General features: G+C 45.7%; 3 protein-coding genes and 1 pseudogene across 3 annotated transcripts; 3 read left to right on the top strand and 1 right to left on the bottom strand.

The window, feature by feature from the left end:
• The first annotated feature begins 677 nt into the window (after window positions 1–677).
• On the top strand, window positions 678–24,479 carry Alg8 (ALG8 alpha-1,3-glucosyltransferase). The gene is made up of 13 exons (XM_028877444.2): window positions 678–792; window positions 3,792–3,870; window positions 8,791–8,984; window positions 10,364–10,473; window positions 10,777–10,844; window positions 14,390–14,516; window positions 14,786–14,889; window positions 15,626–15,746; window positions 17,683–17,822; window positions 19,547–19,686; window positions 21,776–21,873; window positions 22,254–22,326; window positions 23,839–24,479. Exons 1-13 carry the CDS (start codon window positions 698–700, stop codon window positions 24,068–24,070), a joined length of 1,581 nt encoding a protein of 526 aa, XP_028733277.1. The 5' UTR covers window positions 678–697; the 3' UTR covers window positions 24,071–24,479.
• Window positions 24,480–29,552: 5,073 nt separating this feature from the next.
• Window positions 29,553–30,551, top strand: LOC114698639 (annotated as a pseudogene).
• Window positions 30,552–36,655: 6,104 nt separating this feature from the next.
• Window positions 36,656–40,451, top strand: Ndufc2 (NADH:ubiquinone oxidoreductase subunit C2). The gene is made up of 3 exons (XM_028877445.2): window positions 36,656–37,013; window positions 39,425–39,568; window positions 40,282–40,451. Exons 1-3 carry the CDS (start codon window positions 36,845–36,847, stop codon window positions 40,329–40,331), a joined length of 363 nt encoding a protein of 120 aa, XP_028733278.1. The 5' UTR covers window positions 36,656–36,844; the 3' UTR covers window positions 40,332–40,451.
• A 4,408-nt stretch (window positions 40,452–44,859) lies between these two features.
• LOC114698669 (thyroid hormone responsive) lies at window positions 44,860–50,757 on the bottom strand. The gene is made up of 2 exons (XM_028877446.2): window positions 50,061–50,757; window positions 44,860–45,473 (listed from the first exon to the last, which is right to left on the bottom strand). Exon 1 carries the CDS (start codon window positions 50,530–50,532, stop codon window positions 50,080–50,082), a length of 453 nt encoding a protein of 150 aa, XP_028733279.1. The 5' UTR covers window positions 50,533–50,757; the 3' UTR covers window positions 44,860–45,473; window positions 50,061–50,079.
• Window positions 50,758–57,350: the final 6,593 nt, after the last annotated feature.

Genomic DNA, 57,350 nt, shown 5'->3' with positions numbered 1-57,350 from the left:
ACAAGCTACCCAGATTATTTGCAATTAAATGTGAGAAGTAACCAGGCATGGTCATGAATGCCTTTAGTCTTTACTCCCAGAGGCAGAGGCACAAAGATTACTGTGAGTCCCAGGCCAGAGCTACATTGTGAATGAACTAACCACCACACAAAAACGTGGTAAGTGCTAGACTTTGGCCTCTTCTGCTTGGGGCAGGTGCTGCATGGAGAGCCTAGGTCAGCGCTGCTAGAATCAGAATGGTCTTCAGCTCTGTACCTCTCTCTGCTCAGACCATTCTGACTTAACTTCCGGTTCCGAAAGGCCTTTGGTATTCTTACTCTCAACAACTTTCATCCATGTAGTAATGGATAACAACTGTCCCCACGACCACTTTGAACATCTCTGGGGGGTTCTCATGTAGGTATCCCAAAGTAACCAAAAATCAAGACCCAAAGCAGACAGTCAGGCACTATTTGAGTGGAAGCACGTTCTAACAACAACCAAAATAAATGAATGAATAAATGGCTACACAAAGGTCCGCGCGGGCGCAGCTGAGTCCTCCCTGCAGAAGACCACGCACACTGAGCGAGAGGTTCAAATGCTGGCGCGCTCTCTGGCGAGCGCCCTGAGCAGTCAGCACATGCGCAGAGCTCGCAGGCGCCGCCTCTAAAGGCCTTCCCCGCATGCGCAGCGTCCCGGAAGTGACGGGACCACAGGAATGGCGGCGCTCGCTCCTGCAGCCGGTAGTGGTCACTGGTTTTCGGCTTTGGCTCTCGGAGTGACCCTCCTCAAATGCCTTCTCATCCCCACCTAGTAAGGACCTGCAGAGCCAGGGGCTGGGCGGCAGGGTGGGCGAGACTTGTATGGATGTTCTGGGTATGAGGAAGAAAGAAAGGCCATGTGTTCTCTCCGCCTTTTGCCACACGGGTTGATGCTTAACATGGGAGCTAGAGTATAGCCATGTCTGGCCAGGATGAGTCCTTACGCTGTCTGATTTAGGGCAAGTCGCTTTCAAGTTTATGAGCTTCAGGGCCCTCACCCTTCAAATGCAAATTAATGACACCACCTCCACCAGTCTGCTGCTTAAAAGACTGGGCGCCGGTCTGAATCTTCAAGAGGGGAGTGGTCAACGAAGCGGTTTCAGGTCCTCGCCGTGGACTGGGGAGCGGCAAACATCAGACTCTTAAAAGATTTACAAAGGAGACAGCTGACAGCAGGGCTTTTGCTCTTCTTGTAGGAGATGGTGTTTGAGTTCATATCTCAGTATGAAAAAGAGTAACCAATGGGAAAAATGGTTCCGACGTAGGAAAGAGTGCAAAAGCCCTGTAGTAGGAAAGAACTCGGGATTCTAAGTGCAGAAAGTTGTCATTGTAGTTAAGAGCTGGAAAAGAAGAAAAGTGGCACGGGATGACATACGCAGTGATCAGATCACACAGGGCTGTGGAAAACTTGTAGATCTGTGTGAAAATGAGTGTACAGTCAAAACTAAAAGCATGGAACCACCATTTCGTTGTGTGTATGCAAACACATTGCATCCCAAGTACAGTCATGTATCACTTGATGACAATGCTTTTTGTCTCTGATAGACTACATATACAGTGATAGTCTTGTAAGAGTATATGTTCTCCTTTTTTAAAAAAAAAAGATTTATTTGTGTGTGTGTGTGTGCCCGCGCACTCCCTTGGAGGACAGAAGGTGATGGATCTCTTTGAGCTGCAATTATAGGACGTTGGGGGTGCTAGGAACTGAACTTGTGCCCTGTGTAAGAGCAGCAAGTCCTCTTAGCTTCTGAGCCATCTCTCCAGCTCAAACGAACGAGTTTGTTCTCCAGTAATGCCATAACTTTATTAGTTCCTGTAACTGTGCTCTATAGTGTGTGCACAAGGACAGATTGCTAAGGTCGCATCTTTGGGAGAGTGCCCTGACTTTGAGCCGTGTACCGCTGAACTTGACTGCTATTCGATGTCACGTTCCTCGCCTTGGTTTTGCTTTTTTCCCCAAGCGCAACAAGTTGTCATTGCTTTCATTCTTCATATTCATTAATTAGAAAAATGAACTGTTGATACTGCAAAACTAACTTTCTCTCCCTTTGGTTTAAATTTAATAACACAACTCCAAATATTTATAGCCAGTCGTTTGTATATTATCATCAAATGAGGAAGAAATACTTACACCTATATAAAAAAAATTTTTTTTTTGACACAAGGTTTCACACTGTAGCCTAGGCTGGCCTCAAACTGGAGATCATTCTGCCTCAGCCACCACATAGGTGCTGGGTATGAACCCCAGGTCCTCTGGCAGAGCATCAGTGCACTACCTCTCCAGCTCCCCTACTTTATTTCTAAACCCTATACTAAATCCGAGCACCAAGGAGAAAAAGGTTTTCTGATTGCTCACAATAGAGATGGGGAAACTCACAACTTGGTTAAAAGTTTTGGTTACCAAAGCTAATCTCATCTCCAAATCTGACCAAAATGATGTCAAAATAGTATAAATTAAATCCAGGCATGACAGTCAATGTCATAATTCCAGTACTCAGGAGGCTGCGGTAGGAGCATCATGAATTGGAGGCCAGCCTGGACTACATAGCAAACCCCTTTCCCAAAAATGATAACATAAATTACAAGTATGGTAAGTAGTGTTGTTTGTTATATGAGTGACATTCCACAGTCTTTGACAGCAGGTGGTAGAATGATAATTTAGCAGGCAGAGGAGCCTTTAAGCTGGGTGCATGTGTAATAATTCCAGCACTTGGGATATGGAGGCTGGAAAATCAAGAACTCAAGGCCAGGGTAAGGCACTTGCAGACAAGCCTGACAGCCTGAGCTGATTCCCAGAAACTACGTTGTGAGAGGAGAGAACAAACTCTCTCAAGCTGTCCCCTTGATCTGCACACACACTTGAGCACAAACACACAAACTCATGTGCACACTTATGCGGCAGCTTGCTCTTCCCCTGTGCATAAATAAATGTAAAAAATAAAAAAGAGTATAAAGCCAGCCTGGATTGCATGTCCAGACTTTGTCTCTAATGGGGCTGGTTCGGGGGTAGATACACAAAACCGCTTGATGTTAATTCAGGAGAGTTTCCAAGGCAGGGAGTGTAGCCCATGTTAGAGCATGGTCTCAATGGAACAAGAGTTAGATATGGTGGTTCATATCTATAATCTCAGCACTCTGAAAGCAGAGGCAAGACAGTTGATGCCAATTCAAGGCCTGGTTTATGAAGCAAGTTTAAGACCAGCCAGGGCTATATAACGACAACCTGTCTGAAAACAACAAAATCCTTGGGCTCATGAGCTGCTCAGTGGGTAAAGGGCCCCTGGTGGCAAGTTTAACAATCTAAGTTCCATCCCTGAGACATACGTAGTAGAAGGAGAGAACCACCTGCCTTACATTGTCCTCTGACTTGCACACATATACCTACACAGAAAGTAATATAAATGTAATTTTGAATATTTGAAGCTCCTCCTTTGTAGGAGTATGGGTTTTGTTAGAGTTATTTGTGAGAAAGAGAAAGTCACTTTTGTGCAGTGGTCTGAGAACCTGTTTTAAGCTTTTTGTCAGCCCTTGGATATCTCTGAGACCCCTTCACAAACTCCTAGATCCTCCAACAACTTAGAGGGAGGCCTGACCTTCTGACTTCTTAATAAGTGAGATGTTTTAGGACTTTGTGTGTGTGTGTGTGTGTGTGTGTGTGTGTGTGCGCGTGCGTGCGCGCGCGCCGCCTGTGCACGCCGTGTCATTTTATAGGCTGTAATGAGATGCAGCTGTTTCAGAATCTCATTCTGTTCCTGTAATTGCCTTGTATAGCCGTTCCACGGACTTTGAAGTACACCGAAACTGGCTTGCTATTACTCACAGTTTGCCAATATCTCAGTGGTATTATGAGGTAAGTTTCATTTTCACCTTTTATATTATATGTAAACTTGGCAGTGGTAGTGCATGCCTTTAACCCCAGCACTCAGGAGGTAGAGGCAGACAGATGTCTGTGAGTTCGAGGCCAGCCTGGTCTACAGAGTGAGTTCTAGGACAGCCAGAGTTACACAGAGAAACCCTGTCTTGAAAAAAAAAAAATAATCACAAAAAGATTATATGTAAGCCAGCATGGCAAAAAGATCAAGATTCAAGGCCAGCCTGGACTATGTAGCCAGACACTGTCTCAAAATGAAATACCACCACCACCAACAACAACAAAAAGGCTGTGTGGAAGCACCTATTGTTAAAGCAGATTTCCAGGACTGGGAATGTCTTGAGCACTTGCCTGTTGTGCATGAAGCCCTGGAGTAGATCTCCAGCACTGTGCAAAGAGAAAGACCTGTGAACTGACACAAGTGGGCCACTCTAGGCCAGGGAGACGGCTCTGTAGCCAAGTCTGACAACCGTGGAAGGAGAGAGCCACTCGGGGTTGGCCTCCACATGCATGACGCGGTGTGGACACACACTACCGATTTTTTTAAAAATAGAAAGCTATTCTCGCCCTCACTTGTGCACTGTGACATATATACACACATGCGTACACACAGTAAAAGAAAAATTGTAAAGGTTTATTTTTTAACTGTGTGCATATACATGGAGAGGTGTGTGTACACATGAGTGCAGGTGCCTGCAGAGGCCTGATGTTTCGGATCCTCCCTGGAGCTGGATTTACAAACAGTTGTGAGCCACCTGATGTGGTGCTGAGAACTGAGCTCGGGTCCTCTAGTAGAGTAACAAGAGCTCTTAAGAGCTCTCTCCCTCTAGCCCCAATAAAAGGAATCTGTTTTAAAGATTATTTTATGTGTATGAGCGGTTTGCTTGTATGTGTGTGCACCATGTGGATGCCTGGTGCCTGCAGTGGCCAGAGGAGGGCAATGTATCTCCTGGAAGGAGGTACAGAGGCTTGGGAACCGCCATGTGGGTACTGGGAACTGAACCCAGGTCCTTTGCAAGAGTAGTAGCAAGTGTTCTTACCTGCTGGACCTTCTGTTCCACCCCAAAGAAATTTTTGTAGTGATATTCTGATTTCAGGAAGATCTTTTTCCAAGGCTGAGGAGATGGTTCAGCTGTTAAAGTACTTATTACATAATCATGAGGACCTGTGTTTAGGTGGCCTGGGTGTATTGGCATGCGTCTGTAATTCCAGCCTGGGGAGGCAGAGGCAGGCAAATCTATAAAGTTCACTAGCTAGTGAGTCTAGTCTAACCAAACTGGTGAACCCCCGTTTAGTGAAGGATCCTGTCTCAAAAACTAAAGTGGAGAGGGCCAAGGAAGACACCTGAAGTCAGTGTCTGGCCTCCACATGCATTGCGTAGATAGGCATGCCTGCAAGCACACAACTAAAACAGCATGATACTCTCCTGGATTTGGAGGGTGGTTTCTAAGATTTTTTTTTTTTTTTTTCGGTTTTTCGAGACAGGGTTTCTCTGTAGCTTTGCGCCTTTCCTGAAACTCACTTGGTAGCCCAGGCTGGCCTCGAACTCACAGAGATCCACCTACCTCTGCCTCCCGAGTGCTGGGATTAAAGGCGTGCGCCACCACCGCCCGGCTCTTATTTTTATTTATTTATTTATTTTTGGTTTTTCGAGGCAGGGTTTCTCTGTGTAGCTTTGCACCTTTCCTGGATCTCGCTCTGTAGACCAGGCTGGCCTCGAACTCACAAAGATCCGCCTGCCTCTCCCTCCCGAGTGCTGGGATTAAAGGCATGAGCCACCACCGGCCTGGCAAGATTTTTATTTTTAATCATGCATGTACATGGGTTTGTGCATTTAAGTAGGTACCTATAGAGACCAGAAGAGGGCGTCAGATCTTCAGAAGCCGAAGTTATGGGCAATTGTGAGCCTCTTGACTTAGGTATTGGGAACTGAAGTCAGGTCCTCTGCAAGAACAATATGTGTTCTTAACCACTGAGCCATCTCTCTCTAGCCTCTTTTTGTTTCTTTAAGATGGTTTCATGTAGCCCAGGCTGGCCTTGAATTCATTAGCTGAGGATGAGCCCATATATGCAGTACTGGGGATCCCAATATTTTATGCATGCAGACAAGCACTCTATTAACTGAGCTACATCCTCATCTGTTTTATTTTCCCAAGTCTGTGTAGTCCTTTGTACTTAAAAAGCCTAAAAAAACAGTTGTCCCCAGGGAGTGAATTTATTTTTACATATAATATAAATATTTCATGGAAGTGCTGGGGAGCTTTAACTGGTTGTTTTTGCTTGAGGTATCATAGTTTGCACGTGTGGACACCAACTAGGAAAAGTACTATGTAGCCTAGTAGCCTAGAGCTTGGGCTGTGGTTTCAGATTGTGCAGGTTTGATAGGTCTCCTACTTAATGACCATGCTGAGTGATATGTGTCTCCAATTATGAAATGATGCTAATTAAGATGAAACAAATGGGAAGCACTTAGTGCAATCTGAGTACTCAGAACGCATTAATTATTAGCTTATGTATGAAAAGGCAGTCCTCTGCTTTACCGGTTCCTCCTTTCTCTCTGACTGGTCCTTCTTAGTCTCCTTTGCTGACTTTATTTTTACATCCTTAAGAAGCTGAGTTTTGTTTGTGGTCCCTTCCCTTTAAGTCGCTTGTTCTCTCCAGGTGTTTTCACTTCCTCCTAACACCACTACCATTGCCCTAGGGCCACTCTCCCTGCCAGGGCGACTCCTGTGTCTGCGTACTTTACACAGAAGAGGGTCATATAAAGGATGCTGCTGCTTTCTTGTTCTTTCTACCAACAAGAAGGAAAACTAACATGCCAGAGTGCAGTGGCGTGGCAAGGAGGCTCAGCAGGAGATAAGCCTGCACCGGGTGGAGTTGGCCAGGGAGCATCTTTATGCCATCCCAGGAGGGTAGACAGGTGAAAAGTGGATTGTCTATAGAGTCCTCCTTAGTTGTGATTTCACCTTTCTTCACTGACCTCCAATTGGCCAGCTAGTTGGGAAGGACACCAAAGAGACTGTTAATATCTGTTGAGTTAAAAATAGATAGAGAGAGAGAGAGAGAGAGGAGGGAGGAGGGAGGAGAGAGAGAGAGAGAGAAAGAAGAGAAGAGAGAGAGAGAAGAGAGAGAGAGAGAAAGAGAGAGAGAGAAAATTGTAGCCGGGCGGTGGTGATGCATGCCTTTAATCCCAATGGCCCCAGATAGAAACCCTTGGTCTCCAGAGGCCCTCTGTGCCCAGTTTGGAGTTGGTGCAGAATAGGGATGGTGTACAGAGAGACTCTGAGTAGTGTACAGTGGGGTTGACAAAAAACTCAAGGACACTTTGTTCTGGAAAGATGGCCATTTCTTAGCAGCAGCCCATTTCTTTGTTTCCTACTCACCATTTTTAAAGTGTATAAATGTGTCGGTAAAATAAAGTCGAAAGTCTTTACTCCCAATAAAAATATAAGCAGCTCTTTTGGGGGAGATTGAGCCCTGACATTTTTAATTATTGCTAGAACTTATAGATGGGAATGAAGTCTAAATCGACAGTAGAGTTTTTAAAATTACATGGACTTTCCTAAACTTTTTTATTGTCCCTATCCTAGCAAGAAATCATCTCTGAGTATGTTCTGTTGAACTTGTCTATGGAAGTTACAAAGCCTCTACTCTGGTATATACTGTTAAACAGTCATTTTAAAGAAAGAGATTGAAAACAGAACTTGTAGTTTTCTTTCCTCAGGTCAGTGAGTCATTTTGCTTCCATCCTCCATGAGAGGAACTACATGGTAAGTGTAGAAGTTAGTGTTTGGGTTCCTTAGAGACTGAGAGCCTCTGGGTTTACCTGGGATCATCTAAAGATCTGTGTTTTATACCTGCAGGGGGAGGTGAACAGATCATGACTTCTCCAGACTAGCAGTTAACTGTCATTCATAAGCAGAGGGCTAGCCTGGGAATGTGGCTGAGTGTGATAATGTTTGCCTAAATCCAGCCCCTAGGACTTCAAAAAAGAACTTAAAAATAGAAATGAGCAGAGAGCGAGCAAGCATTTTGTCTTGAGTCTTACTTTGGTTTTATTTACCTTTTAATCACAGAGAGACCTTGAACCACAGTCCCCATGATGAACCAGTTAGTATCCAGTGAGCCTGTACTGGACTTGTAGAGAAAGAAGTTTTCAGTGAAAAGAATAACAAGGAGCTGGAGAATTGGCTCTGGTTAAGAGCACTTGTTCTTACAGAGAAACAGGGTTCGATTCCCAGGTCCTACATGGTGACTTACAACTGTCTGTCATTCCATTCCCAGGGGAATCTGACACCCTCTTCAGACCTGCACGGATACCAGGCACACCCCTGATGCACCTACATTCATGCAGGAAAAAGACTCATATACACTTTTAAAATTAAAAAATATATATCTCGCCGGGCAGTGGTGGTGCACGCCTTTATCAGCACTCGGAGCAGAGCAGCGGATCTCTGTGAGTTCGAGGCAGCCTGGCTACAAGTGAGCTCAGAAAGGCACAAAGCTACGCAGAGAAACCTGTCTCGAAAAAAAAAAAAAATAAATATAAATATAATATAATATATATAATATAATATAAATATATATATAAGTGCAAGTACAGAGAAGGAAGATTATGGTTAGAATCTAGCCCTCGATACATGGCCAAGGAATCTCAGGCCTGAAACTCAGAATTCTCCTGCCTCAGTCTTCTCAATGCTAGGATTGTAGGTGTGCATCATGTTCATCATCTTCTAATTCTCCTTACATACAAATAGCTCTGTATAGTTAGGGTATTTTAAGTGCAACTTTATTTCATTATGCTTTTTTAAAGATCAGAGAGTGAACAATTTTAAGTATTTATACCTTGTTACTTAGGGTATCTTTTAATTTTGATTTTTTTTTTTTTTTAAATCACAGGCAACTTCAGAGTGGACCTTGGATTACCCCCCTTTTTTCGCATGGTTTGAGTACGCCCTGTCACATGTTGCCAAGTACTTTGATCAAGAGATGCTTACTATCCATAACCTGAACTATTGCAGCTCAAGAACATTGCTTTTCCAGAGGTTTTCTGTCATCGTGACAGATGCACTCTTCATTTATGCTGTTCACGAGTAAGTGGCAAATGTGTGCTGTGTGGACTTGGTTTGTGTGGAAGGTACTGAGAAATTATAGTATTCCTGCTGATTTGCAGGAAACACAACCCTATTCATAGAATAGCAAGTCCTGAAACAGCAGAAACCCAAGTGGAGCCTTAAAATGCCTGAGAGTAATTACAGGGAGCAGACTTGAGAGGTTTTGTGAAGGAATGGGGATAGTTAGGGTTTGGGGTGACGGTATGAGAAGGTGTTGAAAGAACTAATCCACGTAGAATTCCAGGGCCAATTCTCTCACAGTAGTAACTCCACATGCCTTCCTTTCCTTGGCCACTTGCAGAGGCTTTTGTGACCTGCCCTGTTTTGTGGACACGCCCCCACACGGAGTGCACATACATTATGTACACATACCGGTTGTGCTTCACCAGTCTTAGGCAGTTTCCCTTCAGTAAACTCAGAGTATCTTACGGTTGGCCAGAGAGACGGCTCAGTGGTTTAAAGCGTTTGCCGTTCTTGCAGAGGACACAGGTTTAGTGCTCGTGGCAGCTCACAATTGTCTATAACTTCAGATCCAAGGGACCCAGTGCCCTCTTCTGACCTGCAGGAATCAGGCATGCACATTCTACACAGACATACAAACAAGCAAAGTACCTTGTGAGAAGGGCTGGCGTGGTAGCGTACATTTGTGCTCCCATCCCTGTGACGGTGGATACAAGTAGATCCTTGGCACTTGTGACCAGCCTGCTTGGCAAGTTCCAGGCCAGGGAGAGGCTGGTTCTAGGGACTGAACTCAGGTCCTCAAGCTTGCACAGCACGTACTTTTCTGACAAGCCATCCCCCAGCCACTTCCATAAAGGTTTATTGTCATCATCGTCATAGTCTGGGTAGTGAGCAACTATAACTTTGCAGCTCTATTTATTTTTGAGATAGGATCTCACAGTGTAGCCCAAGATTGGTCTAAATGTTTACTCTGTGTGAATATATATATATATATATGTCATGCATGCACATTGGGGGTTGAACCCAGCCAGAGTCTTGCTCTCATTCTTAGCATGTAGCATTTACCATTCTGCTCCTGAGTTACACCTTGCATTTTTCACTCCTTCCCTTCTTTCCTTCCTTCTTCCCCCCCACCCCAACCCCCCTGAAGGTCTTAATGTTGCTCAGGTTGGCCTGAAACTTGCCATGTTGTTGATAATGTCTATTTGTTGGCTTTAGTTTTGTCAAATGAACACTTGTATCTGACCAGCATAACCAAGGAAAAGATGTGGATCCCTGAGGTCAACCATGGATGACATGGACAGTTTGTCAGAAATGGATGGCTGAGAGTAGAAGTATTGTGATGTTGTGATGAAGCTTCAAGTTACTTCTGTTTCTTTCCCGATGTGTTCATGTAGGTGCTGTAAATGCATTGATGGGAAAAAAACAAGCAAAGAACTTACAGAGAAGCCGAAGTTTGTTCTGTCTGTGCTGCTGTTGTGGAACTTCGGGCTGTTGATTGTCGACCGTATCCTTGGTGTACTCTGTGGTGTAACTAATAGGTTGTTCTTTGTATAGTGATGATTATTAAATGTGAACTGCTTTTGAATCGGGGCTTGGTCTGGGTTACTCAACTCCCCAAACTGTGCTCTCTCCAAGTTTACTGGATTCTAGTTATTAAAATACTTTGTGCCTGAGTAGTTAATTTTGAGAACCAATTAAACTATTACTTTTAATTTACTCATTAAGAAAGCATCCACGAATTCTATACTTATTCATAGCACAGTTGATTATGAATCTAGAGTCCTCATCTTCCTTGACGTCCATCCAGATATTCATTTCCAGTACAATGGCTTTTTATCTGGATTAATGCTGCTCTCCATTGCACGGTTATTTCAGGTAAACACAGAAGAACCTCATCAGATTTCCCCTTTTAGTTTTTAGCTTATAAAGATAATGTTGTAGTAGGTGATAGATTTTATTTGATGCACTGTTCAGAATTTCACCATATAGATACTTTTATTGGTACTTCCATAAAGTCTACCTGCTCTTAGGATGATAATTTTCTTTATTTTACAGATGGGAAAATGATATCCTAAAAACTCATTACAGTGTGGCAGGTGTGGATTAGCTCTGTGTTTGGCTGGACTGTTTCTGTCTGGTGGAATCTCCAGAAGAATTTGCTATTTAAATGACTGGTGTTTTTCCATGAGAAGCTTGTAGGTTAGTTAGAATAGTGTGATGGAAATGTGGAATTCGAAATCAAATGACTGATGTTTCTATCTTAGTGCTAATAAAGTATATGGCTCAGATGGGGCTTACCATTGCCATATTTCATTCTTCTCCAATTTCTATGAGGCAGGTAGAATTCAGACTTCTTTTGTGAGAATTGGCTTGGGCTTGTCTGAAGTTTTGTTATCTTAACCAGGATACCTTTACTTCTGTGGATGAAGTACCATATTTATTCCCCTTAGCCTAGCATGGGTAGTGTGCTCTACAGTCTAAGCTGCTTGGAAAACTGAGGTAGGAGGATCCTTTGGACATCGGAACTGAGGGTCAGTCTGGGTGGTGACATAGCAACACCACACTGGAGATAGAACTCAGGGTCTCACACACATTGGCAAGTGCTCTAACCATTGGAGTTTTTCGTTCTTCTTGTTGTTACTGTTTTTGTTTGTTTGATTTTTTTTGTTTGTTTGTATGTTTAGGGTAAGGATGTAGCTTAGTAGTAGAATACTTGCCTAGGATACGCTAGGCCCTGTATTCAATCTCCAGCACAACCCATACACACAAAACAGTTGTTTCTCTCACAACATTATAGATTATATTTATTCATCCTCTGATCCTAGCTCTTCTTTGGCCAGGTTAACTATGTTGCCTCTGGCTTCTTAGAATATAATTTGTTGTTACTGATGACATACCCCATATCTTTTTTCTTTATTTGTTTGTTTTGAGACAGGGTTTCTCTATGACTGCAATGGCTGTCCTGGAACTCACTCTGTAGACCAGGCTGGCTTTGACCTTACTGAGATTCGCCTGCCTCTGCCTCTCAAGTGCTGGGATTAAAGGTGTGCTCCACCTCTGCCCGGTATGACATACCTTGTGTCTTAGTATCAGGCTTGATGCTTACTATGTACCTGATGAAGTAATGATTTCTTTATTACTCTGTCAGTATGTGTATTGTTGTGCCTGTGTGAGTTTATGTGCACCAGGTGTGTACAGGTGCCCACAGATGTCAGAGGGCATCATGCCACTAGAACTAGAGCTACAGGCAGTGGTAAACCATTGTGTCGGTGCTGAGAACAGAAGCCTGGTCCTCTCCAAGGACAGGAAATACTCTTCGCTGCTGATTTATCCCTCCAGCTCCTACTTTGAATTTTTCAAATGTTATTGTAGAAAATTTAAATCTCAGAAATAGAGAAAACATAGTGTAGCATTACATACACATGATCCTTTTTAAATAGAATGATTTGGACAGAACCCTGTCTGTTGTTGGTGTGGTACCCAGCCTTTTCACTTAATGAATCTGAAAGGACTAGCCCTATCAGGAAGTGGAAAACCCTGCCCATGTTGTGTTCATAGTTTGGTTTCATCCCTTACTCATCAATCCAGCATCAATGTAATTGCTTGGTGTCCAGCCCTGTACTTCAGCTCAGATGAGCAGAGCAGCAGTTCCTGCTGAATCTCTCCTGTCAATGGACTGCATTCCTTATAGGAGTTCTATTGGAGAAATTATTTTGGCCACTCCACGTAGTTAAAAGGATATTTATTTAATGACGTAACTCACAAATTAAGTGAAAGGTAGGTCGCAGGGTCTGGGAAAGGTGTATCGCAGTCCAGCGGTGTTCTCTGGAGCTCTGCTCAGTTCACCTCCAATGTTCAGCGTCCCGGCACAGAGAGAGCGCACAAAGAGAGCACTGGCCCATCCAGCTCTCGGGTCTCCAGGCACCTCCCTTGGCCCCGCCTTGTAGGCGTGACAGTTGCCAGAGTCTCAATGGGGGTTGGAACTTCCAGATCCAAGCTGGAATGGCTACCCACTACAGAGTTCCCTGTGGCAGTGAGGTGGATCCCAGGTGCCACATTTCATTGTATTTTTACTGTATATCCATTAAGAAATAGTTCATGGCTGGGCATGGTGGTGTACACCTTTAATCTCAGCAGGAGGCAGATGTAGCTAGAGTTTTCCTGCCTGGCCCATGGTCAGGACAAATCTCTCTCACCTGCCAGTCCCACAGATGCTCAGACCAAGTAAACACACAGAGACTTATATTACTTATAAACTGTGTGGCCATGGCAGGCTTCTAGCTAGCTGTTCTTATATCTTAAATTAACCCATTTCTATTAATCTATGTGCCACGTGGCTCATGACTTACTGGTATCTTAACATCTTCTCATGCTGGCGACTGGCAGTGTCTCTCTGCCTCAGCCTTCCACTTCCCAGCATTTTCCTCTCTCCTTGTCCCACCTATACTTCCTGCCTGGCTACTGGCCAATCAGTGTTTTATTTATTAACCAATCAGAGCAACATATTTAACATACAGAACCTCCTACAGCACTTCCCCTTTTCTTTTTTTCAAAAAGGAAGGTTTAACTTTCACATAGTAAAATTACAGATAACAAAATAATTATCAAGCAAGAATTATAATTAATCACATTTCAGTACAAATAAAATATCACCACAGGTGGAGGCAGGCGGATCTCTGAGTTCAAGGCCAGCCTGGTCTACAGAGTGAGTTTCATGACAGACAGAGAAACCCTGTCTCAGGGGGAAAAAAAAAGAGAAAAATAGTTATTGGGCTGGAGAGATGATTCAACAGTTAAGAGCACTGGCTGCCCCTCCAGAGGATCTGTCTTCAGTTCCCATCACCACATGGCAATTCACAACCATCTGTAATTCCAGTACCAGGGGATCCAGTGCCCTCCTCTGGCTTCTGCAGGCACTGCACACATGTGCACAAACATGCAAGTAAAACACTAATAACAGAGAAATGCTTAAACATTTTAATAGTTATTATTTTGCTGGGTGTGGTAGAACATAACATGGTAGTCCTAGTACTTAGGAGGCCCTGTGGATGGAGGATTGTTTGAACTCAAGAGTTTGAGACCAACCTGAACAACATAGCAAGACTCCAATTTTTTGTTTGTTTGTTTTTTTAAAGGTTTCTACTTTAAAAATAGGTGGGCTTTGTCTTTTTTCTTTTTGAGAATAATTTTAGCTGCACAGAAAAGTTAGACGAATAGTTTTAAGTCCTCACTCGTTTCCCTCAGTGCTACCTTCTTAAACAACTGTTCTCCAAGGCTAAGAAAGCAGCATTGGTTAATTTGATTTTCATCAGCTTTTCTGTTAATGTTTCCTTCTGTTCTAGGATCCACTGCAGGATACTACCTACTGCATTCCGTCCACCTGGAATTTGAAGTGACACATTCCCCTTTCTGTCTCCTAGAAAAGGCATATGGAAGGGGCGTTTCTCTTTGCCGTTCTCCTACATTTCAAGCACATCTACCTCTATGTCGCCCCAGCCTATGGTATCTATCTACTGCGATCTTACTGTTTCACTGCAAGCAAAGCAGGCAAGTCTTAGCAGTGGTAGCAAAAGCCTTCTTGTCTTCCTTGCAGCTTACACTGTTACTACGGAGCACAGCAGGTGTCTCCTGGGTCCTGACCTGTAAACCCTTCACTATCCACAAAGAGAACAGTGTGTGCCCAGGCATGATGGCACACACCTGATCCCAGTACGAGGGAGGCTGAAGCGGGAGGACATTTGGGCTGTGTGTTGAATCCCCACGGATTGTTGAATCCCCGTAAATGCTCCTGGTAATATGGCTTTCCTCTTCCGTAGATGGCACTGTCCGATGGGGCAGCTTCAGCTTTGTCCGTGTTATTTCCCTGGGACTGATTGTTTTCCTGGTTTCTGCTCTTTCCTTGGGCCCTTTCATAGCCTTGGTAAGACATTTTATTTGATTTTTGATTTTTGCTTTTTGAATAGTAATGTAAGTCATTGTTTTGTTGTTTAGAAAGAACAATAGAGTAGGGAGTGTGTGAAGCAGCTGTAAAAGCTCCTTCCTTACTTTCCTGCCAAAGGTAAGGTAGGTGTTCTTTGCACATTTCTGTGCAAGTTCAAGTAGCATGAAACTGTGGTTACACTAGAGAATTAGTTCTCATTGTGGATTCTACTTAAATGCACCGACTTATTAACATTGCTAGCCTCTCAGAACAGTCCTTTGGCAGTCCTTTGTACACAGTAAATGCTGTAAAGTGCCTGGGACAGATGTCCAAATATTTTTTCTCTCTTGCTCCACACCCCGAAATCAGTTTTTTACTCCCTGTTAAGATGGAGGAACACCACATCTAATATGGTGTTCCCTACTCCCCAGCACTTCAGCAGGCTTAGATGGACCACATCCTGTGCTCTCCCTGCCCCTTGTACATTTTGTTGTACTTCCTAGTAGAATGGATGGGTATTCACTGATTTCTATGTGTTTTCTCACTGGCCGGTTGAAAAGGTCAGGCAAAGAAAGGTCTGTGACCTGATTGGGATCATCCACTTGTAGAGACAAAGACTGGAGCCCAGACTGCTGACCTTTCTGTGCACCGTGCCACAGGCAGATTTCCCGGTCTGTTTCAGAATTTGGAAAAAGTTGATGGCTGTTTAATTGGTTTCATTTCTCCTTTTCAACAGAACCAGCTGCCACAAGTCTTTTCCCGACTCTTTCCTTTCAAGAGGGGCCTTTGCCATGCCTACTGGGCTCCCAACTTCTGGGCTTTGTACAATGCTTTGGACAAAGCACTGGCTGTCATTGGTATGATACCCCGCTCCTTCACTTAGACTATGAGTACTGAAAGTACTAGTCCTATCAGGAGGGGAAACACCTGCCCGTGTTTTGTATTTGGATGTGTGTTCTGGACTACTTGATCTCCAGCCCTGCACTTCAGCTCAAGATGAGCAGAGCTGAATTGCTTGAGACCAAGTCTTTTGTGCAGTAAGCAGACTGCATTACTTACAGACATTCCTTATAGCAGTGTGGCTGTAGATGTTTTCCTTGGGTAAATAGATAAAATATTTAGATGCTTTTTAAGGATTATCTTTAGTTTTTTGGGTTTTTTTTGTTTTGTTTTGTTTTGTTTTTTTTTGTGTGTGTGTGTGTGTGTGTGTGTGTGTGTGTGTGTGTGTGTGTGTGTGTAGAGGGTGTACACTTAAGTGCTGGTACCACAGAAGCTAGAGGCTTGGATCCCCCTGGACCTGGAGTTATGTTCTTATAGGAAATTGATATTTTGTTTACTTATTTATTTTTAGAAGTCATAATTTGGTTTCATCCCTTACTCATCAATCCAGCATCAATGTAACTGTCATCTTACAAAGTAACTTCAAACATTTGTATTTTGAAAAGCTGTTGTCCATTTAGCTTAGTGTGCAGTACAAGGCCTAATTACCCTGCCTGAGTCAGGAAGCTGCTGTACCTTACCTTGGGTACCTGCTCCCCGAAGATGCTTACACGGAAAGTTAGTGTCAGATTCAGAAACTCAGGGAGTAGCCGTGAATTTCGAGGTAAAATCGGGAGCTGGGGACGAATTCAGCTAGTAGAGTGCAAACCCTAGTTCTGCCTCCTGCGTGGTGGGCACACGCCGGTGTGGTGGGCACACCTGCAGTCCTGCTCCTGTGTGGTGTGCACAAGCCGGTGTGGTGGGCACACCTGCAGTCCGCATTCAGAAGGTGGAGGTAGGAGGATCAGAAGTTCAATCATTTCTCATTGGGTTGACTACATGAGATCTTGTCTCAAAAAAGAGGAGAGGTGGCTGGGTATGAGGATATATACCTGTAATTCCAACACTTGGGGTGCAGAGGCAAGAGTCAGGAGTTCAAAACTAGCCTGAGCTACATGAGACTGGTTCTCAAAACAAAACAACAAAAAAGGAAAAACAGAACCAGAAACTGAAGGGGAAAGGAGTAAATAGAAAGTACACTTAGTAGGCTACGTCCTTCCCACATCACTGCCTTTCGGTGGCAATAGAAAGGGCTGTGTAGGTGCGCAGGCTGTCTGGACTGCATGGGTTTACACTGGAGTTCTTTTGGGGTGGGGCTTGCATCGATGTTCTAGGCTCGGTGCATCTGACAAGTAATTACTGAGTTTCTGTGTTTGGGCATAGCAAGAACTCGGAGTCCCTTCTGTGTCTTCGGGACATAGTAAGGTAGAGAAGGTAAGCACACACACAGCCCTCAAGAACCCGAAGCAGCTTTGCCTCTTGACTGAGGAACCCTCTTAGTCGGCAGATGGTGAGTCAGTCAGAGGGAGTTGTCTGAGCAGAGGTATGCTGAGCACTCACACTTGGTCTGTTGTGACTAAGCCACATTCGGGCACAGGAGACTGGAGGGCTAGAAAGGGGACAGACACTGAAGGCTGCTGTATGCAGGAATGTGAACTTAATACCACAGGAAATGAAAGGCTCCAAGTTTGCATCATTTCAGCGGTGGAGAGGATTGCTGCTCAAATGCTGCCTGCCCACAAGGTTCCTGTAGGCTGCACAAATAGCTTGTTCCAATTTTAGTCTGTAGCTATAGATTATCTTCTGAAACCAGAAAGAAGCATGTACCGGAGACAGCACAGCACAGACTTAAACCATGAAATCCAGCTGTGAACAGCCATAGTAAGATTTAGTAGCCTTTTAAAACTGTTACTCAAAGTTGACTCCTAAGATAGGGAATCCTGTTGATTAAAGTAAAATGTCTGCTTATTCTAGGTTTGGAATTGAAACTTCTTGATCCCAACCAGATCCCCAGGGCCTCGATGACAAGCGGTTTGGTTCAGCAGTTCCAGCACACAGTTCTTCCCTCAGTTTCCCCGCTGGCAACCCTCATCTGTACACTGATAGCCATACTGGTAAGAATTGGCAGGTGGTACCCACTTATGGATTCTTCCTCTTCCTATCACAGTCCTGACTGAATTTTGGCTTTGAAGCTTTTCCAACTGCAGGATAAATTCCATGGCTGAATTCCTGCAGACTGGAGTATTGCCTAGCAATTCTCAGGAACTTTGAACATAGTGAGGGAAGATTACCAGAAAAGCCTCGGGGAGAGTCTTGCCAGTGGCTGTTTAAGCCATCTGTCCATCCTGGCAGGAGGAAAAAGAAAAGCCCAAGTAGGAGGCATGGAGCATGCTGTGGAGAAAGAGGAAATCTCTGTGGCAGAACATCCAAGCTTTGTTTTGTTTTTCTCATCCTTGGCTAAGTGATCAAATGTGTCTGGAGAGCAGGATATTTTGTGTTGATGGTGGTAATGAATTGAGAGGAAGAGCGGTTCTCACACATCTGATGAGAGTCTGCTGCTGTGAAGCCAGGCATGGTGGCACAAGGCTGTGATCCCAGCTCTGGGGAGGTGGAGGCAGGAAGATTGCTCCTTGGGGACCAATCTGAGCTACATAGCAAGACTTTGTCTTAAAAACAAAAAACAAAAACAAACCAGAAGCAGCAGCAGCTGGTGTGGGTCAGCTGTTGTCAGAGCCTCCCTCACACCCGTCAGTGCTTGGTGACCAGCTTTGGGATAGTTTTGGTAGGATAATTACACATTAGCTTTAATTTTGGTTTCTAGATGATCGAAATCTCTTGGCAAGACACCTGACCCATTTAATTGTGTGGCAGTACTAGTATGCAGGTTTCTAAGTTCTGCTGATCTACTTATTCAAAGATTTTAGCTGATGTTTAAAAAATTCTAGCACCTCAGCCTTGGGGCTAGGGCAGTGGTTCAGTGAGTGAGAACGTGATGTGCAAACACGAGGATCTCAGATCCTCAGCCCCAGTGATAAAAACTGCCAGGCATGGCTGCACACATATGCGTGTGTTTAACCCAGCAGTGTGGAGAACAGAGACAAGAACGTGGCTGGCGTTTGCTGACAACCAGCCTAGCTCTAGGTTCATGAGAGACTCTGTGTCAAAGGAATAACGCAGTGATAGAATGCACGGTACCCAACATCCTCCTCTGACTGCCTTGTGTGCATATGTCCTTACCCCACACAAGTGTGAATAACACAGTGATAGAATGCACGGTACCCAACATCCTCCTCTGACTACTTGTGTGCATATATATACCCTAGCCGTACACAAGTGTACACACATGCATAATGCAAGAAAGAGAAAGAGAAATAAGTAAAATATAAACAAACAAACATAAAATCTCAGCTTTGTAAGCTGTGTATATAGAGGGCAGTGGCTTTATTATTGTAAATTTCACTGCAGCTCACAAAACTGGTAAAATCTAATGCACTAGCCCCAAGATAGCTATGAATTTTTAGTTTGACCTAGTAAGTTCAATGAATATTACCTAATTATACAGATAGTAAGTTGTTAAATTTTACATCCCAGAACTTATCATTTATTAATTTGGATAGGGTTCATTTTGATGAAGTAAATAACACACTCCTATGGTCTTGTATTTTCTTTTGTAAAGCTAGCTTTGGGGGACTGCACAGAGTGCTGGGTTATGCTGTGAAGTGGAGAAGCCCCTAGTTGTGCTGTATTCAGACATGACACAGACTGTTTACCTGTGCCTTGCTTCTGCAAAGCTGACTTTAAATGACACTGAAACTCTGTCTTTGCCTGTTGTTTCTAGCCCTCTATTTTCTGTCTTTGGTTTAAACCCCAAGGGCCCAGAGGCTTTGTCCGATGCCTGGTTCTTTGTGCCTTGAGTTCCTTCATGTTTGGCTGGCATGTCCATGAAAAAGCCATACTCCTTGCGATTCTCCCAATGAGGTAAGCAGATAGCTCAGCGAGTCGCCATGTTTCACAGTGTCTTATTTTGTGCTGTTCTGGTCCTGTCTAGTGGGGTGGGATAGGCGAGGGCTAAAGAATGAGGATGATGGGTTGATTGGCTTGGATCTGCAGACCTGTGAGGGGTCTGAGATGTGCAAAAATCCATACATTGTTTCTATATATTTGGTGAGTAAATACCATAATAGGTCTGGGTATTGGATGGGAGCGTGGCTTGGGAAAGGCTGGCACCCTTGGCATCATTAGATCAGTAAAAATAAAGCCCTGGGATTCCCTGTTCCGTGTTGTTAGTCAAGTAAGGACCGAGCATTACAAAAATGTCTCCACGTGTGTCTACATTAGACTCTCCAGAGCTGTTTGTTTCTTTCTTATTGGTTTACATGCTTTATTTTGAACTGCTCAGCAACCTTTAGGGTGATTAGAATGAATTAATGTAATCCATCTTAGAATCTGCAGAAATCAGGGATCTGAGAGCTTATGACTTACCAAGTTACATAGCTAAGCCTACTTTGGTGGCACATGCCTGTATTCTCCAGTACTGAGGAGGCTGAGACACGAGGATCATGAGTTCAAGGCCATTCTGGCCTATCTACCAAGATGCTGTCTTAAAAACTAAGTCACAAAGCTGGCAAGGCACAGTCAGGACTTCAGCCTGGCACGTGTGACACATGCTGCTGAGGTCTGTGATCCTCTCACTTGTCTCACTTCTTTTTTTTTTTTTAGATTTATTTATTTATTATGTATACAGTGTTCTGTCTGCATGTATCCCTGCAGGCTAGAAGAGGGCACCAGATCTCATTACAGATGTTTGTGAGCCACCATGTGGTTGCTGGGAATTGAACTCAGGACCTCTGAGAGAGCAGTCAGTGCTCTTAACCGCTGAGCCATCTCTCCAGCTCCATCTCACTTTTTTTAGTGTTTGTTTTTTTTTGGTTTTGTTGCTATTGTTGTTTGAGACAGGGTTTCTCTGTGTGGCCCTGGCTGTCCTGGAACTCACTCTGTAGACTGGCCTCAAACTCAGAAATTCCCTTGCTTCTGCCTTCCGAGTGCTGGGATTAAAGGTGTGTGCCATGCTCAGTGCTTTTTGTAAAAGTACTGTAAATGGAACAGTGTCTACTTGACACCTCGTTAAAATCCAGTACATAGATAAGAATGGAATCTGCCTCTTTCTATTTTTGACGGTTTTCTCAAAGTAAGAGAAATCATTTAAACTATGATCAGTGTCATATCTTTGGAACCACAGACCTTCCAGTATAGCAGACTCTAGTCTGAACTCACACTGCAGGTCCAGGGATTATCCAAAAGATTAACTGTAGGTTTGGAAGTGAAATTCTTGAGCACAATTTCTTTGACTCTCCCCTAAGCAACTCCCAATCCTACATTCGCTTCTTTGAGGAAGGCAACTCAACAAAGCAAGCTCTCTTTCTCTCTCTCTCTCTCTCTCTCTCTCTCTCTCTCTCTCTCTCTCTCTCTCTCTCTCTCTCCCCCCTCCTCCCCCCCCCTCCCTCCTCCTCCTCTCTCTCTCTCTCTCTCTCTCTCTCTCTGTGTGTGTGGGGGGGTGTCTTACTCCCCTATTCTCTTTGGAACATTTTGCAAGCAATATTAATTGCTTTAAAAACAACACCCAGGGGCTGGAGAGATGGCTCCGCCTTCTGGAAGACCCAGCTCAGTTCCCAGCACCCACTTGACATTATAACTCTGCTTCCAGGGGATCTGTGCCCTCTGACTTCCATGGAACCAGGCATGCATGCACACAGTCACAGACATGCGTGTGTGCACACAAACATACTGTGGGTATGCAGAAAGCACACACATGCAGTAAACAAAGCTTTGGAAAAACTTTTTAAAACAAACACAGCCGGTTCTCATTTGAGTTGGACTTGTAACCGAATGAGTGTTTATTTTATAGGAGATTATCAGTGTTCATTTATAAAGGGATTGTCGGGGTTTATAAAGGGATTATCGGTGTTTATTGTCGCCAGTCCTAAAAATAATAATAGACTTTTTATTTAAACTGTGCAATCACATTTCAGTTGTGTTAAGGAATCATTGTAAGACTTTTTACTTTTAGCCTTTTGTCTGTGGAAAAAGCAGGAGATGCAACAATTTTTCTGATTCTGGCCACAACAGGACATTACTCCCTCTTCCCTCTGCTCTTCACTGCCCCAGGTAAGCAGCTTCCTACTAGGAAGATGTGTTGGTCACCAGGCCCTTTCCATCCAGGTCTAAAAGCCAGTGCGCTCTAACTTAAATATCCGGGAAGTCTTCTGGAAGAAGAGACTTTTGTTCTTTCTCATAAATAAAACTTGTAGTTTGCCCCTAGTTTTAAGTATATTTAGTTGTCTCAGAAATGGTTAGCTAGGTGTGATGGCACTTAGGAGTTAGAGGGAAATGGATCTCTGGGAGTTCAAAGCCAGCCTGGTCTACATAGAGAGTTCTGGGCCAGCTAGGTTATGTAGAGAGACCCTGTCTTAAAGGAAAAGAAAGAAAAGAATATTAGCAATGTCCATGTGCTATTTTGTCATCTGTGTTTTTTTGTCTTTTAACAGAACTTCCCATTAAAATCTTACTCATGTTACTATTCACCATTTATAGTATCTCATCTCTGAAGACACTCTTCAGGTAATGTTAAAAGCACATTTAAGGTTCTATTCCCTTTTGTGAGATATTTGCTCTTAAATGGTCAAAGAGGATTTAAATATATTTTCAAGTTGGGACTGGGGTGATGGTTCACATGGTAAGCTTTCTGTGTAAGCAGGAGGGCTGGAGTTCAGATCCCCAGCACCCATAGAAAACAGGCACCATGTGCACCTGTAATCAGTGCCAGCACTGGGTAGGCGGAGACGGCATTTCAGTCTTGCTGGCCAGTCAGTATAGCCAATCCATGATGCCCAGGTTCAGCAAAACACTGATTCATTCTCTCTGTCTCTCTGTCTGTCTCTCTGTCTTTCTCTCTCTGTGTGTGTGTGTGTGTGTGTGTGTGTGTGTGTGTGTGTTCGTTCCAGTCTCAAGAGCGCTGGCTGCTCTTCTAAAGAACCCATGTTTGATTCCCAACATCCACGTGGTGACTCAAAACTCTGTGTAACTCCATCCCAGGGATGCAACCCTTTTTTCTGGCCTCCACTGGCACCAGGAATACACATAGCGAGTGCACAGACATACATGAAGGCAAAACAGTCAAACACATAGAATGAATAATTTTAAAAATAAGAGAAGCAGTTATGAAGACACCTTACTTCTACCTGTGGCCTCCACGTGTGTATATTCAGCGTATGCACAGAAGTGCACACAAATAATCATTACTCATTTATTCCTGCACACCAGAAGAGTGTGCCATATCTCATTACAGATGGTTGTGAGCCACCATGTGGTTGCTGGGAATTGAACTCTGGACCTCTGGAAGAACAGCCAGTGGTCTTAACCTCTGAGCCATCTGTCCAGTCCCACTAATTTATAACAATAATGTAACTTATAATACTTGATAAGTAGAGGGAGAAATTCCCCCAACCCTTTCCTTCTGACATGACAGCATACATTGTATCCTTAGTATGGGAGGTTATGTGAAGAAGACTACCTAGCTTAAAACCTTACTTGAAAACCAAAGAACAGAATATGAGATAATTTGTTATGGATAAGGTTATATAGCTACAGATACAAATGGAAAAAACTAAAATATACTTACACTGTGTAAAAAGTTATTAGAAAATTGTGGTCAGAATTTTTTTACCTTCTAAACTGTGTACTATGATTCCTATAATTTTTTGGACTGGAGAGATGGCTCAGCAGTTAAAAGCTAGGCTCACAACCAAAACTCTAAGTTACTTACATTGACCAGAATGAAGCGTGTTTTTAGAATCCCTGTTTCCGTGTATGTTTTCACTCTACCGTCACAATGCCCAGACCCTGTCTGCCCTCTCAATACAGATCTAATTTGTCTGAGCAGCATGGGTAATGTAGCGATTAAACTGTTGAGGTCGTGGAGTGAGTGCCATGGCATACTGTGTTTTCTACATGGGAAACGCCAGTGCAGTCTGACTTCAGTGCTGGCTGGAGGAGTGTGGGTGGGATGAGACATCAGCTGGCAATGTTTGCTGACTAGATTGGCTCATCTAAAATCAGACTTCTCTCCTTCAGAAAAGAAAAGCCTCTTTTGAATTGGATGGAGACTGCCTACCTCCTCGGCCTGGGGCCTCTGGAAGTCTGCTGTGAAGTCATATTCCCTCTCACCCCTTGGGAGCGGAAGTACCCCTTCGTCCCGCTGTTGCTGACCTCAGTGTACTGTGCAGTGGGCGTCACGTACGCCTGGACCAGGCTCTATGTTTCAGTGCTGACTGGCTGTCTTGTCGGCAAGACAAAGAAGCAGTGACTACAGAAGTGTGGGTGGAAGCCAACAATTACGTCATGGGATAGTAATCAGCACTTGAAGGAAGTTGCCAGAAGCAGGATCTATTTATTCAGTAGATCTGTTTAAGGACCATTCTGCCACACTTGGCCTTGCCCTGCCTAGCAACCCGATTGTTTCCATGGTGAGAAGCCACTTGCCCTTTCTAAGCAGCAAAACACATTTGAGAAAGCTCTCACTTTCCTTTGTTAAAATAGTCTACTGTGCCCACTGAAGGTGAACCAGGAGGTGATTAACAGCTTAATTTTCTGTAGCCGGTACTGACCTGTGTTAGGAAATAATGCATAATTAGATTCTATACCTAAGGAAAAATAAATAAATAAAGTGCCATTTTATATTTATGCATAAAATATCAAAATGTTTTGGGTCATTACCGAGTCTTACATTTCTTTTCCTGTTGTCGTGCACACGGGCAGGTGGTGTATTGTCTCTGTTCTGTACACCTTGTTCCAGGAGCGTTGTTCGCATTGAAATGATACCGCGATGACACTCGGCAAGCCGGGAGATGCTTGATGCGCGGCTTCGGCAAAGCCACAGACGCCAGCCCACAGTAAGAGCCTCTCGTCATTTCTCTCACGCCCTGCAGCTCGGATAAGGATGCCGTCTAACCCTTCCTCTTGGGACCACACTGGAGTGCCTTCAGTTCTTCTCCCTTTATTTAGTGTTTTTTTTTAAGACTTGTTTATTTTTATTTCATATGTGCCTATACCTGTGTGTGTATATGTATACCACATGTGCGTTTGGTGTCTAAACCAGAAGAGGATGTTGAATCCCCTGGAACTGGAGTTGCAGGTGGTGTGAGCCACATGGTCTGGAAGCTGAAAACCAAACTTTGGTCCTCTGCAAGAGCAGCCATTGTTCCCAACCAATGAACCATCTCTCCAGCCCCCTTTTCTCCCTTTTTTTGAGGCTACTACATATACACGCCATCTAGGTCCTTAGTTTTCCTACCGTGTGCTACACACTCAAATTCAGCCAACACTAGCTGACACAGGAACTTTTAAACGTTGTATTTATCCATTCTCCACTACAGAACCAAGAAAGTCCAAAGTCAGTGTCGTCTTGGCGTGCTGATCCAGTCCTGTGCATTGTCTGTTGTTTCAGCGGTAAAGATGGCGATTGTGCCAAAGGGGAAGGAAGGCATGCCTCTAGCTTCCCCATCCCCTCCGCACCGTGTGCTCAGTCCCAGCATCACACACAAAAATAATAACCTGTTTTGTTTGCATATATTTATATATGTGTATGTAAATAGTAAACCTAGTACAGCGTAGTGATTTTGTGGGTACTGTGGTTGAACTCCAATTACTTAGTAGCAAGCACCTTAACTCACTGAGCCATCTCGAAAATTATTTAACCATTCTTTACCATGGTGTCTTTATCTCTAAAATGATTGTATAAAAGAAGACTTGAAACTTTGGTGGGGGGTGAGGGGTATGGTTAAGACAGTCTCTTTGTGTAGCCCTGGCTGGCCTGGAACTTAATATGTAGACCAGGCTAGCCTTGAATTCACAGAGCTCTGCCTGCCTCAGCTTCCTGAGCGATGATATTATAGCCATTTGCCACTGTGCCTGGCCCAGCCTGAAATGTGTTTTAAATGTTCGGTGTTTATCAGTTGCTGTTTATCTGAGTCCTCTATTCTCCTCTTCCTTTCCATCTCCCACATATGCTCCCGCTGTCTCGGGTCTGCTACCATGAATAGCTGTAATACTTTTACCTGTTTTCCTCAGCTCACACAAGAGAGTCTAGACTTTCGGCACAGGTCCCAACATTTAGGTAGAGGCCAGAGGATCAGAAGTTAAAGGGCATCCATGGCTACATAGTGAGGTTGAGGCCAGCCTGAGCTACATGAAAATCCTGACTCAAATAAAACAGCAAAATAGGGCTATCAAGTTGATGGTAAAGGTGTCTGCCACAGACCCCGCCACCTAAGTTCTGTCGATCCCCAGAAGTCATGGACGGCAAGAGTGACTCCTGAAAGTTTCCCTCTGACCTCTGTATGTGCCATGTGAAACACACAAACAAATATAATTTAAAAACAAAACAGTCAGGCATGGTGGCTCACACCTTTAATCCCAACACCGGAAGGCAGAAGCAGGAGGATCTCTTGAGTTCAGGCCAGCCAAAGCTACGTAGGAAGCCCTTGTTCGTCTCAACAACAACAACAAAAACACTACTATAAGCTAACACAAGAAACCAAGTGTACCACCACCATTAAAAAAACCTAAAACTGCAAGTTTTTTTTATTCGTTTGTTTTTGAGGCAAGGTCTGTCCCTGGCTGTTGTGGGTTCCCTATGTAGACCAAGCTGTCTTTGAACTCACAAAGCTCCTCTTGTCTCTGCCTTCCAGTGCTGGGATTAAAGGCGTGTGCCACCATGTCTGACTTGTGTTTTCTGTGTGTGCATGCATATGTGTGTGTGTGTGTGCAAGAGAGTGGGTGCGTGCACGCACGCACACACCTGGCATGATCAACTTGGATTCCATGCCAGTGCAAATTAAATTACGGTTTGTAGACTTGCTCTGAAGGTGCAGAGAGAGAGGCCCGCCTGCTGTGGGGATTTCCTGAGCTTGCAGAACAGTACAAGCTTCTCCCCACTCCCACCAAAGCAAGTGCGCTTTGGTCTATTTTTTTTTTTTTTTTTTTTTTTTTAATTTTCTTGAAATTAAAATACATTGTTTCCCTCTTTTTTTCTTCCCTCCCTCCAGCCCCTCCCACATACCCCCACAATCAAATTATGACCTCTGGCCTCAATTTTTTTTGCTTTGTTTTTGTTGTTTTTATTTACTTGTGTGTGATTATTTTGTCTGCATGCATGTCTGTGCACATCTGTGTACCACTGCATGCTGGTCTCTGTCAGTTGTCACACACACACTCCTAAATGTGTAAATATATGTGTGTCTGCCCATGTAATGTTACTTGTGTGGCTGTTTTCAGGGATTGACCATTTGGTATTGGATAACCCACTGGTGCGCTCTTCCTTGAGGAAAACTGTCCTCTCCACTCTCAGAGTTCGTTAGCAGTCTGCAGTTCTTGGTCTGGGCTTGGGGACTGTGAGATTTACTCTTTCCGTGTTAACATGTCTGTGGGTGTCCCCTGGTTCAGGGCTCATTTAGGTGGCCATGTTGATGAGACATCATGGGTGTAGCTTCCCTGACGTTTCTAGAAGACATCTCCCAGCAGGCCCCTGTTCCTCTGGCTCTCACAATCTGCCCCCTCCTCCTCCAAGTTCCCTGAGCCTCAGGTGTAGGGGTTGCGCTGGCGATGCTTCGGTTGGTGCTGGGCTCCACACAATGATCTGTTGTCAGTATTTAACTCAAAAAAAAAAACAAAACCAGGAATACACCTTTGCCACCAACACAGACCAGTCCCTAGACTCTCGTACCCGGAATATTCTTTTCCGGGCACTGTACCCCGCTAGCATTCGTACTTTTAAACTTGGCAGAGAGTGGGTGCTCACCCTCTTGTTTGTGTTCTGGAATATTTGTCTAGGCAAAGATGTGTTGCATTTGCGTTAATTTAATAAAGTTAACCTGGGCTCAGAGAGACGGGGTCAGCAACCAGTTGACAGGGGCAGCAGGGAGGAGCCTGGCGTGGTTTTCAGTCGGGGCAGCGTGGAAGGAGAGTGACTTCCGGTCGCCGCTCAGAGGGAAGGTCAGCCAGCTGCTACTCTAACTGTCTGAGCTCGCAGGGTTTCGCCCTAGCCTTTGAATCTTGAGTTTTATTAGCTAGAGATTTAGTTAAAGCTACTTTTGGAGGCAGCAACAAGACCATGGGGGTGGGGAGGATTTCCCCCAGGCTGTGGCCTTAGTAGCAAGCTGCTCGTGGTTTAAAGCACACCCACCATGAGGAAGGTAAAGCAGCAGTTTCGTTTTCTTTTGAGACACGGTCTCACTATGTAGCCCTGGCTGTCCTGGGATTCTCTGTGTAACCAGGCTGGCCTCGAACTCACAGAGATCCACCTTCTGACATCCACCCCCACACATATACACAAAAATAAAATGTAACTTTAAAAAAATTAGGGCTGGAGAGATGGCTCAGAGGTTAAGAGCACCGACTGCTCCTCCAGAGGTCCTGAGTTCAAGTCCCAGCACCCACATGGTGGCTCACAACCATCTGTAATGAGATCTGGCGCCCTCTTATGTATACATAATAAATAAATAAATCTTTAAAAAAAAAATTAAAGCTGGGCATGGTGGCAGAGACAAGACCTCAGGAAAAAAAATGTTAGGAGTGTGGGGGGCGGTCAGTAAAATGATGGGCTCAGCAGTTAAGAGTGTATACTGCTCTTCCAGAGGACCTGAGTTCAGTCCCCAGCACCCGCAGTGGGTGGCTCACAACCACATATAATCCCAGCTCCAGAGAATCTGATGCTGTCTTCTGGCCTCAGTATATGCGCTCACATGCACATACTTTCCCCACCACCTACACACACACACACACACACAATTTAAAAATAAAATAGTTTATACTTGGGCATTGTGGCACATGACTGTAATCTCAACACTTGAGAGTTAGAGTTGGGAAGATCCAGAATTCAAAGTCAGCCTCAACTACATAGCAAGTTTGAGGCCATCTTGGGGAAATATGAGAACCTGTCTTAAAACACAACAATAAAAATGACACACAAAGAAAAGGCAGAGTTTGTCCAGGTTTCACACCCAGTTTATGTGGTGCTCAGGGTTGAACCCAGGGCCTTGTGCTCCATCTCCAGCATCACTGGTATATTTGCTTATCCAAAGAACTCTGTTGTAGCAAGTCTTTCTCTGTACTGCCAGCTCCCAACTAACAACATGGAGACTTATTAATTATGAAAGCTTGGCCTTAGCTTGTCCCACTAGCTCTTATAACTTAAGTTCACCCATTTATTTTAATCTACCATTTGTCACGTGCCTCCTTACCTTAGGTCTCTACGGCTCGTGCCGCTTTCTCCGAGTCTGGCTGGTGACCACCTTTCTTCTTCCCCAAGTCTTCTCTGTCCCCGGAAGTCCCACCTAACCCCTTCCTGCCTAGCAGCTGACCATTCAGTGCTTTATTAAACCGATCACAGTGACACATCTTCACACAGTGTAAAGGAATATTCTGCAATACTCTGTCCCTGAACAGATTACCAGGTACACTGTGTAGCTCACAGATGGAAAAGGGGGGGGTGGTGGCTGGGAGATGTACTGATACAGGACCTTTGTTTGTACATGCAAGGAGTTTGGACTTCAGGCCTGGTTCATTAAGCATTTTAACAGTATTGTTTGTGAGCCTGGAGAGATGACTTGGTGGTTGAGAGTCCATATTATTTTTGCAGAAGATCCTAGTTCAGTTCCCCAGCTGATAAACTGCTTGTGAGTATTCCAGTTCCAGGAATCCAGTGCCCTCTTCTGGCCTCCATGGGCACTTACACACACACACACACACACACACACACACACACACACACACACACAATTAAAAATAAAATAAAATCCAGTCTTCCTAAGAGTGCGCAGTAGGGTTGGTCGGTGGGTTGGCCAGCCTGTTGGCTGTGAATTGCCAGACTAGGCCCGAGACTGGAAGTGACATGGAGGTGGGGACGGCAGCCGCGGGCCGACTGCACTCTGTTCATGGGCAACCCGAAGACCAGGGTGACAGAGGAGCTCCTCTTCGAGCTGTTCCACCAGGCTGGGCGAGTCATAAAGGTGAAAATCCCAAAAGATAAAGATGGCAAACTGAAACAGTTTGCATTTGTGAATTTCAAACACGAAGTGTCTGTTCCTTACACCATGGATCTTCTCAATGGAATCAAACTTTTCGGGAGGCCTATCAAAATTCAGTTTAGATCAGGAGGTAGTCACGCCTCTCCGGATGCCACTGTGTCATATCCCAGCATCATGTAGGAAATTAAAGCCCCACCTCCACATCTCCTAACAGCTATGAAAGGACGGTGGGTAACATAACTCCAGCAGCACAGATGGTCCAGAGGTCCTTCTCTTCTCCAGAAGAGTATCAGCAGCAAGCAGTGGTGAACAATGTTTTCAGACAGATGTCATGTGTTGGGAAACTTGGTTCTGCACATGCAGATCAGTCGGGAACTTCGCCATCAGGTGAATCACACACTCACAGCTTTAACCAGTCTTCCAGCTTCCAGTGGCACCAAGATGCACTGTCATTACAGCGTAAAAAGACGGAATTCTCACCCCTAACCAGGAGATGGACACTATAGACGTGAGCAGCGCTCCTCTGACCATGGGTCTGACTGTCTTTACAGAGGAGGCCGGGAGGATTTCTACTCTGACGACAGGGATCATAATGGCTGGAGCCGTGTCTGTGATAACATAGGGACAGTAGTAGAGGTGGGAAATGGCCCTCATCTCAAGGACTTGGCTTACAGGGCCATTTTAGGCCCTTCTAATTAAGTTGTTCTGGAAGTACTTCTAAAAACTGTACAGAGTAGCCCCACAATTTTCCACCTGTCTTTGGGGGAAAAAAAAAATTTAAGCCAGCACAGTTTCATAGAGAACTGGGAACTGTGGCTCCACATTTGTTACTTCAATTACCTTCCCTCAGCCGGGCAGCCGGAGGTGGCACACACCCTTAATTCCAGCACTCGGGAGGCAGAGCCAGGCGATCTCTGTGAGTTCGAGGCCAGCCTCGTCTGCAGAGTGAGTTCCAGGAAAGGCACCAAAACTACACCCTGTCTTGGAAAAAAAAAAAAAAAATTACCTTCCCTCAGGGTTTCAGAAGAGAAGGATTTTACACAAGAGAATGGGCCGCCATTCCAGTCATTTCAGCCTAGGAAAGATGAATTGTATAGATTGGTTTATTATAAAGCAAATGTTTTAATTATCTCACCCTTTTGTGTTGCAAGAAATTTCTTGGTAATGAAATCTTTTTGGTGTATATAATAGAAACATCCAAGTTGGTAGTCTGAAATGACTATCTGCATTTTATTAATAAATGAGAAAATAGGACTTCTCAGTAATCCATTTTATTAACAGTTTATTTAAAACAGTTTATTGGTTTTGCTTGGGGATAAATCATATTTTCTAACTCAGAATTTAAGTACAAATTCTGTGGTATGTTCTTGAATTTTATCACAATTGAACATACATTATAAATCTATACTAGTTCATTCTAAGAACTTTAAAATTCTTTCATCAAATTGTATTTGATGTATGACTAGTCACTCAGGAGGTTAAATATGTACATGTATATTTTTACATGAAAAGACAGTGTTGATGAAAATTCTTTTTAGAGTAACAATGATGTTAATACACAGAGAAAATGGCAAAATGTTTGATGGCAAGGATTATAATTTTGAAATTTTGTTTATCAAAACTTCCTTGTTTCAAGATTCTGTTGCTTGTTTGCTGCAAATTAAGAATTTATTCTGTGAAAAATATTTATACCAGAGCATTTATACTATGTTCCTTTTTAATATAGTAAATACATAAAAAGAAAAAATAAATAAAATCCTTTTTAAAATCTTATTTATAAAAAAGATGTATGTATTTTTTTTTTCAGGTAGACTGGTCAGTTATGTTAAATTCCTCAGTGTCAGCCAAGAGACAACCAGAACCCTGAGAGAAAGGCCCTTTTCTTCCTCCTTTTCCTCATCTCTAACTAGCTTTCCTTGCTAGGATGAGGCCTCCATCCTCAGCACTCAGTTGTTTATGTGCTGACACAAGATCTCCCTGTGTTGGTCAGGCTGGCCTCTTCTTGTTACTGTTTCTAAGGAGAGATCTTGTGTTGCCCAGGCTGACCCTGAACTCACTATGTAGCCGAGAATGCTTTTGAACTCTGAATCATCCTGCTTCCACTTCTCAAGTGCTGAGACTACAAATATGTATTACTATGTAAATTTCTTCTCAATTTTTTACTTTAAAAAAAATCGGAGCTGGACAGTTGTCTTAGTTTGGGTTTTTATTGCTGTGAAAAGACACCGTGACCATGGCAACTCTTACAAAGGAAACATTTAGTTGTGGTGGCTCGCGTACAGTTCAGAGGTTCAGCCCATCATTATGGGGAACATGGGCAGCATGCAGGCAGACATGGTACTGGAGCCGAGAGTCCCACATCTTCATAGGCAGGCAACGGGAAGTCAGCTGTCACACTGAGTGAAACTTGAGACCTCAGAGCCCACCTTCACACTTCCTCCAACAAGACTACACTTCTTAACAGTGCCGCTCCTTTGGGGGGCCATTTTCTTTCAAACCACCACAAGAATGGTGATGAATTTAGTCCCAACACTCAGGAGGCAGAGGCAGGTGGATCTCTGAGTTCAAGTCCAGCCTGGTCTACATAGTGAGTTCCAGGACAGCCAGGGCTACATAGAGAAACCCTGTCTTGGAAAAAATAAATAAATCAGGCAGGTGAGATGGTCCAGTGTGTAAAGGCACACGTCACTAAGCTTGACAACCTTCACTTGGTCCCCAGAACCCACAGGGGATCAAAGGAGAGAACGAACTCCCAAAAGTTGTCATATGTCCACCACATATGTCCATGGCACATGTGCACATGCACAAACACATACTAGATACGTGTCAAAAAAATTAAGTCTGAGATTGAGGCCCAGAGGATTGTGGGAGTGGTGTGCTGGGGATGGGTGGGTGAACCGCCAGTTACAGAGCCCCTTACACCCAAGTGAGAAGCTGACCCTTAGTGTGTTCAAGAATATGTGTGATAGTGTAAGTGTGTGTTTGTTTAGTAGTTTAATTATTTGGAATTCTTTCTGGAGAATATTTTTGGTGGTTTTCATTCTCTTGGTGTAATTTAAAAATAAACACTGTGGCAAAAAGCAAAGCAAAACAACAATAAGAAGTCGCTCTGCAAACCGGGTGTGCTGATACACACCTCCAATCCCAGTTTGTGGGAGGCAGAGGCAGGAGGTCAGGAGTGCAAAGCCAGTCTCAGTTACATAGTGTGTTTGAGGCCAGCTTGGGCTTTATTTTTATTATGTATCTGTGTAGAAGTAACCGTATTATCAAATAAGAAACACAGAGCCAATGCAAAGATAAAAGCCCAAGAGGTCAGAGCTAAGAGCCTTACCCTTCCTCTTTCAGCGATCCTCTTCAGCCAAGAGAGACCTACTTCCTGTGTGTTTGTCTTTATATAGACTTTCTGTTCTGCCTTCTCATTGGTTGTAAACCCAACCACATGACCGCCTCATCACTGCCTGTCTGTACAGACCTCCAGGTCTTCTATGGTTGGTATTGTGATTAAAAGCGTGTGTCTCCAATGCTAGCTGTATCCTTGACCACACAGAGATCTACCTAGCTCTGCCAACCAAGTGCTGGGATTAAAGGCATGCACCACCAACACCCAGCTCCGCTATGGCTTACTATTAGCTCTGACCCCCAGGCAACTTTATTTATTAACATACAAATAAAATCACATTTCAGTACAAATAAAATATCACCATATGTATCTATGTGCATGTCTGTGTGTATATGGCCCAGAGGTTGCAGGAAGGCCTATGATTTTCTGGAGCTGGAGTTACAAGCACTTATAAGTCAACAATGTGGGTGCTGGTCCTCTGGAAGATCAGAAAGCACTCTTAACCACTGAAGCATCTCTCCCGCACTCAAGACCCTATCTCTAAAAAAATGCAGAAACGATTTTTCGTGTTAATAGTTTTTGTTCTGCCTGTGTTTGTGAACTGAGGGTGGAACTCGTGCTTAGCGCACACTCAGCAAGTGCCCTATCACTGCGATCTCCGGACCCCTGGTTTGTTCTTTGTTTGTTTTGTTTGAGACAGGGCCTCACTCTGTTGTCAAAGCTGATCTCCACTTTTAGAACTGTTTCCTCTGCCCCCAGGTGTCGGGATTAGAGATGTGAGCCAACACACCATGCAATGCTTTTTGTTTGGTTGGTTGGTTTTTTTTTTCCCGAGACAGGGTTTCTCTGCGCCTTTCCTGGAGCTCTCTCCAGGCTGGCCTCGAACTCACAGAGATCCGCCTGCCTCTGCCTCCCTAGTATTGGGATTAAAGGCGTGCGCCACTGCCACCCGGCTGCAATGTTTTATTATTCTATAGAACAGATTATGAGATGTGTAATTACTGGGCCATAAGATGTGAACTTTCAAATCATTTGGTGCACTCCAGGAAAATTCTAATGTTGTAGAATATTATTTTAAGGTGTGTTACTTTTGTTTATGTTGCATTTGTTTAACTCTGTGAAGCTGTGTTACTGTGCCTGTCTAAAACACATGACTGGTCTAATAAAGAGCTGGACAGCCAATAGCTAGGCAGGATAGGTGGGGCTGGCAGGCAGAGATAATATATAGAAGGAGAACTCTGGGGACTGGAGAGATGGCTCAGAGGTTAAGCGCACTGACTGCTCTTCCAGAGGTCCTGAGTTCAATTCCCAGCAACCACATGGTGGCTCACAACCATCTGTAATGAGATCTGGTGCCCTCTTCTGGCCTGCAGGCATACATGCAGAACACTGTATACATAATAAATAAATGAATCTTTTAAAAAAAAAAAAAAAAAAAAAAGGAGAACTCTGAGAGGAAAGAAGGAGCCAGAGAAGGAGGAGGACTCCAGGAGCCGGCCACCCAGCTACGGCAGCAAGCCACAGAGTAAGAAAGAAAGGTATACAAAAATAGAGAAAGGTTAAAAAAAAAAAAAAGCCCAGAAGCAAAAGACAGGTTAATTTAAAGTTAAGAAGAGCTGGCAAGAAACAAGCCAAGCTAGGGCCACGCATTCATAATTAAGAATAAGCTTCCGTGTTGATTTGTTTGGGAGCTGGGTGGCAGGCCCATCAAAGAAGCAGAAACAACAATATTCTAATATGCTTTCTCAAATAATTTTTACTTGAAAAAATTTACTTAAAATATTTCAGTTCAGGGGTACATTTTTTTGTCAGGAAGAATTCTCTTGATAAGGTGAAAGTGAGCAGAGCTGTATAGGGCTCTAATCCCAGCACTCAGCGGGGAGAGACAGGAGGCTAACCACTAATTTGAAGATCACATGGTCTAAACAGCAAATTCCAGGCCAGTTAGTGCTACACAGAGACATGAGAAGACCCTGTCTCAAAAACCAAAACCAAGTGTATCTGCCCGCCCGAGTGGCTGTTCCTCCAGGCCTGACAGTCTTTGGTTAGGCAGACGTTAGAGGTGAGTGCTGGAGCCATGGAAAGGGGTCTCACTCTTTTCCTTGGGCGCCCTAATAGGAAACTCCAGCCCTTCTTCTTCTAAGCCCCCTTCCTCCTTTCCTTACAACAGGATAATTAGCTAGCAGGCTCTGTGGGGACAAATGAAAAACCGTGAGCAAATCTCAAGAAGGAAGAAATAACTTCCAGTCCAAACCAGCGCTGAACACAGATACAGGAGGAAGACAACCATTTAACCTTCTAATTATAGGACTAATGTAGCGGTTATGTAGACTCCCAGACCCTCCGTGTTGTCTCCTTTTCCCTTCCTCTCACCCAAGCTCTGCACGTGTTGATGAAACTGTATTGCTTTTGTCTATTATTTGTTTATATATTTATTTTAAAAAAATTATAGACACGGACTCATGTACCCAAGGATGACCATCCTGCTTGCCAGCTGCTAGGGTTACGGGTCACATATGACTATTCTTTTAATAGAGCTTCACTCACACGCTCTGATGCTTTTCTCTGGGTGTCTCCCTGAATTTTTCTCAAGGAGAGCGCAAAAATGGGGGAACATCCCCACACTTTACTCTGAGCTGGTATTTAGCACTCAGGTCTTTTTCTTTCTTTGTTTTGTTTTTGTTTTTGTTTTTGTTTTGAGACAAGATTTCTCTGTGTAACTGCCCTGGCTGTCCTGGAACTCGCTTTGTAGACCAGGCTGGCCTCGAACTCCCAGAGATCCGCCTACTGGGGTCAAAGGCGTGCGCCACCACCTCTGACTAGCACTCAGGTCTTCCATGCATATATATTAGTATTGACCTATGGTTTAGTGAGCATTCTTCTGGATAAAATGCTAAATGCCACCAATAAATGGACGGAACACGAAGGCATTTTAGTTCAGTATCAGGAAGGGCTTTCAAAAAGGAGCTGCGCCGGGCAGTGGTGGCGCACGCCTTTAATCCCAGCACTCGGGAGGCAGAGGCAGGCGGATCTCTGTGAGTTCAAGGCCAGCCTGGGCTACCAAGTGAGTCCCAGGAAAGGCGCAAAGCTACACAGAGAAACCCTGTCTTGAAAAACCAAAAAAAAAAAACAAAACAAAAAGGAGCTGCTCAAATATGGAAATGTCCCTTATTCTAGGAAGGTGAGCAGAGACTAGGCAATTGCTTGACAGAACGTTATAGATACCTTCTTTCTTTCACTCCTTAATCCTCTAGGGAACACTCAATAAATAAACTATCCATCACGACCACTTGTGGGTGTTTGTTGAATGCAATCTTTCTGAAGAGCCATGGAGGGGGACGGGCAGATGAGGGAGATTGGGGAAATTTTTCCTATGTGAGAAGTGGGCAAAAAGAAATATCAATGTCTCCTCGTCTTTGCCCACTTCGGGTCATTTACTGTATCCCTGGACTGGATTGGCATCTGGCCCCCAAACCCTCACTCCAGTGTCAGCGGCAGCCTTCACGGATTGTGGGCCACTTAGTTGCCCGGAACCTCGTGTGCAGGTGTCCCTAAGGCTGCGCACGCGGGGAGGCTTTTGGGCGCTGCACCGCCGTACGCTATGCCCTTCAGCCCGGAGCTCGGAGGAGAACGGTATCGGTGGCGGCGGTAGTCGTCGTGGTTTTTCTTATAGTTGGAGTCTTGAGGTCAGACCTCACGTGGAACCGGCATCAATATGATGAGCGGACGGCCGGGCCACGAGCCCTTCACATTTCTGCCGGATAAGGCCCGGAGCCTGCCCCCGCCCAAGCTCACCGACCCACGGCTTGTCTACATTGGCTTCCTGGGCTACTGCACCGGCCTGCTGGATAACGCGTTGTGGAGGAGGCCTGTGTTGCAAGCAGGTGAGGGCTGCGTAGACGGGAGCCGCCCGGAGGAGGGGCTGGGGGCTGCCCGCCATGGTCCACCCCCGATTCGTGCTTTTCCGGCCTAGCCGTGTGCCCCCTGGAGCTCCTCAGAACCGAACCGAACCAGATTAAAGGAACCCAAGAGCGGCGCGGCTGGGAATTCTAGACCCCACAGTTAATTCGCGCTGTACTTCGTGCTTAATAAACTGTTGCACATTCCATGCTGTCACACTTCTGAGCGTGATGGCTGTAGGTCTCAAAAAAAAAAAAAAAAAAAAAAAAAAAAAAAAAAAAAAAAGACATGGGAAAGACATGGTTAAAAGCAGTTTGCCCACGGTCACATGACTAAGGAGTTAGTGAGTGGAACTTGCTTTAGTGTGTGTTCAGAACCAGTGCTTCACAGACTTGAAGCATGCAAGAATAGGTATCCTGTTAAAATATTAGTGATTCATAAGTCTGGGGAAGGGGCTAATATGTGCAAACTCCCAGACGCTGGAGAGTGTCAATAAACTAGCAAGTCTTATATTCTAGTATGCCACTGGCTTTCAAGTCAAGATTGATTATAGCTGACACAATGGCTGTGCTAAGAACTGTAGAATCCCAAAGATAGAGATAGAGATAGATAGATAGAGAGAGAGAGAGAGAGAGAGAGAAAGAAAGAAAGAAAGAAAAAGAAAGAAGGGAGGGAGGGAAGGAAGGAAAGAAGGAAGGAAGGAAGGAAGAAACTTTGGGTGCCTTTGAACTTTGTTATATTTATTTGTGTGTGGGTATGTGGGGGACAGATGACAGCATGAGATGGACATGATCTTTTTTTGTTTGTACCTCTAGGGAGTGCATGTGCGCTCTCTCTCTCACTCTCTCTCTCTCTCTCTCTCTCTCTCTCTCACTCACACACACACACACACACACACACACACACACACACACACCACATTCATCAAAGCCTGTCACTTGAGAACTACATATTTTTATTCCATTGTTTTCTGTCACTTTGGCAGGTCATGTGGTCAATCTGCCAGTTTCCTCATCTAACAAATGAGAATAATGGATCTTAATGTGTTTGTTATGGCAGTTCAGTGAGTTCTATAGATAAGATTCATAACACACAAAAGATGCTGAATGAGAAGGAATTGACTAAACTTTCCTCTGTGCCAGACATTGAGGTACATATTAAGAATATGGGGTGAAGAACTGCCCTTAAGCAAGTCGGTCAGAAATACAAATAAATATCTGTTATTGATCTTGGAGGAGTAGATGCGTGCTCTGATAGAAGCCACGTGATAGAGAGTACTTTGGGAGCATAAAAGAGGTACAAATATGAGGAAAAATGTTCCATAGAAAGTACAGATGGGCTGGCACGTCATTGTTTCCAGTCCAGCTTTTCTTCAAGAAGCTGGAGATGAACAAATGCTTTGTGCCAGGTGTGGTGGTTTACACCTTTAACCCCAGCCTGGGAGGCAGAGGCAGGTAGATCTCTTTTTGTTTGAGGCCAGCCTGGTCTACAGAGTGAGTTCCACACAGCCAGGCCACACAGTGAGACCCTTTCTCCAAAAAGAAAAAGAACATCTGCTTTGGGATGTGACACTATCTCTACCCTACTAGTGATTTAATTCCAAGGAAATTTCCTATCTCTGTAAGAAACAAAACAGTATGTACACAGCACTTAGGACTGGAAGTCTGACCTTCTGAATTCCTTCAACATCCTGTATTACCTTTGGAGATGGTGGTGCTGAAGACTGGTTTCCTCTACAGCATTTACTGAATACAAACCTTGTTGGTCTAGCTCAGTATTCTTAAACCGTTTCTACTCACAGCATGCTTTGCCCAAGAAAATTTTTAAGTAACCCCCATGTATAGGGTTTTTTTTTTTGTTTTGGTTTTGTCTTTTGATTTGTTTTTTGAGACAAAGTCTCAGTATGTAGACTAGGCTGGACTGGAACTCAGAGAAATTGGCCTGCCTGTCTCCCAAGTGCTGGGATTAAAAGTGCTCACCACAACAGCCAGGTGATTTTTTTGAACCAGGTATGTGATGTAGTCACTGGGCACTGCAATAACCAGTGCAGAGTGAGGGTAAGAGGTGAGCAGGTGAAAGCTGGCAGGGGGCTCTGCACTGAAAGGGATAAATAAACTCCCTGAAGGGGAGAACTACATACCTAGAAGAATTGATGGACTTGGGTGGGGGGTGGGAAAGAGGCTATAAAGGGGAAGAGTACTCAACTCTGGTGAAGAGGCTTGCCGTTCTCTGTGAGGGAGAAAGGTAGGAAGAGGAAAGAAGGGAAGTACCAGCTCCAACCTGGGCTGTGAGACCCTGGGGGTGGGGCGGGGCAGTGTTCTCTGAGATGTAACATAAACATGAAATTCTTTATGCGCTTTGACTGATTTTTGCTTTGGGGATTTGTCAATTACAGGTCTGCATCGCCAGCTTCTATTTGTTACTTCCTTTTACTTTGTTGGATATTATTTTTTAAAACGTCAAAACTATTTGTATGCTGTGAAGGACCATGACATGTTTGGGTATATGAAATTACATCCAGAAGATTTTCCTGAGAAAGGTATTTCATGTTCATTGAAAAATGAAAAACCTCTTTGTTTACTGTGTCTCATTTTTCCTGGTTACTGTAGTCCATGACTTCAGGTACTGTCTGGTTGTATGGACTCCATCCTACATCTTTCTTTGTAGACCAGAGTCTCCAGTCCATATAAAATGTCTTTTCTAAGAACTGTCCATTCCGAATGGCCCCGTCTCACCACCTAGTCACATTCCAGGCCCCACCTCTTCTTTTGGGGGGCTTGGTTTTTTGAGACAGGGTTTCTCTGTGTAAAGCTTTGAGAACTGAGCTTCAACATGAATTATGGGGAGACCCAACATCATCAGGGTTTCCATCAATAAGGTGAATTGTTTTGATCTTTTTTTTTAATTATATCATCATTAGTGTGTGTGTGTGTGTGTGTGTGTGTGTGTGTGTGTGTGTGTGTGTGTGTATGGATGTTTTGCCCATGTGTGTGTCTGTGCACACACAGAAGAGGATGTTGGATCCTCTGGAACTGGAGTCACAGACAGTCATGAGCAGCCTGTGCTCCTAACTGCTGAGCCTAGCTCTCCACCCTAACTAACCTATATCTGTTTAATTTTGAATGCTGAGGAATAAGCCTGGGACCTCATACACACTCAGCAAATGTTCTATTCCTGAGCCACATCGCTAGCCCAAGAAATAGAATTTTTAAAGTATAACTTAAAAATGAATCTTCCATGATTCTTTCACAGAGAAGAAGACTTACGGTGAAATTCTTGAGACATTCCACCCAGTGCGTTGAATTCTTCAAAGGCTCCTGTCTGTTCACCACAGCCTGAGTATTTTCTGAATTTATGGAATATCTTTCTGTGACAGTTGAAGTTTAGGTTAATCAGTGTAATTAAAGTTATTATAAGTACTCTGCTTTTTTTTATGTTTTCTGTTTATTTTAATTGTGTGTGTGTGCTCATGCAAGTGCCTGTGTGTGTGTGTGTGTAGGTTTGTATACTTGAGTATCCAAGGAGGCCATTAGAGAATGTCACATGCCCTGGAACTGGAGTTTATATGGGTGCTTGTGAGCTGCCCAGTGTATGTGCTTGGAACTGAATTCCCATCCTCGCAAGAGCAGTATACACTCTTAACTGTTGGGCCATCTCTTCAGCAAGGGTCTTTTTAAAAAATTCTTTTATGTATTTAGCTGGGTGTGGTGGTGGTGGTGGTGGTGGTGGTGGTGGTGGTGGTGGTGGTGGTGATGCACACCTTTAATCCTAGCACTGGGGAGGTAGAAGCAGGTAGATCCCTATGAGTTTTTGGCCAGCCTGGTCTACATAGCAAGTTCCAGGTCAGCCAAGGTTACATTGTGAGGCCCTTTTTCAAAAAAAACAACCAAAAATAAATAAATGAGTATTTGTTTATTTGTTTGTATATTTGTTTTGGAGCTGCATCTGCTATAACCCAGCTGACCTGAAAATGGCCTTGAACCCCTGATCCTCCCACCTTTTCCCCCTAAGTTTGAAGGTTTCAGGTGTATACTGCCATACTCATCCTGAGACAGAATTTTGCTGTGTAGCCCAGGCTAGCCTCAGAACATCAGTCCTACTTCAGCCTCCAAGTGCTAGAATTATAGGTAGATGCCAACACTCAGCCTGCCTTGAGTCCTTGTTTTAATTTTTATTTATTCTTTTCTCATACAATACATTCCGACTGCAGCTTCCACTCCTCCTAGCCCCCACACTTGCCCTCTCTCCTAGATCCACCCCTCCACCCTACCCCCATTTCCCCTTCAAAAAAGAGCAGGCTTCCTAGGAACATCAACTGAACATGGCACAACAAGATACAATAAGACCAGGCATCAAGGTTGGGTGAGGCAACCCAGTAGGAGGAAAAGGGTCCCAAGAGCAGGTGAAAGAGTCAGAGACACACACACCCCAACTCCCATTGTCAGGAGTCACCCAAAAACACCAAGCCAAAAACCATAGCATATGCAGAGGACCTAGCAGACCCATGCAAGCTCTGTGATTGCCACTGTAGTCTCTATGAGCCCCTATGAGCCCTGCTTAGTTGATTCTGTGGACTGTGTTCTGGTGTCCTCCACCTCTCTGGCTCCTCCAATTCCTCCTTCCCCTCTTTGAATCCTTGTTTGTTGTTGTTGGTTTTTCAAGACAAGGTTTCTCTGTGTAACGGCTGTGGCTGTCCTGGAACTTACTTTGTAGACCAGGCTGGCCTCAAACTCGACTGCCTCTGCCTCCCAAGTGCTGGGATTAAAGGTGTGCAAAAAAAAAAAAATCATTTTGGCTAGGCATGGTAGTGTACACCTTTAATCACTGTGTGTGTGTGTGTGTGTGTGTGTGTGTGTGTGTGAGAGAGAGAGAGAGAGAGAGAGAGAGAGAGAGAGAGAGAGAGAGAGAGAGAAACACTTGTATTTACCATGACATGTGTGACTCTCAGAGGGTGACTTTCCAGGAGTCAGTTTTCTTCCACCAGCTGAAACCCAGGGATTGAACTCATGTCATCAGGCTTGTTGTCAAGGTGACTTTACCCATAGATCCACCCGCTTCCTTGGCCCCTTATTCTCCCATTTTTAAGACATCTGAAAGACTTAAAGTTATTTTGCATTTATTTATCAGAGAAGAATTTGCAGGAATCCTTTCTTCTACTATATGGGTCTTGGGATAAAACGCAGGTTTCTAGGCTTGGCAGCAGTACCTTTAACCCCTAAGCCATCTTGCCAGCCCATTTGAAAGATTTTTTTTAAAGACTCATTTCTTTTTATTTTATGTATTTTGTTGTCTTGGTTACATGTGTGTCTGTGCACAGAGTGCGCACCCTCAGAAGCAGGGAAGGGTGTCGGATCCCCTTCAACAGGAATTCCGGTTTGGAGCTACCTCGGAGGTGCTAGGAATCTGACTGGGTCCTCAGGAAGAGCAGCCTGTGCTCAGGGCTTTTAAGAACTGAGCCACCCCTCTAGTCCCCTCCCTCCAGTTGAAATATTTTTTAAAATTATATATTTTTATTTTATGTGCATTGGTGTTTTGCCTGCGCGTATGTCTGTGAGGGTGTCAGATCTTGGAGTTACAGACAATTCTGAGCTGCCATGTGGGTGCTGGGGGTTGAACTCCAATCCTCTGGAAGAGTAGCCAGTATTCTTAACATCTGAGCCATCTCTCCAGCCCCCTGAAATATCCTTTAAACAGTTTATTAGTGAATATCAGTACAGACCTTTCTTTTTCATATTAATTAATTTGCTTATTTTATCTGTGGGTGTTTTGCCTACATGTATGTATGCAGTGTGTGCTCAGGCCAGAAGAGGGCCCTGGGTCCCCTTAGAACTGGACTTATGGTCCCCTTAGAACTGGACTTATGGTTAGTGGTTAGCTGTGGTGATATATTGTGTACCCTAATAAACTTGCCTGAGGATCAGAGGACAGAGCCACTAGATTAGACATAGAGGTCAGGCAGTGGTGGCACACACCTTTAATCCTATCACTTAGGAGGCAGAGATCCATGTGGATCTGTGTGAGTTCAAGGCCACACTGAGGTACATGAGATTGATCCAGTATAGGAGAAAAACAGCCAGGCAGTGGTGGCACCCACCTTTAATCCCAGCACTTGAGATCTCATGCCTTTGCTTGGGAAACACACATACCTTTAATCCCAGGGAGTAATATGGCAGGGCAGAGGAAGGTGTATAAGGCGTGAGGAAACAGGGACTCACTCTCTTGGGGCTGAGGATTTTGTAGAGGTAAGAACTAGTGGCTGGCTGTTCTGCTTCTCTGATCTTCAGGCAAGTTTATTAGGGTACACAGTATATCACCACAGCCACCATGTGGGGATGGGAATTGAACCCTGGTCCTCTGGAAGAGCAGCCGGCCAGTGTTCCTAGCTGCTATTCTATCTCTTCAGCCCCCAGTTGAAATATTTTTAAGTTTAGAGGCTGTGGATATATCTCAGTAGAGTATATATACAGTAGAACATTTTCTAGCAGCTACAAGGCCCTGATTCTATTCCTAGAAATACAAAAAATACATTAGGAAAACTAGTATGTGGATCAGATTTGGCTTACTGCTGATAAAGTTATGAGGAGGCTTGATTGTGGGGGGGGGGCAAGTTCTCTAGTCCAGGATGGCTTTGAACTCATTATGCAGTCGAAGACCCTAAACTTCTGTTCCTCTGCCTCTACCTCCCCAGTGCTGTGGTTATGGGTGTGCCATACAGCACCCAATTTATACAGTGTTGGGGACTGAAGCCAGAACTTCAAGCATGCTGGGCAAGAACTCTACCAACTGAGCTGTATCTGAAGCCCCAGTATTGATAAAGTTTTATTAGAAAGCTGTGTGTGGCTGCCTTAATGCTGTAACCACAGACTTGAATAGTTGTGACAATTTTGCTGTGTAAAGCCTGAGATAGTATCTGACCCTTCACCAACATTCCCCTGTTCCTCCTGGTGCAAGGAAGGTACAAAACAAGCGAGATTATGAAGGGTTTGGGTCATGCAAAGAGATTTCAACTTGATCCCAATAAGTTCTGGGGTAAATAAAACCAAGGTGTTTTCTTTGGTTTGGGTTTGGGATTTTATGAGACTTCATTCCTTTGTAGCCCAGCTGACATTGTACTTTTGATCTCCAGCCTCAGTTTGTCCAAGCACTGTGATTAAGGTGTCATCATTCTTGGCTCACCGAAGGGTTTTTATTTACACTTTATGTTTGGGGTGTGTGCACGTGCCATGTCGAGTGTGTGGAAGACAACTTGTGGGAGTCGGTTCTCTCCTTATGTGAGTTCTAGGGATCAAACTCCAGGTCTTCAGGCTTAGTGGCAAGCATCCTTGCCCACTGCTCCATCTTGCCAGGCCCCCTTAAACATTTTTAGAGTGGGGTTTGGGCAGATTCAACAGGCTGGATAGTTTGACAAAGCTTTGCACCTGGACGGATCATGCTGGAAAAGACAGCTTAGTAGCTGCCATAGTCTGTTGAAACATCGCCATGAGAAGACCACACCTAGCAGGCAGAAGGTATGTGTTGATACAGGGTCTTATGTAGCTTGGGCTCTCCTGGAACTCACAGAGATCCACCTGTCTCTGCCTCCAGAGAGACAGTTCTTTACAGCTCATCAAATCCAAATGCTGCTCATACCCTTTTTTTCTTTACAGACCTATATATAAGATTAGATTTTAGAGATGAATAAAATTGATAGGTACTTGATTTCAAATTAGGTAACAGTATGGATATAACAAATTGTTTCTGGGCAAAATTAGATGAATTTGGTGTCTGCGAATGTACTTGTGGAAATTATATTAGAGAAAGTGCTTTAAAAAACCATACCAACACACCATGTTTTTTTTTCTTTTTAATTGTTACTGCAATAAATAGGTTTATAGTTCACCTCTGCTCAGCCTCATCAGTGGTCATCAGAGCCAACAGGGTGAGGAGCTCATCCCACACACTCAACTACCTCAGCCCCCTTCAGGAAGTGAAAAACAAGAGCTACATACGGCATGTCCTCTAAGGAAGGGAGGAGAACCGCCGACTGCTGGAATGTCAGCACATGCCATGTGAGGTAGATACAGCACCCTGTCTCATACGTGAGGGAATGTGGGCTGGGGGGGGGGGGTAAAGAACTTGAGACATGGGGCACCAAATGACATCCAGAAGGTGGGGTGTGAACTTCGGCCACTTGTAATACCTTCACTTTCTACGGATCTTCGCCGTGTGAACTCAGTCACCACCTCAAACTGCTAAGGAAGAGAGATTGAAGCAAGTTGAAGGAAGAGAACGTCTTAAGGGTGAGCTTGCAACCGAGTCCACAAACGCCATCAGCGGGGGTTGGGGAAGCATGCCGGATACAAGTCCTCTTCACTTCCGGCTGGGTCCAGGCCTTCCTTTCTGATCTCAAGGCAGAAGCACCTTTGAGCTCTCGTCAGAGTCTCCCCTCTCTCGGGTAAAGCGATCTGCAGAATGTGGAAATGTTTACAAAGCCAAACGTCAAAAGAAAAAGAATGTAATCAAGCCGGGCAGTGGTGGCGCACACCTTTAGTCCCAGCACTTGGGAGGTAGAGGCAGGCGGATCTCTGTGAATTTGAGTCCAGCCTGGTCTACAGAGTGAGTTCCAGGACAGCCAGAGTAGTTACACAGAGAAATCCTGTCCCAAAAAACAAAAAAAAAAAACAACAAAAAATTATTTTCAGTTACATGAATCTATATGGTCATGAGTCAGAGACCCATGAGTGTAGAAGCTCGTGGGTCTCGAGGGGCCAAGGTTCCTTCCGAGATCACAGAACAAGGTAGTGTCAAAGCCTGGACTTGCATCGCTCGTGGGAGTGGGGTACAGATGGAGGGTTCGTTCCTTTAAGCCCATGGAAGGACTCTGACCTCTGAGTGCCCCCTCATTCTTCTGCTCAGCGGCCCTGTGGGGTACACAGGCTGTGGAGAGCCAAAGATGTGGGTTTGAGAGGGCGACAGAAGCCTGGTGAGAGCCCTGGGGACGCTGTCTGTAATTTCAAACAACTACTGCCCCTGCTTGCTGAAATAGAGGAAGACAAAGAGTGCTAGTGTTACTGTTTGAAAGCTGGTAGCACTTCAAGCCTGAGGCACCAAGGGCTGTCAGAGCTGGGCTACCACTGTCCTTTCTCTCCATCCTATTAACAGAAGCTGAGAAGCAGCAAGGCTCCAGAGAGGCCTAGGGTGTGTAGTGGGCAATAGTGGAGCTAAGAGATGAAGCCCGGGTCTTTGAACTCGTGTCTCCATACTGCCTCCGTGGATGAAGACCAGGTCGTATACCATAGGGCTGTTATGGTATACAAGTGCTGCTCTGGCCTCTAAAGCTGTTTGGTTCATTGGAGAATGTGGTTTCAACCACCTCTGCTGTCCCCAGTTCCTGTTCCCACCACAGGCTGCAGGCTGTATTGCTCTAGAGAGCACAGAACCGAGTCAAGCTGGGCTAAGCAGCTTGGGAGCTGACCTTACTTCTCAGTCTTCCAGTGTTTTCCATGTGTTTGTTTGGTTGGATTGATTTGGTGTGGGTTTGGAGACAGGGACCTGTGTAGCACAGGCTGATCTCAAGCATGCCATGCAGCCTAGGGTGGCCTTGAACTTCTAATCCTCCTGCCTCTACCTCCCAAATGCTGGAATTACAGGCATGCACCACCATGCCTAACAGGTCTCCAATGTCTTTCTATAAAAGTTAATTTAAGGGGTTGGAGATTTAGCTCAGTGGTAGAGTGCTTGCCTAACAAGCACAAGACCCTGAGTTTCGGTCCTCAGCTCCAGAAAAACAAAAACAAAAAACCAGTTAATTTAAAAAATGGACTGGCAAGATGACTTAGCTACTAAGAACACTGGCAGCATAATCCTGGTTGGCCTGACCTTGATCTCTGGAACCCTTGGTGGAAGGAGAGGCCAACTTCCAAAGGTTATCCTGCAGCACAGGAGCCTGCCCGTGCTTGCACACACATTGTACACACACACACCGTACACACACAACAATAATAATTTCTCCCCACCCTCCAGGAGGGGTACCGAGGACCAAACCCAGAGTCTTTGGCTTGCTAGACAAAGTCTTCAATGACTGAGCTAAATCCCCAACCATTCGATAATAACAAAAATTTAACGTAATGGTAATTCATCGAATAATTAATATGCAAGTGATTTAAACACTATTCAATCGCCAGTCATTACTTTACTACTATTAATGTGCCATGGAGACACAATCGAGGAGTCACACTAGTTCCTCCTCAGCTTCCCAGCCCTTTGCTGTTCATCGATGAGCAGGAAATGAGGCTCGGCTCTCCGAGGCTCCTGGCTGTCGACCCAGCCTGGTTGTATTCAAGGAGCTCCTTGGAAGGCAGCCTGGGAAGCAGGGCTTTCCTCTGGAGGGAAAGGGAAGGAGGGCCGAGGCTGACAGGTGAGGTTTGAGGTGGAGAATGGAAAACGGCTTGGAAAGTACCTGGAGCAGAGTTTCTGTCGGGTCCCTGAGGGAAGAGAGGTGCGTTGGTCCCGTCTTTCCAAAGGGACGAAATGAGTATGGTGGGAGGGACCCTCGGCTCAAAGTCAGGCCGGTCCTGCTTTTTGTTTGTGTGTTTGTTTGTCTGCTTGGTTAGGTTTAGGGATTTTGTTGGTTTGGGGGTTTTTGGTTTGGTTTAGTTTTTGATTTTTTTTTTGAGACAGAGTTCATCTGTGTAGCCCTGGCTGTCCTGGAATTCACTCTGTAGACCAGGCTGGCCTCAAACTCATAGAGATCCACCCACCCCTGCCTTTGCCTCCTGAGTGCTGGGATTAAAGGTGTGCACTGCCACCCGGCCTAGGTTTGGGCTTTTTGAGGCCAGTCTGGACCTCCCAATTCTCCAGCTTCTGCCTCTGGGTGTCAGGGGTACACAAGGTCTCACCTGGCTTTTAGTCCCTTTACCAACTCCATGACTTCAGATGAGTCACTCAATTCTCCAGCTCTAATTTCCTTACTAACAAATGGAGGTACAGTTCTTTTATATTTATTGGGGGGAGGAGGGCAACGCACCGGCCACAGTGCACATATGGGGCACAGAGGACAACTTGTAGAAGTTGACTCTCTCTACCACCATCTGAGTCCCAGGTTGTCAGACTTGGTGGCAGGTGGCTTTACCTGCCCAACCACCTCACCCACCCTGGAGGTACAAATCTAGTCTCTCTCTGTCCTGCATAAGGTGGTGTGTAACTGAAATGGGCTGGCAGGTGGCCCCTGGTCAAAACCAGCAGATGCTGCAATCTGACTTCTCCCAATCCCTGCCTGTGGGGGATCCATGACCCAGGCCCTTTTCCTACATGCTACCCTTTACCATGACTTGTTTGCTTGCTGTTTATTCTTGTTTCATAGTCCCAGCCTCTATGCACGGGCACATGGACTCAGGGATTCCCAACAGGCACACGTCATGCCCTCCTGTGACTGGCGTAATTCAAGACAGTTGCTGTCTCTTTGTCCAGTTGCAACCTGGGATGGTTAGAGCATCCCTGACCATCTCAGGAGCACTGGGAGCAGCTTCACCTGCATGCCCCTGTGTGCCAGGAAAGGGCAGTTTCCCATGCTCTGAGACAGTGTGGGCACCAACACGTAGAAGTCACAGAGCACATATACACGAACACATATCCTGGTTAGGATCTTCACTTGCCAAATGAAAACACTAACCTCATCTTTGGCACGCAGGCACAGTGTCAGCTGCAGTCCCAGAATCTGAGGGGCATGCAGGAGGATGGAAAGTATTTTTATTTTATATACATTGGTGTTTTGCTATGGGTGTCGGGTCCCCTGAACCTGGAGTTACAGACAGTTGTTAGCTTCCATGTGGTTGCTAGGAATGGAACCCAGGTCCTCTGGAAAAGCAGTCAGTGTTTGTAACCACTGAACCATCTCTCCGGCCCCCTATAATCATATTTGTAAAGAAGTAGACTTTGAAGTTGAGCATAGTGGTGTATGCCTTTAATCCTGGTACTTGGAGGCTGAGGCAGGAGAGAATCTGAGTTGCCAGACCAGCCTGGTCTACATAGCAAGTTCTAGGACAGCCAGAGCTTTCTAGAGAGACCCTGTCTCAAAGAAGGAAGAGGAGGAGGAAGAGGAGGAGGAGGAAGAGGAGGAGGAGTTGTAGCTTTGGGGTGGAGAGATGGCTCAGCAGGTAAAGGTCACCTTCGGAGCCTGGAGACCTGAGTTTGATCTCTGGAACCCGAGTTAAAGGTGGAAGGAGAGTACTCACTCCACAGAATTGTCCTGAGTTCCACACACATACCAGCGCATACTCTCTCATAACACACATCATGTACACACACAGTATAACAGTAGCTTTATAAAAGGACCAGGCAGATGATGGTGCCTGCCACCAAGTCTGATGATGAGAGTTCAATCCCCTGGACCCACATGGTGGAAGGAATTGACCCCCACAAGTTGTCCTCTGATCTTCCCAGGTGTGCCATGGCACACCCCCCACTCACACATACACTAAAAAATAACAAAAGTTTAAAAGCTTTAAAAAAAGTTGACCTTGAAAGCTGGACATGGTGGCACACACCTTTAATCCCAGTACTCGGGAGGCAGATCTCTGTGAGGACCGCCTGGACTATAGATCGAGTTCCAGGACAGCCAGGGGAAACCCTGTCTGAGGGTGGGGGTGGGTTGACCTTGAGAATAGATTCATTCCAGTCATAATCTACAAACATTCATATATTTACTAACAAATGCACAGCACGCGTGTACGCGCGCGCGCGCACACACACACACACACACCACGCACGCACGCACGCACGCACGCATGCACGCACTCAAGCACCCGTGTACTCAGGAGGGAAGGATTCATAGGCTACATTTCCATTCTCTGTAGGAGTTCAGTCATTGCTTATCAATTCTGGGTGAGAATGCTAGGGAGGCAGGCCCAGCTCTGGGCCTTCCCACTTGTTAGTCCCAACACCCTGGCCGTGAGAGTTCCCTTGCCTCCTCCTGCTGAGCTATAACACCATTCCTCTCCTCCCTCCCACGTGTCCCTTCATGGATTATCACCCGCTAGCGTGGCTGCCGTTACCTTCCTCGGAGCTGGAGGCCTACGGGACCTGTCCCGTCATTTCCTGGTACTTCCGCGTCACCTCCTGGGCTTTCCGGGTAAGGTGGGTAAGGATGTGATGGAGTCTGGAGAAGTGCAGGTGAAACTGAGCTTCTAGGTCCAGCTCCGCGGGGAGCCTCTCTTCTTCCGCCTCCTCTGCCTCGGCGGCCTCGTTCTCAGGGTCTCTGGCTTCCGTGCCCGCCACCTTGGCCTGCCACTCCTCCCTCGGCAGCAGCCCGTGCTCCACTTCCACACAGATGGTCTTGAGCATGGTGAAGTAGGTATAGAGATCGGGGGCTCCCTCCTGGACGGAACCCCCGTGCCCACTCAGCTGCACGTCCCTCAGGAGGCTGGGGATCATCACCACCTGCTCCATGTTCCGCACCACAGCCGAGTACCGATCCATGACCGTCAGCAGGCAGTTCTTGGGGTAGCGCTTAGTTAGCACTTGCATGGCTGCTCCCTTTCGCACAGAGTCCGGCAGACTGGCCCGGCACTATTTCTAGGCTTTTGAGCAGACAGCAGATTGACAGAGTGCCAAAAGCCAGCCACTGGACCAACACGGCCCTGTTTTAAGCCAATCCCAGGGTTTGGTCCCCGGTGTCTCTATCAGGTGATCCATCTACCCAGAGACAACCCTGCCAGCCTTCTGCTTGTCATTTCAGGTCTGCATGACTGCCTCAGTGAGAGGCCAGCTCTTCCTTCAGCAGCTTGCCCAGCCAGTTAAAGGGAAGCTTTGTCCCCTTGGCAGCCGGTACACTTGACTGCAGGCAATCAATAGTTCTTGAGGTTACCTGAAGTCAGGTTGCCTCTTTGCGCCTTGCTCCCACCCCACCCCCCAACCCCCAGCACACACAGCTCACTTCTTCAATCTAGGTAACTGGCTTGGAAAGGAACACAGGAACAGTACCCTGAAAAGGAAGAGCTTGGTGCAAGGCAAAGCCCTGAAACCAGGGCCGGCAGTCCAGTCACAGCGGGTGTTGCCATGCTTAAGTCCTAGCTGTCCTCTTTACAGGAGTACTTTTCCACCAAGCACCTGCCTGTGACAGAGCTGTTGGCAGGGACACGTTAGCCCAGCACAGCCCATATCAGTCAGGAGTTAAAGACTCGGCATCCAACTATTTCCTAAATTGAATTGGGAAAGAGCAGTTTTTCCAAATTAATGTGTTAAGTTAAAGAATTTGCCAGCTGTGATGACTGGAACCAGTCATGCCAACTCTCAGGAAGCTGAGGCAGTGGGATCACCACCAGTTTGAGGCCAGCCTGGGCTAAATAATGAGTTCCAGGCCAGCATAGGCTACAAAGTAAAATCTGGCCTCAGAGAAAACCAAAACTAAAACCAAAAACAATTTCGGGTTTGGAGATGTAGCTCAGGAGTAGGATTCATAACGTGCAGGGGCTCTGCATTTGATCACATCACCACAAAAGAAAATAAATAAACAAATGAACAGAGTTAAGTACATGAGGGGTTTTGTTTGTTTGTTTGTTTTGTTTCTTTTGGTTTTTCCGAGACAGGGTTTCTCTGTGTAGTTTTTCTCCTTTCCTGGAACTCACTTTGTAGCCCAGGCTGGCCTTGAACTCACAGAGATCCGCCTGGCTCTGCCTCCCAGTGCTGGGATTAAAGGCGTGCGCAGTGGCCACGCCACCACCACCACCGCTGCCTCCCTGCGTACATGAGGGTTTTTTTTTTTTTTTTTTTTTTTTTTTTTCAAGACAGGGTTTCTCTGTGTAGTTTTTCGCCTTTCCTGGAACTCACTTTGTAGCCCAGTAGGTAGACCAGCTGACTCGAACTCACAGAGATCTGCCTGCCTCTGCCTCCTGAGTGCTGGATTAAAGGCGTGCGCCGCCGCCGCCGCCGCCGCGCCGCCGCGCCGCCGCCGCCGCCGGCACATGAGGGTTTTGATTGGTCAGTTTTTAAACATTTTATTTTATATGTATGAGTGTTTGCCTGTTTGTATGTCTGTGTACCACACAGTGCCTGGTGCCTGAAGAGGTCAGAAGAGGGCATCTGATCCCTGGAACTGGAGTTACAGACAGTTGTGAGCCACTGTGTGGGTGCTGGGAATCAAACCCAGGTCTTCTGAAAGAGCGGCCAATGCTCTTAACGGCTGAGCCATCACCACAGCCCCCTTTAAAGAGGGTTTGCCAGAGGGGGGGCATGTGATGTTCATGCTTAATGCCTACGGAAGCCAAAAGAGAGTACTGGATCCTCTGGAACTGGATTTACAGGTGTTATAAGACATCATGTGAGTGCTGAGAACTGAACCCGGGTCCTCTGTGGGAGGTAAAAGTGCTCTTTGAAGTGTTTCATTGGTTAACTTCTAGCCCTGTAGTCATGTATTTTACACTTTCTGGAGAGAATCTCTTCCGGTACTCAATGCTGAACATGGGTCCAACCTAAGGCCGTGAGGCAGGACGGTGTCGTTAGGGTCCTGGTGTTAGGTGTTGCTCACAGTTGCCATGCAGCAAGACTCCCTGGCTCGAGCATGCACCTATAAACCGGGAGGTTTGGAACTCTGCAGAGGAAGGCCTTTGCAGCCCTGGTTGCATAACTCTTCTTGAATCCACATCCAGGTCCCTAAGGGCATTACCCTCTGCCTAGTGCCCAAGCCCAGGGCCTCGAGGGAGAACTGGTAAACAAAGTGTTCTGTTGTGGTCAGGCCCTGGAGAGCTGCCTCCAGCGTGGCGGGGAGGACAGCCAGAAGGGCCCCGCAGCAGCTGCCTCCTGCCTCTTTCACCCAGTGGCCAGGTCATCCCTGGGCCTCTTCTGCAGCAGTTAGAAACCTCAAGGGTTAGTCTTTGCTATGACCTCCGCACCTTAGATTCAAGGGCGGGGGGGCTCCTCCAGGGTACCTGGCCCTCATGCCTCACGGTTTTGTTGTTTTGGTTTGCTTTTTGGGGGGAGGGGGGTTTGAGACAGGGTTTCTCTGTGTAGTCCTGGCTGTCCTGGAACTCACTCTGTAGACCAGGCTGGCCTCAAACTCAGAGTTCCCAAGTGCTGGAATCACAGGCGTGGCCTTCCTTGCTCAGTGTGCCTCACGGTTTATTTTGCCTCTGTGTGGATCTTTAAATCCCACCTGAAGCCAGCCTATTCCCAGACACATTTCTGGGTTTGAAGCAGAGGAACAGAGTGAGTGAGTGTGCTAGCAGGAAAGGAAAACAAGGTTAGCCATCAGGTGAGTAAATGAACTGTGTGCATGAACCGGCACAGAACACATGGGAACCACAGGAAGGAGTGAGAGGTGTCTGTCTGCACGATCAGAAACACCCAGACAGCAGACTACTGACCAAGACAGCCTCCAGGTCTCCATGACAGCCAGAAAGCCCTGGATAAAATGTGACCAGCCTGTGTTCACATCAGAAGACAGACTGAGCTGGGGGCATAGCTCAGTTGGTAAAGGTCTTGCTGCACAGGCATGGGGACCTGACTTTGCTTGCCAGCACCTACATAAAATGCTGAGTGATAATGTGTGCTTATGATCCAGCACCGAGAAGATGGAAACAAGGGAATCCTTGGGCTGGCAAGCCTAGCTGAATTGATGATCCCCAGGTCCTGGAGAGTCTCAGTCTCAAAGAGTGGGGGGTTCCTGAAGAATGACACCCAAGGTTGAACTTTGGCCTTTACATGCATGCATACACACATACACCCATGCACACACCCACGCACGCGTGCGCAGACAGACAGCAGTCCAAAGGCTGGACGCAGGCATTCTAGCTCTAGAGAAAGAAGGGAGGCAGGAAGGGGGAACAGGGTCTTTTCAGGGGTACAGTGTTCCTACTTTTATAGATACCATATCTGATTCAGCTGGGCCGAGGCAGGCGAGAGGCCCTCAGAGAGGAAAGAAGTGTAGAAGCTGGCCTAGTTCTCCAGCTTCAGTTAATTTCCCCAGCCTGGCGAGAGATCTGCAGATGACTTCAGCACACAACCCGGCCGAGATACACACACACACACACACACACACACACACACACACACACACACGTCTTCCCTTCCAAGACTACAACCACATGGAGAAACTGAGGCTGGCTGACGTGACTCCTGGAGTGTGCTCCAAGCTGGACAAGCTGCACTGGCCCCAGAGGGACTGCGGTCAAGGGCCTGGCCAGGAACACCGTGTGGATGTGGTGCAAGGGTAAGCTGAGCAAGTGCTACCCAGGCTGCCAGGCCCCAAGTAACCTCAGCTGGCCCTGAGCCCAGGTGACTGCAGACCAAAGTAGGGACAGCCTTTCCAGTTTAAAAATGCTATCTACACGCACGCGTCACCTAATGTCTGTGGGCCCCCAGCTGCTCTGCTAGGCTGCTAGAAATCTCTCTCTTTCCCTCTCCCTTTCCCCCTCTCTCTCCCTCCCCCTCCCCCTCCCCTCTTCTCCCCTCTCCTTTCTGGGCTAAGCACAAAGTTAGGGCCTTTTCAGGCATAGATCCTGCTACTGACCATCTACCCCCCCCCTCTAGGCTGTTTTCCTTGACAGTTTCACTCCAGCCCTGACAAGTGAGATCCAGAGTCAGAAGCATTACAGACCTAAGGGTGTAGCTAGCCCAGTATAAGGCGGGGAGTCTGACCTCCACTTACATGTGTACACACCCCAAAGTCAGAGGCCTTCTCTCTGATCTGCCCCGTTCCTGCCCTCCGTGGCTTAGCCCACACAGTGCGCTCGAAGCCCTAGAGAAGCCAGTGCCCCAGAGCCTCCTCCCGTGTGTCAGCACTGAGTCCCGCCAGGCAGCTGCGATCTGGGGGAGAGCCGTGGTGAACATATGAAACCTGGCTGCACCACCACACTGTCCGAGTTGTGCCGTACATCAGGGAGACGGAAGGTAACACACCAGAGTCACCCGTGGGACCTCCAAAGCAGCAGCCTCTGCTGTTTAGAAACCAGCCACGCAGCTTCTCGGGCCCTGGCCAGCCTGGGAAGAAGACAGTGGAGCCAGCTTCTGTGGTATATCCCCCAAGACCAAGGAACAAGTGCTATCTGTCACCCCAAAACCCCCTGAAAGGGACAGCTGGCTCCACACACGACAAGCCTCCGCAGACCTCAGTCTCCCCCCTAGAAACTGGAGGAACTGGGCTAAATGGGGCGATTTTTCGAGCTGAAAGAAATTCTTCTGGATCTGGAGACATCAAGAGTCTAAGGACTGTTTATTGAAGAGGGGACAGGGCCCTTCCCTGGAGTCCTCAGTCATACCAAGAGGTCCGGGTTCTCTCTACTTCTGCTGGCTGTAATGAGTCTGCTCTTCAGAGAACCCACAGCAAGCAGGGCTGTTACGGCTCTGTACGAACTCCTGACCAGAGTGGACCCCGGAAGCTGGCAGGTCTTGCTCTCCAGCCCCACTGCCCACTTCCCCCATCCAGCCCACCCCACCCCCAGTTCTGGGAAAAACCAGTCCTTCCTGTGGCTGATGCAATGGGATCACGGGCCAGTATCCCAGGCCATGCTGGGCTTCTGAGACTGTCGAGCAGGAGGAGTGCTCCTCCTCAGAGTGCTCCCTCATCATCCCGTCTGTCACAAACATCAGACGGTCGTGGCTGCAAGACTGTATGGTGATGTGGCCACCCAGCCCCTAAAGTTTACTGATGAGGAAACAGACCCCAATTTCTATTTCCAACCACACTTTGCTTTCCTCTGCCGGGAGAACCTCGCCTGCCACATTTATCACTTACTCTAAAATCCTGTCACCAGACAATGCTTGTCACTGTTTTGTGCTTATCTGGGAACCCTTGGAAGGCAATCCAGTGTGGGGAGCCCTGTGGCCTAGTTTTGGATCAGTATGTGAGTGCTTGTCCAATGGGACTCCAGATGAGGCAAAGCCCACGGGGACAGTCTCACATGGCAAGAACCAGTGGACTTTGAGACAGTGCAGAATACTGCTGGGACCGTGCGGCCTGCACACTCTCTTCTCTATAGTAATAGTAATGATTCTCTTGGCGGTTTTAGCGTCATTTGTCAATCATGCATTGGACAGATGGGATCATTCCTGGAAACCCCAGTTTTTCTCAAATGTATTCCCCTAAAATTCTTTGGGAGCTGATGCTTCTCAGGTTTCTTGCCTGGGGATACCAGCTGTCACTTCCGACCCCGGAGCTGTTCCGATTCGGTGCTGATGGGATCTGAGGTCAATCTCCCCCATTTCTGTAAATCTGTTCTGAACGACATTGTTGTTGTTGTTCTTAAAGAATGTGTACCTGTGTTTATCCCCTTTAGTTTTGTAAAGACAGGATGCACCTGGCTTGATATTTGGCCAAGCTAGCAAAATGGTAAGTGTTGTTTTGGTTTAAAGAGGCTTTGATGTAAGGCAGGAGAAAACATATTTGGCATATTTGTTTTTGCCAGAGGTTAACGCTGGAGGATGGGGAAAACTTGTTAGTATGGAAAAACAGCTTGTTTTTGATGTATGAATAAAGGTAGCTGGAGCTATTTGAGGCTGGAAACTCATCTGGTAGTCGGACAATTCATTTCTTCCAGCTAATGCTCCTTCCCCGCCTCGGGACCTGAACCCAGGCAACAGTGACCTCGGCAGTCCAGATCTTTCCTCTTCCTCTGCTCTGCAATTCAGGATCCTGTTTCCTTCCTTGTTTACCAAAAGGGTGAATGATATTTATTTATTTATGCATTTATTTTACTTATTTATTTTCAAGACAAGGTTTCTCTGTGTAACAGCCCTGGCTGTCTTGGAACTTACTTTGTAGACCAGGCTAGCCTTGAACTCACACCTGCCTCTGCCTTCCAAGTGCTGGGATGTAAGGCATGTACCACTGCCAGGAGGTGGTGGTGCACACCTTTAATCCCAGCACTCAGGAGGCAGAGCCAGGTGGATCTCTGTGAATTCGAGGCCAGCCTGGTTTACAGAGTGAGTTCCAGGATAGACACCAAAACTACACAGAGAAACCCTGTCTCAAAAAAAAAAAAAGAAGAAGAAAAAAAAAAAAAAAAAAAAAAAAAAAGAAGAAGAAAAAAAGTCATGTACCACCAGTGCCCGACTCTTATTTATTTATTTAAACAGGTTTTGTGTAGCCCAGGCTTGCTTGGAACTCCCTATGTGCTAAGGCTGGCCCTGAACTACTTGGTCTCCTGACTCCATCTCAAGTGCTCCAAAGGATAAATGGTGAGGGAAAGGCCTGGGGATCTGGCTTCCCTCTCTCTGTTCCAGGTTGTATTTTTCACTGCTTCTGTTATTTTCACTCCACTGGGCTCCCCTGAGTCAAGAACTGGCCAGGGAGAGCTCATCTGGGAAGGCCAGGACCCAAAGAGCTTGCTTGCATCCTCGGCCTTGGTCAA

Source organism: Peromyscus leucopus, chromosome 1 (assembly GCF_004664715.2).
Source record: "Peromyscus leucopus breed LL Stock chromosome 1, UCI_PerLeu_2.1, whole genome shotgun sequence".
Lineage (NCBI taxonomy): Eukaryota > Metazoa > Chordata > Mammalia > Rodentia > Cricetidae > Peromyscus > Peromyscus leucopus.
This window is presented reverse-complemented; position numbering and strand designations above follow the sequence as displayed.

Bases quoted from the DNA above. Each gene is read 5' to 3' on its own strand.
- Alg8 (XM_028877444.2), top strand. From the start codon at position 698: ATGGCGGCGCTCGCTCCTGCAGCCGGTAGTGGTCACTGGTTTTCGGCT. The intron at 14,517-14,785 runs GCAAGTCTTAGC...CCTCTTCCGTAG, and splicing joins TTTCACTGCAAGCAAAGCAG to ATGGCACTGTCCGATGGGGC. The intron at 17,823-19,546 runs GTAAGAATTGGC...TGTTGTTTCTAG, and splicing joins GTACACTGATAGCCATACTG to CCCTCTATTTTCTGTCTTTG.
- Ndufc2 (XM_028877445.2), top strand. From the start codon at position 36,845: ATGATGAGCGGACGGCCGGGCCACGAGCCCTTCACATTTCTGCCGGAT. The intron at 37,014-39,424 runs GTGAGGGCTGCG...TGTCAATTACAG, and splicing joins GAGGCCTGTGTTGCAAGCAG to GTCTGCATCGCCAGCTTCTA. The intron at 39,569-40,281 runs GTATTTCATGTT...ATTCTTTCACAG, and splicing joins AGAAGATTTTCCTGAGAAAG to AGAAGAAGACTTACGGTGAA.
- LOC114698669 (XM_028877446.2), bottom strand. From the start codon at position 50,532: ATGCAAGTGCTAACTAAGCGCTACCCCAAGAACTGCCTGCTGACGGTC.